This window comes from Dipteris shenzhenensis, chromosome 4, assembly GCF_047967505.1.
Source record: "Dipteris shenzhenensis isolate YYH24624 ecotype China chromosome 4, Dip_SZ_1.0, whole genome shotgun sequence".
Taxonomy (NCBI): Eukaryota; Viridiplantae; Streptophyta; class Polypodiopsida; order Gleicheniales; family Dipteridaceae; genus Dipteris; species Dipteris shenzhenensis.
This window is the reverse complement of record NC_141599.1, coordinates 56,128,005-56,200,093: the sequence shown is the minus strand read 5'-3', so window position 1 is coordinate 56,200,093 and position 72,089 is coordinate 56,128,005. Positions and strand designations below refer to the sequence as shown.

At 42.2% G+C, this 72,089-nt stretch overlaps 2 protein-coding genes across 2 annotated transcripts; one reads left to right on the top strand and one right to left on the bottom strand.

The window, feature by feature from the left end:
* Positions 1-4,475: 4,475 nt before the first annotated feature.
* LOC147903087 (uncharacterized) lies at positions 4,476-7,548 on the top strand. Its single transcript, XM_087373375.1, has 2 exons — positions 4,476-6,874; positions 7,042-7,548. Exon 1 carries the CDS (start codon positions 4,664-4,666, stop codon positions 6,689-6,691), a length of 2,028 nt encoding a protein of 675 aa, XP_087229501.1. The 5' UTR covers positions 4,476-4,663; the 3' UTR covers positions 6,692-6,874; positions 7,042-7,548.
* Positions 7,549-30,235: 22,687 nt separating this feature from the next.
* Positions 30,236-55,402, bottom strand: LOC147903086 (3-oxo-5-alpha-steroid 4-dehydrogenase (DUF1295)). The gene is made up of 3 exons (XM_087373315.1): positions 54,690-55,402; positions 54,312-54,575; positions 30,236-30,851 (listed from the first exon to the last, which is right to left on the bottom strand). The coding sequence occupies exons 1-3, from the start codon at positions 54,981-54,983 to the stop codon at positions 30,363-30,365; spliced, it is 1,047 nt and encodes a 348-aa protein (XP_087229441.1). The 5' UTR covers positions 54,984-55,402; the 3' UTR covers positions 30,236-30,362.
* Positions 55,403-72,089: the final 16,687 nt, after the last annotated feature.

The window sequence follows — 72,089 nt, the reverse complement described above, 5'->3', positions numbered from 1 at the left end:
GGGGGCGATGGTTTGTGTTAATGCAGTGTAACCAACCATGCCTTAGGCATTCCTACCACACCACTCATGGCACTATATATGGAGGAGGCTTACTAAAGCAAGCAGATGTAAATGATCAAGTGAGAAAAAGTCAGCAAGAACCATTAAATAAAGGTTTAATGCTACCAAGGTTATTTAGTTTGACCAAACCATGCCACCATAGGGTGAAGTAGTTAGTACATATCTAATCCATACTTGGCAAAACCAAATCCACCCTCCAATAGTCTACTCTCTAATTCAAAAGGAGCCAAAAAGGATGTAGAATAGATGCTCTTCATGCTGGAGAGTTAAACCACTCATAAATATGTAGAGTAAAAAAGGAATACCACAGGTGATTTGCTTTGGCAAACCAAAATTGTAATGTTTTATGAAATTTACCAAGAAATTTTCATTATATGCCATTTCCATGTAGCACAAAGACAAAATTGGAATGCGTGTCCCTTTCGGGTGGGGGGGTGGAGGGGGGGAGGGGGGTGTGTGTGGAGGTGATGGAGGGGATGGGGGGGGAAGGGTGGAGGGGGAGGGGATGGAGGAGGTGGGTTGGGGGGGGGGGGGGGAGGCGGGAATGGTGGTGAAGGAAACTTGACGGATGGAAAACTTTGATGAAAATCCAAAGGGAGGAAGAGATGGTCACCTTAACACTCTCCAAGTCTTTCTTGATGTAACAGGATTGTTGAGGGCAAATGGACGGTGGGTGGATGGCTACATTACGCTGTGAGAAGGGCTCGAAATAACTCACCATGTGAGGATGGGAGTAGGGTAGTGGTCGATGGAGAGAGAGGAGGGTCTTGCGTAGGGCTCGGAATGGGGGAGAGGATGGAGGCTAGATGTGAAAGAAGAAGAATGAGGGGGTGGAGTGGGTTTTATAGGAATGGGTGTAGGGTTAGGGTCAAACGCTAAACACTTCTCGAGCCATAACTTTTCATGGTTAGCTCGAATCGCTCTTTTGTAAAAAGGTGAAATGGTCAAAATTGTGAGCTCTAGGCATTCATGTCCATTGCCTAGCCTGATTCATTTTTTAAGTGGCTTATTTTTTAGAAATAAAGAAATTTTCTTAAGATAGTAACCCAAGGTTGATGCTTGGGGTTGATATGTTTAGCTAGAGTTGGAATTTTTTTTAAAAACTCTCCTTGCTCTTGAGTGTTATGTTCATGAAAATTCATAGTAGTTCATTTTTTACACATACTTACATACGTTTACTCATTACTTGAGATGCTAGTCTCCCCGACAGTAGTGCCAAATGTTGGCTCTTTCCCACGGCTTCTATAGGAAAAGCAAAGTAATCTCAGTATGCAGGGTCCCGAGGCTTTTTGCTACAAATATATCGGTGTTGTCATTTGTAGTATAAGTGTAGCTTAGGACCTCGAAGTCGTATTTTGGTGAGAGATGTAGGCTTAATGTGGTAAGCAAACATAGTGCATGCATGTGTGGCAAGGAAACATGGACACTTGAGACAATTGCTTGGAATACCAAAGTAGAACTCAACACAATGCCCCAAAGAGTGTGGGCTTCATTCCATTATGGGGTATTTATATAAGTTGGAGAGATTCTCTCTCGACATGTAGGATTTGTAAGACATTCTTTCTCTACATGTAGAACTTGCATATAGAAGTTGCATGTAGGAGTTGCAAGTTGCATGTTGCATGTAGAACTCACATGTAGAACTCGCATGTAGGACTTGCATGTAGAACATGCATATAGGAATCACATGTAGGACTTGCATGTAGAACATGCATGTATGAGTTGTTGCAAGTAGAGTTTGCATCTTGCATATAGGTGTTGCATGTAGAACTCGCATGTTGCATGTAGGAATCGTATGTAGAACTTGCATGTAGAACATGCAAGTTGGATTGCTAAGGGAGATTATCCCTAGCCTTATGCAAGTACAAGCAAAGATTTGCCGCTACTCTATACACACATTTCTATACACACATTCTGTGCTACCTAGGTCCATGTTGGCATAGAGGCAATAGTACCTTTGCATTGACTATCCTATAATATAACTACTCGCCCCCTCCAATAATGAAGCTCGCAAACAACATGCAGATAGTCTGTCCTCGCACCTTTGGAGAAGAGTGAGAGTTTTTCAATTTTTGAAAGGGAAGCAATTTGAAAAACCTACAAATATTGCATTTTTTTTACATCATCCTAGTGATCAACTTCTATGGTTCATGCCGTCGATGAGAGCAAGGAAGCATTGCCTCAGTCGTAGTACTGTGTTCATAAGGTCCCCAGCATCATCGTCAGGTGTAGGCCATCGGCGAATACACATACACAAATAGGAAATCAATAAATTACTCTTCTCAATGCTAGTGCACTTCGTCGATGCCGTGAAATTAGAGTTACACGAATATAAGATTTATGTCACTATCCTCTGCTGACAAAGTTTCAATGAAGCATGATCTTCACACCTTAGCTACCACCACTACGATTTTCTATTGTTCCTCCTGTGAAGGTTGATTCACTATAGAATCTCTACATTGTTTTTGAATTGCATCCGAAGCAAATGGGCATGTACATTGTGGAAACTTGGAAGTCCAAAAGAAAATCTAGGACCTAGAGAGCAAATAGCATGCATGTAGATGTTTGCACTTTGCATAAGGATGAATAGTTTGTATCAAGTTGAGCATCTATTTAGAGCTATCACAACCACTCAAATGGCTTATTCTTCATCTGGCTTGTCCATGGATTCTGATGAGTCTCCACAGACTATTGATGTAGCATTTCATTGCTCTTTTGACATATCGACTAGAATTTGAGGAAGTCAAGAAACGCAATCATCAGACATTTAGCTCTTAAACTCACCTTTTAATCGCTTGGAACTCGAGCCAATAGTATGATCTCCATATTCAAAATACTGCTCCATTCCCCATCCCCAAATTTCATCATGGGCTATTATTATCTATATTGGAAAACTATCCATGAGAACCGCTATTCAGTTAGTCATGCTGCCACAAGTAGAATGACACACCAATAAGTACACAATATGAATTGTCCTACTCTTGACTATACATGATCACCCCTCACACGAATGCTCTTCAAAAAATTAAGGTAAAGTTCACGCTACTAGGATCCCCCTATGCTCGTGAGGAGTAACCCGAGAGCTTCGAGAGAAGAGGGAGCACACAATCGTTGTGCGGTGGGTCATATCTACCCAGAGACTCTACTACGTGAGAAAAGTTCAGGCCTGCAAACTAACATGATGAAACCTGAGGAGTTCGCAAAGCGGGGATATGGAAACACAAGGGGGGAGCATAGCATCTTGGCATATCTAGAGAGCCAGATGCATAGAGGCTATGGAGGGTACTCAAGTTCATCCCTCGCACGCTTTGGCTAGTATCTGGATAGACATCGTACATACTTTGATGGCCATATGGATGAGTATGCAAGGAGACTCCCGTCCAGCCTTAGCTAGGAAGGCTTCTTTGTTCAAGGAATGGAAGGATTCTCCTTTCTTCTCTGAGACTCTTATAGGGTTGAGGTGGCACTTTCAGCCTCAGCCTTGGTTGTTTTCCACCTCACTTTGAGGGGGTTTTATTTATCCTCATGATTTCATGATGTATTCCGCTTTGAGCTTACTCTCGCGGGTTTTTTCTCCTACTTAATAGAAGTCTATTTCTTGGAAAAAAAAAAGAAACACAAGGGGGAAAGGAAACAAATGGCGAAGAGGGCTGCCGACCAAATTTGGTTTCATCGCACAAGCTTACCTTAATTTTCCTCGATTGGCAATCTTGTGTGCTATCTAGTGACTTCGGGAATGGCGAGAGAGGGGGAAGCAAAGGGTAGAGCAGATGGCTGCGAAGAAATCCGTAAAGATGGCAACGATATGTATTGAAAACCTAGGAAGTAGTTGCCAAATTCTATAACCCTTGGATTAGTGTAAATCCAAGGCTTCTTAAGTGAACACGTGGCGTAACCATAAGCTAGAATTTCTTTTCATTCCACAATGCTACCTGCCTAAAAATGTTGTAAAAGGGTTTTGAATTCTTACCCTCGGACTTCTTCATCATTCACTCTCCGCTTTACACCCCTGCCCTCTCCCCCCCCCTCAAGGTCGTCCCCATAGCCTTGGTCAAGAGGCACCCCATCTTTGCAGGGTGCCTGTTAGATGGGTGGTTCGATGGAGGGAAGGTGTCCCTATGCCGTTTGCCAAAACCGGTTCACAGCCGATTGAAATCCTTTGCCCCCCCTCACTACAGGCAAGAGACCCTCAGCCAATTTGCATTTTACATAGGAGGTCTAGGGAGTATCCTATGCACCCCCCAAATTGTCTTCCCAAGCTAGTTTGCATCTAATGTAGGAGAATGCTATGGGGACGGCCCTATTAAATATGGCTCCTTCTTCCTTTGGGCGTATTGCTGTATTGCACCCCTAGGTATGGAGGCAATCCATCATGCTTCATATCAGATGTAATGTGGGAGCTCGAGAGCCGTAAGGAGGCCAAGCAAACAAGGATCCCAAACTCTAGCTCGAAAAGTTAGGGACCGAGTTCAGATACGTCATGGTAGGTGAGATTGTCTTGGCCGGACCTCATGCACCAAAATGAACGTGTGCTTTGCTCGGCTCGCACCTGGCCATCGTAAAGTTGTTTTTCGTTTAGTCAACGTAGTACCCCGTATGAGAGATGGTGAGTGCTACCCTGGCTACATATATGAGGCTCCTAATAAGTTATGTTCAGGTATGTCAGACATCCAGGATCCCAAATGCCACTAGTAGGAGATGGTGTTTAGCGAGGATGTGTCCTTTTTCAGACTATTCCGAGAGTGTTGTTGATGACTTATCTGAAATGGCCCGGGATCTCAAAGTGGATAAGGCTACGCTGGCAGAACAAATACTCCGTCACAGTATCAATGAGTGTGAGCGGAGCTTAGGCTCTGGAACTCACGGTTCTATGCTCTGTAGCAATCCTTGTGCAAACTGGAGTGCCGCAGAAGCTTTTTTCTGCTGTAATCCTGGAGTTATTTCATGTAGATCTTGCAGCCTTGTGAAATATTGCAGTTTTCAGTGCAAAGAAGAGAACGTCAAGAATCATAAGCGCTATTGTGTACCTGCGGCAAAAACGTCAGCTTCTGTCCATTCACCACCAAATAGACCAGCTTTGGGAATAAATTCAGAGTTTTTATGGGGTAATGTGCCTGCATATGGTATACTTGGCAAACTTGCCAGGGGTGTTGGCATTCCGCAAAAAGTGCGTTTATGCTTTGCTGCGAGTGGAGATTTGCGAAATGTTATAGAGACAGTTTGTCAGCTACCTGACACGTTTTCAGGGGAGGCAATAATATATATAAATGATCATGATCCTACAGTTGTGGCAAGGAATTTCTTGATGCTGAAATTGCTTCAAGCATATGACTATAAAGCTATTGATGCAGTGATTGCTTTGTGGTACTCTGCTGCCATGACAGCGTCTCAGAGTATTGTTATAGACGGCGTTGTCGTAGATGTTCTAAATAACACAGTACGGCAGGATAGACTTGGGGAATTCTGTGCCCATTTCAAGCGTTCTCATGGTTCAACTTTAAGCTTGGAGGATGGAGCAGAAATATGGATGTTGTTGGCCCGCATGAGTGCCAACAGGTGGTCCATCCAGTCTGCCTTGAAGTCTCGCATGGACAAGCTTAACTCGGGACCATCTGCTGGCAAATTTGATCACAAATTGGCTTGCCTTCGCCCTTCACATCAAGTGGTTTTGAAAGTATTTCAGGAGCACGGCTTGCTTCTTCCGTTTGGTGCATACCATGGACACCACAACGTTCCAAATAAGTTTCTTCTTGATCCATCAGCTGGCTGGATGATGAGTGGATGTGCAAATCCACTTAACGGGTGGAGTATCTCAAGTATGTTAGCTACAGCTTCGACGCATGGAGCTCCTTGTTCTGATCTGATTGGGTGTCTCTTTTTCCATCTTCGGGAGAAACTTGCAACATTTATGCACAAGCTGCAGACATGCAAATTGCATTTAAAGCTCTCTTGCAAGGATGCATCTCAATTGGCAGATTATCTGAAGAATCGGAACATTAGGCTACACTGTGTGGATACCTCAAACATAGCAGACAGCAACTATGGTGGCATCAAACCTGTCCTCCACGATTGGGGACCTCTTTTGGATAGGACTACACGATATAAGTCGACTCTTATCACTTACTTCATGAACTGGGCTTACCTTGATGCCAAACAAACTTTGGAAGACGTCGCTTTATCAAACCTAACTTCTGATGATATAGAGACAGTGGTTGCAATGATGGCCAAAAAGAGCCAATCTAAATATGCTACTTTATCAGGATTAACATGGAGTGATGTAGAGGCAGCAGTTTCACTGATGGCCAAAAAGAGCCCTTCAGAGACTCAAAGGTTCATGGAACTTCTTGCTATTGGAAGCTTTTCCGGTAATCTCTCGATTCTGAACTACTTTCATGATTTTGAGACATCATTTACTGGTTTCCTGAAGGGAATACATGCAGAGATAGATGCAGCAAGGGTGGGGGTAGAACGCAAGAAAAGGCATTTGATTCTTCCACGTCGTTTTGCTGTTGGGATAGAAGATCCTAATGGTGTTCCTGGGAGGGATGCTAGCTATGATCAATGTTACTATGATTGTATGGCTAGTAACCTCAATTTTACAGAACAAATTGTAGAATGGGGCATACAGTGAGAGGTGAGCAGTTTGTTTCAAGAAGATTATGTTCTCGATGAGGGATAAATTTTGGTGGAAGGATCCAGGAACATTATTGCCGCCGTTTGGAAATATGCTTGTACATGCAGCTAACAGGTCAAGGCACATGAACTGAAGATTGCAGTGTTTGCTCGCTTGTTTTCTAAGGCTTCCCCTTTTAAGGTAAGTGAAGGTGCATCGTGAAGAAACTTGAGTTGCCTGTAAAAAAGGTAACTTTTATGCTCAAGTTTCAGACCTCAACAGGAACAAAAACAGGCTCTCAATCTTTGGTGCATCTTGTATTGAACATCCTCAAGCATTCTTATCCTTAAAGCAGATTTCTTTTTCAGTGATATATCTCAGCTTCTAGGAGTGCAGTACTGTCAAGGGCCACACCAAATTCACCGCAGGACTGGTAGTATGATCAGCATTGCAGAGCTTAGGCACAAAGTCTGTAGCTGAAGCTGCTCGCTGATAAGCATTTTTTGAAAGGAAATGTGTGAGGGGCCTCAGCTCCAATTGGTAGCTCTTATAAATGGATAATCAAGAAGGTAAGGACAGAAAATCTAGAAGTAGATATCAATCAAAGAACTGAGCATTTCCTTGTTTGTGTTCAAGAGGAGGGAAATAGGCTACAAAATGAGCCATATGCTGCAGGCATTGACAGCACACTCAGTCAATGTAAGAATTAAATTGGAGGTTCAAACTTCAGCACAACCACTGAGTTTTGTCAAGGGAAATTTCATGGAACATACGAACTTGGTGAGCCCAAATGGTACTAATGGCTAACAAGAAAGTCTTATTTCTGAGATTTGAAGTACTCTCTTGGATGCTTTCTTATGTTTCTGGTGACAATACGAGAGTTACATTTCTGCAAAGAAAAATTTCGTAGCTACGGGTTACTCTCTTTGCCATTTCTAGTATGTTTTTAAATTCTACCATACTGATTTGCATTAACTAGGGCCGGCGGGCAAGGTCAGGCTGGGTGTTGGAGAGAATAACCTTTTAAAGGTAAAAAGCTGTGATGATGAGAGATAATGACCGAGGATTTAATGTACTTCTCACAAAGAATGCTTAAATGAGCATTGAGAGTTGCGCAAGATTATGCTTTTGTTTTTACTTATCAGACACAAAGTCATGCACTTTCAACGGCCTCCTGGAACTATTTAAGCTTTCATTGCATTCTATTTTGGCATTCTTTGCAATGAGATCACGGCGAGGTACTAAGGCTGTTCAAGGTGTCCAAGGTTTCCTTATTACAAGTATGTCTGTCAGGATATCGCTTGGATGCTATGTGAATAAGCCAGCAAGCGTGCCCAAATGATGTTCGTAATGGAGAGATCTTTTGAAAAAACAGATGCAATTGGCCATCTGTTTTTTCAACAAGAAGCATTTTCAAATGAGGCTCATTGACGAAATTTGTAGTTGATTGGTAGAGAGAACAAGACAAGAAACTAATTATAGGTGATTGGGAGAGAGGGCACAATCTGGGGAAGGAAGGAGAGCACAAGACAACAAACTAATTGTACATTATGTTAATCGAAAAGAGTTAAATTGAGTATGCATGTGCTTTCTAAGTAAGGGATTTTATATTGCATCATTGTAAAAAGCGGTACATAAGTGTAATTGATTCCTTTAGTTTTTGGCTTGCCCCTTGGGGGTAGCTTTAGCAACGATGAAATTTGGAGAGGATTACTAAAAAGCGAGCAGAGAAAAGCGAGCAGCCCCAAATAAGCGAGCAAGATTAAATAGGTTTCAAGCGAGCGAGAACCTCATCCAGCATCTTATTCCTCTCAATATCATTGGAACAATTGATGTGATCATAAGCAAATTAAACATATTCCAACAATGAAGGCATGCCCAAAACTTTTCTTTCATCCCCATACTATCAATTTGAGTCGTTGTGGAGAGGTAGAGACACAACAATACATAAAATTTGCAATAAAAAAAGCAAACACTACTCAGATTGAACATCCACACAGCAAGATAATGATAGATCACAAGGTAGAATATATGACTGAAAATATGAAAACATGATCATGTGCTACATATACATATCATGTCTTTTATGCTTGTAGAAGATCATCCATACATTCGATCCAAAAACATGGAAATAGAACTAACTATGTCAAAAGAAAAAAAACACATTTTCATCATAAGGATTAATTTTGCTTAGTGAAAATACCTATGTAATCTGGACAATACCATGCTTTAAAAAACTTAGGGAGCCAAAAAAGGATTTTAGCCCTCCATACTTCTATTATGACCAATGTCTGAATGATAGTTCTATCGGAACTAGAAATGAATGCATCTAACCACTATGCTGAGTGCTCATCCAGTATCATGTAGACTATTATGTTAAACTTAATACATGACCACAAACTCAAGCATAAGAGGAGCATGATTCAAGTGAAATAATTGGCAAAGACACTCTGTAACTAGTATCCTACTGCATCTAACGGAAAATATGCACCAGGCATTAACAAGCTTCTATTTCCACCCATATAAGCAAACTCGTATCCTGTAGTATGAAAAACTTTAAGGAAAACATTACACTTAATGCATCAAATAAGTCAGTGACTACTCATCATGCACAATCGAACAATCATCAAGGAAAGTCTAGTCAAGCAAGTTGAAGCAAAAAACCAAATATCTATTCGGATCTATGCCGTGGTGTATCCGCCAACCATGAGTAGCAAAAGAACTATGAAAAAAGCAAAATAGGGATTATGCCACTCTACCATGATCACTTCCATGCTAGAAATAAGGGAATACATAGTCATTTTAGGGTACTTTTAGGGTTCATTCCCAACCACTAAAAAGAGAGCCAATGCTATCTATTTGTATTCATAAAATCTTTATGAACATTATCATGTTCAATATAAGGATAGGAGCTAGCTCAATGGGTAGTCTTAAACAAATATAAATACTATTCGAATTTCAACCTTATGCAAAAGCTTTTTTTTTAACACAAAGTAAAACTTGATTATACATATAGATGGGAATCAGGTCACCATTGTAAGTATGTATTTAGTAATTAAGTTAAAAATATTCCCTTAGAAAAATAGCTCAATCAACATAGTACCCATATTACATATCCAAAATTTACAAGATCTCATTCATACCATTAGATTGTTTTCATCACTTGTCATGAGTACTAACCTCAATTGGCATTATGTATTTGGGTCAAAATAGTTTTTAGTATAGGATATAATAGAGCAATACATTTATGTAATATCTAGTGATCATAGTTTCTAATATAGGATAAAATGGAGCATAGAGTAATGTTGTCATTCAAAAATGATAATATACCTTCCTTGACCATATACAAGTATCATGCATTCATAAAAAAAGTTAGTCATAAACTGCAATATAATGTGCCCATAATGCATGTACATTAAATCTTCACATGTTAGAATGTGAGAAAGGGAATAATTTAACTATGAAATCAGGGATCAATGTAGGAAATGGTCTTCTATGCACACATATATGCTAAGGGTCCATCTAATACAATATTGGAAATTGATGTGAGTATAAGTGTATGCATCCATCAGTGATGTATATGAGTGTATGCATCCATTTGTGATGTATATTGTTGTACTAATCCATGGTGCTTTACGGCTTGAGTTGTTTGTAGCACAATTAATCACAACAATGTTGTATTTTTTAAAAGAAAAATGCCATAAAAATTTCATGCTGCAAAACACACACCAAAAAATGGCATTTGTAGCATTTCCTACAAGCAATCTCCATCCCTCCCTTTCCTGCTTACTCTTTCGGCCACCTCCACCCTCTTGTTGCCCTCTTCAAGATTGCCTCTTGCCTCCTCACCTCCTTGCTTCCTCACCTCCTCACCTTCTTGCTTCTTTGCCTTCTCACCTCCTTGCATCATGCTTGTTGCTGGCAATTCCAAAGCTGTCCCTCCCCTCATTGGCCAGCTCCTCTACTCCTCACGTCATCCTTCTCCTCATTTTGGTGTCTCCAATGAATAGCTTGGGGGTCTTGTTTTTGGAGGGGGGAAGCATAAGAATGGCAACACCTTAATGCGCTGTCATTTTTCATGCTTTTGCCACCCAAAAACAAGATGTGCAAAGCCCTTGCTTAAGCTTGAATGAGCCTCTTAATTTTGGGCGTGTTAAGCCATTTTTGACCATTATACCCCCAAAATCAAGAGGCTCATTCAAGCTTAAGCAAGGGCTTTGCAAGCATTGCAAGTCCAGTAAATGAAATCAATCAGATTAGGAATTGGCAAACTCAATTTGGGAATGGTCAGAAATACTTTATCTTTGAATAATGCCTTGGATCATGGGATGGGGTCCCATGAACTTGCTGCCTATGATGACGAATGGTTCTGCCCTCGACTAAAGGTGACTAGTGTAGTAGTAAAAGGATAGCCCTCATGGAATCTCTAAGGGGTCTTGATTTTGGCCATGATTTGCACATTCTAGCACTTGAGCCATACATCAATTTCCAACACTTGAGGCATATAGTGGCTTTGCCCATGCAACGTTTCCAGCTGCAATCCAAGCATCAAGCAATCTCATATTATGTATCTAGAGACATCATGAGGGGTAGAGTCTCTTTTTGGTAGTCTCACTAGCAATATGTATTGAAAAAAAATGTAATCAATTATTATATTCTTCCTTGCTATATGAATGCTCTTAATGCATCCAAATTGTAGAACTACTTCAATACTACTTCTTAGTTATATTGTATAATAACCTCCATATGTATGCTCGTGAGACAACAAAAAAGAGACCTGGAAACCAAAAAATGATAGCGCATTGATGCGCTACCATTTTTGGGCTACCAGGCCTCTTTTTTAATGTCTCCTGAACATAAGAACAAGCACTTGTGTTCCTTAACTTTCTTTCCAATGGGGGTCTTGATTTTGGGGGTGTATGCCAAAAATTGATAAACAACATTATTTGATGCATATAGCTTTATTAAATTAATAAAATAGGCATGAAAACATCTAAATTGGCTCTTGCCATTTGATTTGATGACATGACCCCATTTGGATTTGTAATTCCAAAGATACGGGGTCTTACTTTTAGGGCTTGAATGCCTAAAATAGGCAGTGCGTCAATGCGCTGCCTATTTCATACATTTAGGCCTCAAAAGTAGGACCCCATGTAGGACCAAATGAGGTCCTACTTTTGAGGCCTAAATGCATGAAATAGGCAGCACATTGACAAGCTACCTATTTCAGGAATTCAGTAAAAGTAGGACCCCGTATCTTTGGACTTACAAATCCCAATGGGATCATGTCCTATATCAAATCGAATGGCAAGAGCCAATTTAGATGTTTTTCATGCCTATTTTCTCCATCAATCAATAAAGTATGCATAAATATATACATCAAGATACGCATCAATATATACATATGTATGTATGTATGTATGTATATATATATAGATACATACATACATACATACATACATGTGTGTGTACACACACACACACACACATATATATATATACACATATAGATATATATGTATGTATATACATACATATATACACACTTACATACATATAGCAAAATGGGGGTCTTGATTTTGGGGGGAGTATGCCAAAAATTGATAAACAACATTATTTGATGAATATAGTCTTAGTTGATGGAGAAAATGGACATGAAAACCATCTAAATTGGATCTTGCCATTCAATTTGATATATGACATGACCCCATTCGGATATGCAAGTCCAAAGATATGGGGTGCTACTTTTAGGGTCTGAATGCCTAAAATAGGCAGCGCGTTAACGCGCTGCCTATTTCATGCATTTAGGCCTCAAAAGTAGGACCCCATTGTGTTGCCAATGGGGTCCTACTTTTGAGGCCTAAATGCATGAATTAACGCACTGCCTATTTCAGGCATTCAGGCCCTAAAAGTAGGACCCCATATCTTTGGACTTACAAATCCAAATGGGGTCATGTGATATATCAAATCAAATGGCAAGAGCCAATTTAGATGATTTTCATGTCCATTTTTTCCATATATCCAAATTGTATGCATTAATATATACATCAATATATACAAATATGCATCAACGTATACATACATACATACATATATACATACATACAAATATGCATCAACGTATACATACAAATATGCATCAACATATACATACATACATACATACATACATATATATATATACATACATACATACATACATACATACATACACACACACACACACACACACACACATATATATATATATATATATATGTGTGTGTGTGTGTGTGTGTGTATGTATGTATGTATGTATGTATGTATGTACATGCATATATATACATACATACATACATACAAACAACAAATAGTAATAATGGTTTTGTATTAGGAGGTGATGATATCTTAAGTGCTCTATAAAACTATTAGATACCTCTTAGTGGTTGAAGGGAAGGGGTTGGAAGTATGGGCAAAATCTCTAGGAACTACAGGATGGTTGCAAGAACAATTTTGAATGTCATAAATGACACTTGGGTTTTTCAACATACGGGTGAACTATTTTAAACATTATCTTTCATGGTTGATAACACTTTTAATAAGAAGAACCATTTTGAATGTCATAAGTGCTGATGCAATCCCATGCTATGAAGTTTACAGACAATTTTTTTTCCCCGCATATGGGTGAAGTGATGTTTACGTTACTAAGTTCAACATATCAAGCAACACATTTGTTTTGATTATTGAAGGACTTTGATAATAAGACCCATTTCAAATGCAAAAGAATTGTTGTATCAGTAATGGAATCCGCTTTGGAGTGGAAATTCGATTTCTTTCAAACCCACATACTATTGTTGCATAATGTGAGTATGGCTCTAATTGGAAGTTAAGGTAGACTATAATTCGCAATATTGGTATAGTTACACATAGTAACATATGTTTTATTTTCGAGAATCTTCCCAAATAGTGATTTCCACAAAGCTATGTTGAGTACCTCGATAAGGAAATTGTGGAAAAGCTTGCTCGCTTTTTTGGGCCCGCTCGCTTTTCCTCGCTCGCTCTATCGACTGCCTCCAATTTGGACAAAGCAGAAATTAGGCGTTTTTAGAATTTTGGCAAGTGCATTTTTCCTATTGGACAATATGTTGATATGTGGCTTCTCTTCATGAATTCATACTTTAAAGTGGTTGACTTTCTCTCTCTCTCTCTCTCTCTCTCTCTCTCTCTCTCCCCCCTTCTTTCTCTCCTCAAGTCTTCCTATGCACCATCTCCACCTTTTTTCCAACACCTCTCTCTCTCTCTCTCTCTCTCTCTCTCTCTCTCTCTCTCTCTCTCCTCTCTTGATCTCGTGTAGTCTTCCTCCACACCATTTCCAGTGGATTTCTTTTTGTTTGCTTTTATAAATCTTAGGCAAGTCTTATGAATGATTAAATATCATTCATCTTGTTTATGTTTTAAATAATTCATTTTCTTTCTTTCAACCATAGTGTGTGTGTGTGTGTGTATGTGTGTGTGTGTGTGTGTGAGAGAGAGAGAGAGAGAGAAAGAGAGATTTTATTTGTCTCTCTTGTTTCTTGATTTGTTTGTTTATTTTTGCTTAGTGACTTTCTTCCTTCCTTCTTTATTTCTTGTTATATTTTCCTTTTGTTTATTTGACAATTTTTTAGTCAGCATTGGGTTTTCCCAAGACTTTGCAGGGCTTTGGAAACCTAGTATAGCTTCTTATGCTTGGGCACTAATGACGGCATAAGCATTGCTTTCCTTGCTGAATATGTCTACATTTTGTTGTTTGTTAGCTCATTTTCTTCTCTTCCTTTTCCTGTTTTATATTCATTGTAGAATTTTGGACTTAAGATCAAGAAAAAATTGAATTTGTACGATTGCATATATTCTAGTCTATATAGAAAATTGAATTTGTACAATTGGATACATTCTACTCTATATAGCTACCTAATGGTTGCCCGTTTTGAAAATTTTGTATTTAATAATCTATATGTAATTTTCACATACAACCAATTAGAGATTGAACATAATATCCATACTCAAAAAGATTGTCGTGCTCTCTTGCTAAGCCTCTCCCTCACTTCGCCTCTCCATCAGTTTCGTAGTATTCATGGTGCACCTTGCAACCAATCCTATCATAGACACCATATCAATCCAGTCAGGAGCTTTGGGGTCGTTGTCATCTTCAGTCACAAAAAAATGTGGGATGCAGGACCCTCTCAGCCTCTCCCTTAGTACCTCCCCCTCTCTCTTCCGTCTCGCTCTACTCCCTATCTCGTTCTCCTTTGATGGCTCTGTCCCTCTCTCCCTTGCCATCTCTTAGCCCACCCCCTCTCTTTTGTATCACTCTCCTCCCCTCTCTTCCGTCTCCGCCTCCCCCTCTATCCTCTGCTCAACCCACCCATCCTCCCCCTCCCTCCCCCTCTCGTCTCTTAGCGCACCCCCTGTCTCCCTTCCCAAGAGTCTCGAAACCAATACCCCCAGGGTTAGCACTCTCCTAAGTTGAGAGGTGGCTAAGGCATGAAAGGGGCTGGCTAAGCATGGAGGGGATGGCTAACAAGGGAGCAGGGGAGGACGAATGGCAGGTAGGCAATGCAGTATCAAAGATATGGAGAGCAGCTTTGTGGACAACTAGGTTGTGGCAAGTAGCCTTTCCGTTTCATCGAGCACGTAACTATTAACTTGAAATTGAACTTGACTCCCCCCTCCATCCCCCCCCCCTCCATCCCCTCCCTGGCAACCGTGGTCGCTAGGACCCCCCGCCCCCCTCCATCGCCTCCCTCCCTCGCTCCCTCCATCCCCTCCCCCCTCCATCCCCTCACTCCCTCCATCCCCCCCCTCCATCCCCTCCCTGGCGGCCGCGATCGCTAGGGCTTCCCCCCTCCATCCCCTCCCTCCCTCGACCCCCCCCCCCCCGCCCCTCCCTCCCTCCCCTCCCCTCCCTGGCGTCCTGGCGACCGTGGCCGTGAGGACCCCCCTGCCCCCCTCCATCCCCTCCCTCCCTGGACCCCCCCGGCCCCTCCATCCCCTCCCTCCCTTGACCCCCCCCGCCCCTCCCTCCCGTCCTGGCGACCGTAGCCGCCAAGACCCCCCCCTCTATCCCCTCCCTCCCTCGACCCTGTCCCCTGCCTCTCCCTCCCCTCCCTCCCCTCCCTGGTGTCTTGGACCCCCCTCCCCCCCCTCCATCCCCTCCTTCCCCGCCCCCCCCTCCATCCCCTCCCTCCCTCGACCCCCCCCTCCCTCCCCTCCCTCCCGTCCTAGCGACCGCGGCTGCCAGGAACCCCCCCTCCATCCCCTCCCTCCCTCGACCCCCCCCGCCCCTCCATCCCCTCCTTCCCTCGACCCCCCCCGCCCCTCCATCCCCTCCCTCCCTCGACCTCCCATTACTCACTTGCTATACACCTTTGCAAACTATTAATATATTATTATATGATTTTTTATACTATTTGCAAATTTACATGTGGGCAAAATCACACGTGTCAAAGCGATCCTATTGTGGTCATACAACAACTGTGCTTTTATTCAAGGGCGTATTTACAAGGGCGTATTTATCCTCATCAACAAGCTTATTTCAGCTTTTATTTTGACACAATACTCAAGGTATGAAGTGCATAATTTGTGCACTAGGTGTTTACTTTGTTGTATCAAAATTGTTTGCACACACACACACATATACACATACCCGAGAATTTTCTAATATTATCGCAAACTTTGTACACGCCTCAACCTAGGTCGTATTGACTTGCATACAAAGTGGTGCACCCATCCCATAAGTACTTGTTCGGATAACACACCTCCAAATGTATTTTATGACAATTGTACATAACACTAGGAACAAAATGGTGTATAATGTGCGATCAACTATGCAAAGCATATCCAATGGACACAAGACTTTGCACGTTCCTCAACCTAGGTAGTATTGACTTGTGTGCAAAGTGGCATCCCCATCCGATAAGTACTTGTTTGAAAAATACACCTAGGATCGTGTTTTTTGACAGTTGTACATGACACCAAGGCAAAAACGGTATTTAATACTCAATCTACCATGTAAAGCATATCCGATGGGCATAATACTTTGCACGTGCCTCAAAAGCAGTGGTATGGTGTTCCATGCAAAGTGGAATGCCCATTCAATAAGTACTTGGTATGATAATACACCTAAGAGCGTGTTCTTTGACAGATGTGCATAACACTAGGGGGAAAACGCTGTATAATGTGTGATCCCCCATGCAAAGCATAACCGATAGACACAATACTGTGCACACACATCAACCTAGTTGAAATTGACTTTCTTGCAAAGTGGCTCCCCCATCTCACAAGTACTTTTTAGAATATCACACCTAGGACCATGTTTTTTATTGGTTGTTGTCCATGACACTAAGGCAAAAATGATGTTTTATGCTTAATCGACAATGCAACGCATATCCGATCATCACAATACTTTGCACACATCTCAACCTAGGTATTATTGACTTACATGCAAAGTGGCATGCCCATCCCATAAGTACTTTGTCGAATAACACATCTAGGACCGCGTTTTTTGACGGTTGTGCATGACACTAAGGCTAAGATAGTGTTTAATGCTTGTTCGACAATGCAAAGCATATCCGATGGGCACAATACTTTGCATGAGTCTCAAAAATTATGGTATTGCATTGCATGCAAAGTGGTACACCCATCTGATAAGCAGTTGCTCGGATAACACACCTAAAAGCGTGTTTTTTTATGGTTGTGCATGACATTGATGCACAAACGGAGTTTAATACGTGATATACCATGCAAAGTACATCCGATGGGCACAATACTTTGCACCCACCTCAAACTAGGTGTTATTGAGTTGCATGAAAAGTGGCGTGTCAGTTAGATAAGTACTTGATCCGATAACACACCTAGGACCGTGTTTTTTTACAAATGTGCTTGACACTAAGGTAAAAACGGTGTTTTATGCTTGATCAACAATGCAAAGCATATCCGATGGGCACAATACTTTGCACACACCTTCAACTATGTGGAATTAACTTACATGCAAAGTGGCACGCCCATCCCATAAGTGCTTGATCGGATAACATACCTAGCAGCATGTTTTTTTACGGATGTGCATGACACTAGAGCAAAAATAGTATTTAATGCTCGATCGACCATGCAAAGGATATCCGATGGGCACAACACTTTTCCTACACCGCAACCTAGGTGGTATTGAAATGTTCTCAAAGAGGCACACCCATCCGATAAGTACTTGGTCAGCTAATACACCTAAGGGCGTGTTTTTTTACGGATGTGCATATCACTAGGGAAAAAACGGTGTATAATGCATGATCGGCCATGCAAAGCATATCCGATGGTGACAATACTTTGCATGCACCTCAACCTAGTTGAAACGGACTTGCGTGCAAAGTGGAGCCCCCATCCGATAAGTACTTGTTTGAATAACACACCTAGGACCGTGTTTTTATATGGTTGTGCATGACACTAAGGTAAAAACGGTGTTTTATGCTTGATCCACAATGCAAAGCATATTCGATGGGCACAATACTTTGCACACACCTTCAACTAGGGGGAATTGAATTACATGCAAAGTGGCATTTCCATCGCACAAGTACTTGATCAGATAACACACCTAGCAGCGTGTTTTTTTATGGATGTGCATGATACTAAGGTAAAAATGGTATTTAATGCTCGATCGACCATGCAAAGCATATCCAATGGGCACAATACTTTTTCTATGCCTTAACCTATGTGGTATTGAAATGTTCTCAAAGAGACACACCCATCCGATAAGTACTTGGTCAGATAACATACTAAGGGCGTGTTTTTTTACGGATGTGCATATCACTACCGGAAAAACGTTGTATAATGCGTAATCGACCATGCAGAGCATATCCGATGGTGACAATACTTTGCACGCATCTCAACCTAGTTGAAACGGACTTGCGTGCAAAGTGGAGCCCCCATTCGATAAGTACTTGTTTGATTAACACACCTAGGACCGTGTTTTTTTATGGTTGTGCATGACACTAAGGCAAAAACGGAGTTTTATGCTTGATCGACAATGCAAAGCATATCTGATGGGCACAATACTTTGCACACACCTTCAACTAGGTTGAATTGACTTACATGCAAAGTGGCACGCCCGTCCCATAAGTGCTTGATCAGATAAGATACCTAGCAATGTGTTTTTTCAGATGTGCATGACGCTAGAGCAAAAATAGTATTTAATGCTCGATTGACCATGCAAAGGATATCGGATGGGCACAACACTTTTCCTATGCCTCAACCTAGGTGGTATTGAAATGTTCTAAAAGAGACACACCCATCTGATAAGTACTTGGTCAGATAACACACCTAAGGGCGTGTTCTTTTACGGATGTGCATATGACTAGGGGAAAAAAGGTGTATAATGCGTGATCGGCCATGCAAATCATATCTGATGGTGACAATACTCTGCACGCACCTCAATCTAGTTGAAAAGGACTTGCATACAAAGTGGAGCCCCCATCCGATAAGTACTTGTTTGATTAACACACCTAGGACCGTGTTTTTTCATGGTTGTGCATGACACTAAGGCAAAAACAGTGTTTTATGCTTGATCGACAATGCAAAGCATATCCGATGGGCACAATACTTTGCACACACCTTGAACTAGGTGGAATTGACTTACATGCAAAGTGGCACGCCCATCCCATAAGTGCTTGATCGGATAACATACCTAGCAGCGTGTTTTTTTACGGATGTGCATGACACTAGAGCAAAAATAGTATTTAATGCTCGATCGACCATGCAAAGGATATCATATGGGCACAACACTTTTCCTATGCCTCAACCTATGTGGTATTGAAATGTTCTCAAGGAGGCACACCCATCCGATAAGTACTTGGTCAGATAATGCACTTAAGGGCGTGTTTTTTTGTGGATGTGCATATCACTAGGGAAAAACGGTGTATAATGCATGATCGACCATGCAAAGCATAGCCAATGGTAACAATACTTTGCACGCACCTCAACATAGTTGAAATTGACTTGCGTGCAAAGTGGAGCCCCCATCCGATAAGTACTTGTTTGAATAACACACCTAGGGCTGTGTTTTTATATGGTTGTGCATGACACTAAGGCAAAAACGGTGTTTTATGCATGATCGACAATGCAAAGCATATCCGATGGGCACAATACTTTGCACACACCTTCAACTAGGTGGAATTGACTTACATGCAAAGTGGCATTCCCATCGCATAAGTACTTGATCGGATAACACACCTCGCAGCGTGTTTTTTTACGGATGTGCAGGACACTAAGGCAAAAATGGTATTTAATGCTCGATCGACCATGCAAAGCATATCCGATGGGCACAATACTTTTCCTATGCCTTAACCTAGGTGGTATTAAAATGTTCTTCTCCGATAAGTACTTGGTCAGATAACATACCTAAGGGCATGTTTTTTTGCGGATGTGCATATCACTACGGGAAAAACATTGTATAATGTGTAATCGACCATGCAGAGCATATCCGATGGTGATAATACTTTGCACGCATCTCAACCTAGTTGAAACGGACTTTTGTGCAAAGTGGAGCCCCCATCCAATAAGTACTTGTTTGATTAATACACTTAGGACCATGTTTTTTCATGGTTGTGCATGACACAGCCAAAAACGGTGTTTTATGCTTGATTGACAATGCAAAGCATATCCAATGGGCACAATACTTTGCACACACCTTCAACTAGGTGGAATTGACTTAAATGCAAAGTGGCACGCCCATCCCATAAGTGCTTGATCGGATAACATACCTAGCAGCGTGTTTTTTTACGAATGTGCATGACACTAGAGCAAAAATAGTATTTAATGCTCGATCGACCATGCAAAGGATATCCGATGGGCACAACACTTTTCCTATGCCTCAACCTAGGTGGTATTGAAATGTTATCAGAGAGGCATACCCATCCGATAAGTACTTGGTCAGATAACACACCTAAGGGCGTTTTTTTTGTGGATGTGCATATCACTATGGAAAAAACGGTGTATAATGTGTGATCGACCATGCAAAGCATATCCGATGGTGACAATACAACGTAGTTGAAACGGACTTGTGTGCAAAGTGGAGCCCCCATCCCATGGTGATAATACTTTGCACGCACCTCAACATAGTTGAAATGGACTTGTGTGCAAAGTGGAGCTTCCATCCAATAAGTACTTGTTTGAATAACACACCTAGGACTGTGTTTTTATATGGTTGTGCATGACACTAAGGCAAAAGCGGTGTTTTATGCTTGATTAACAATGCAAAGCATATCCGATGGGCACAATACTTTGCACACACCTTCAACTAGGTAGAATTGACTTACATGCAAAGTGGCATTCCCATCGCATAAGTACTTGATTGGATAATACACCTAGCAGTGTGTTTTTTTACGGATGTGCATGACACTAAGGTAAAAATGGTATTTAATGCTCGGTCGACCATGCAAAGCATATCCAATGGTTACAATACTTTGCACGCATCTCAACCTAGTTAAAACAGACTTGCATGCAAAGTGGAGCCCCTATCCGATAAGTACTTGTTTGAATCACACTCCTAGGACACTGTTCTTTTATGATTGTGCATGACACTAAGGCAAAAATGGTGTTTTATGCTTGATCGACAATGCAAAGCATATCCGATGGGCACAATACTTTGCACACACCTTCAACTAGGTGGAATTGACTTACATGCAAAGTGGCATTCCCATCGCATAAGTACTTGATCGGATAACACACCTAACTGCGTGTTTTTTTACGTTGTGCATGACACTAAGGCAAAAATGGTATTTAATGCTCGATCGACCATGCAAAGCACCTTCAACTAGGTGGAATTGACTTACATGCAAAGTGGCACACCCATCCCATAAGTACTTGATCGGATAACATACCTAGCATCGTGTTTTTTTATGGATGTGCATGACACTAGAGCAAAAGTAGTATTTAATGCTCGATCGACCATGCAAAGGATAACTTGGCATGTCCATCTGATGAGTACTTGATCGGATAACTTCTCTCACCAATAAATTAAGTACTAATTAAAAATTATAATAAATGAGTAGATTATTACAAAGAGACTAATATTGATGTAATTGTTGCTACTGCAGCTTGCTTGCGAAGGACTCTCACAAAGGAGATGGCTATAGATTTTGTTCTAGGGATGGATGTGATTTTATGTAGCAAAAGAGAAGTAGTTGCATTTGCTACAATCAATGATAGTGATCCCAATTCAGTTTGCCACTTTTGAAGACTTGGCAAAGATAAGGTGGCAGTTACTGTATCAAAGATTCTTAGCGCACATGTTGAGCTAAAGTATAAATGTGGAGATATGGAAACACTTGGAGATGTTATGCTCTATAATACATCCAACAAATCATGTATAGCATGGGACAAAGATGAGACTTATGCAATAGACATAATCAAGAATACAAAGTGCACCACCTTGGATTTTACTATAGGGGACATTTTACAAATGAGATCATTTGCAAATAAGACTGTAGCAGAAGGTGAAGTATTGGGATTTGAACAAGTGGAGCAATGGTCATTTGCACAGATGAGGATTCTAAAAGTCACTGATGATGGTATGGTTGATAACATAACATCCTTATGTGATCCCTACTATGAGGTAGGCAAGAATATGAGATGGAGCATGCAATTTTTAAACATGAGAAAGAGGCACATGGTTTTCAATGATAAAGACAAGGTATACTACAATATCAAAGGACCTAAAAAGCGTGCCCATGTGCCAAGCTCTATCACCAATGTACTCAATTATAGAAGTGACATCTTACTTGGAGTGGATGAGTTCATTGGTTCCGAGAAACAAAATGATTTTAGAAGCGAAGCCTTATCTTGGGTGGATGAATTCTTGCACAGTGAGAAGGGCAAAGGTTTCAATAGCGATGTCTTGTCAAGTGTGGATGAGTTCATGCATATTAACAAACCTGGTGTCAATCAAGCTTATGGATTTGTGAAAGCCATGCAAGATGTCCCCATGAGTGATGTTCTCTCAAGAGTGGAAGAGTTTCAAGATGAAAGGGAAAGATTTGCCAAAGACATTCTGGGCTGAATCATGTAACACAGCAATTTACATTCTTAATCGTAGCTACACGAAGGCTGTGAATAGGAGGATGACTCCACTGCAGGCCTTTTCCGGTAAGAAACCTTCAGCTGCACATTTCAGAGTTTTTGGATGTGAATGTTTTGTGCATGTCTCTGATGCTAATAGGACCAAATGGGAACTGAAGAGCCAAAAGTGTATTTTCTTGGGCTACAGTGAAGAGGCGAAGGGTTATCGTCTCTATAATCCTGTTACCAAGAAGGTAATAGTAAGGCGTGATGTGGTCTTCTCAGAACAGCTGCATCAATTGGAGGAGGATGCTTCCTTCCCAGACAACCAGGACCAGGATATCCATCCAGTACAACCACCAAGAGCAGACCAAACTCCCCAAATGGTGCTTGGAAGGATTCAAGATAAATCTCAATACTCTCGTAGAATATTGAATTCATTGAATGGTCCTAAGAGTATGTTAAAGACGAGGATGAGATCAACAGAGGATTATTTAATATTTAACTTTGATTGTGATATGGCCAAGGATGCAACGACCAATCATGGATGCTTGGTTACAAACAAATGTGAGGAGAAGAAGTGCATAAATACAGATAACAACGTGCAGAGGAACGAAAACGGTCATACATATGCATGAAGAGAAAGCGAATCCAGGCAGATCCACAAAAGCAACCAAAGAGGAAGAGAGTAATGAAGGAGGAGAACATGTTAAATGCATTGGGATGTCTATGTTGCAAGCGAAGATGTATGGGCTTCATTGATCTTGCAGACATCAAGGAATGTAGAGGACACGTGTGGCAAAGAAGAGGAAGCGAAAGAAATGAATACCTTCTCACAAGTCTCTCTTACTTTCTTCAGAATGGCAATAAAAGGCTAAGTTCAAGACAAAAGGTAAAACCTCTCGTAAATGGAAAAAAGATTTGCAATAAGGCATATCGCAATATTACTGGATTATCCCATGGTACATATTGGGATTTAGTCACCAAGGCAAAGGGCGGCAACAAATTTAGCATTCACGGTAATAGAGGAAGGTCCAAATCAAGAATCTCAACTATCAGGGCAGCACCAATTTTGCAAGACTTCATACATGAAAAAGCTTTACCAACCCCATATATCTACTAAACTCCCTAACGGTGACGCGATCACTGAAATGCACCTTCCAATGGGCTTGACAAAGCTCGAAGTATTTGACTCTATTGTAGAAAAGCAAAGGCAAAGAGGGGATGCCGTAGCTTCTTCTCATACTTTGTATTCTCTTTGGAAGAACAACTTTGGATATGTTAAAATCCCAAGGAGGCAAAAAATGTCAAAGTGCAATGTTTGTGATGATTTAAAGCGAGCGATTGAGAGTGCAACATGTCCAAATCAAAGGGAATTATATAAAAAAATCTGAAAATCTCATCATGACCTTATTCGACATTCCAGACAAAAATATGCATTTTGGAAGGAGCAAGCTATTTCGCATCCCGATGACTACATGTGCCTTATTGTAGATGGCATGGATCAAAATACAACAACATTGCCTCGTTTTGTTGCCACTCCACCTAAATTACAAGGAAAGCACTTTCTAAAGACACATCTATGTGGAGTGTTAATGCATGGAATTAAGTTCTTTGCAGATATATGGATTGATTCCTTGCATCTACATGATAGCAATCAAGTTATAACATCTATTATGAAGGCAATTCGCAATGTACATGCACAAAAAGATCGCCTACCACCGGCTTTGAGAATACAAGCTGATAATTGCTGGCGAGAAAATAAGAATGTACTCATGTTTGCATTCTGCTCCATGCTAGTTGCTCATCGAATCTTCAATGAGGTCGAATGTGGATTTTTGTATGTTGGGCATACACATGAGGATATCAATCAAGTTTTTAGCACAGTCTCAAGGGAGCTTAAATGCAAGGATGTGGAGACAATAGATGACTTGGTAAGAAGATGTGTCAGGCAAGTTGGTGGTCGTAAGGAAAGTACAGTATGTGAGAGGCTCGAAAGAATGTATGATTGGAAGAGCTTCATTCTACCTTTCATACAAATGGGTGGTGATGCATTGACAGGTCATACCAATCCACACTACTTTCGTTTTTTTTTAAAGATGAAAAACCTGTAATGCAATGGCAACAGTATTCTCATGATACAAAATGGGAACCTGAAGAACCTTACAGTCTCTTAACTTCAATTCCTAGCAAGGAAAGGTATCCAACATGGGCTCCTATACAAGAATTCAATGAGAGGTCTAACTGTGAAATAGAAGGACTAAAAGCATTTATTAGATACAAAGAGGAAATGCTCCGGAGATATCCTGATTCGAAGCCTACTTGGAGAGAACACACTACCACTGTAATTAACAAGACACGAAATTTAATAAAGGACCTTGAGAGAATGCGAGGCTCAAAGGATGTCAAGGAAGAATGCAATATGTTTTGGCCAAATGTTCATAACAATTTGCGCCTAGCTCCAGTCTTTGAAAATGAATTTGTATCATTACTCCCACGTCCATATTGTGGACCGAAGAAGAGAGAGTTTATGCCACAAGTAGATATAGAGGTCGATTGTTTTGTTGTGGTTCGGCCATCGGATGATGAATATGAGAATGTGAAGTTTTGGGTTGCAAAAGTAGTTGATGTGCAAAGAGATGACCAAGGGAGAGCTACAACATTTACAGCAGTATGGTATGAGCCAAAGGGCAGGAAGGAGAATATGGATAACAACACATTGTATACTAATTGTATAATGAAGGAGTGGGTCCCAAATGATGAAGCGGTCTCTCAAGTTTCAACGGAGACAATCATAGTGTTTTGGCATTCAAGGGCAAAGAAATCAAAGAAGCGCATGGGATATGAGGTAGAAGGAAAAATAAAAATACCACATCAAAGTATTTTGCATATACACGAATTTTTAAGGATGCTCGCCATGGAGGAAGTAGAAGGAGACAGCGCAAATGAAGAATGTCCATGATTAAAGCTTTGTATTGAAGTCCATTGAAGGATTTTATTTGGGTACTAGGCAAGAAGCCAATTCATCACCTCCTATGTCAAATGAGAGTCAAAATATGCACTGGATGTCACCCAAGGGTCAAGGCTTGGCAAGACAATAGGGAGTTAATGCAGATGGCACCTGGCAAAGGACTATCACATTGAGCAATAAGACAATGGGGAGTCAATGCACCCAAGGGGCAAGGCTTGGCAAGATAAGCGGGAGTTAATGCAGATGGCACCTGTATTTTGCACTGGATGTCACCCAAGGGTCAAGGCTTGGCAAGGCAATAGGGAGTTAATGCAGATGGCACCTGACAAGGGACTATCACATTGAGCAATAAGACAATGGGGAGTCAATGCACCCAAGGGGCAAGGCTTGGCAAGACCAGTGGGAGTTATTGCACATGGCACCTGGCAAGGGACTGTCGTGACATTGAGCAATAAGACAATGGGGAGTCAAATTATGCAGATGGCATGAATTGAGGCTCTTTAAGAGCAACAATTTAAATTGTAAACGTATGTTCAATCTATATCATTTTGGATATAAAGACTCTAGCTGAGAGCAACGTCTCTCAATGTAATCATATAATAATAGCTATAATTGCTATTATACCTCTTTGGTTCAATACAAAACTTGGGTCTTATGGCATCATGTCTTTTTTCTATTTATTAAAAGTTTTAAAAATTTTGTGCATATTGCGAGTGACAATGTTATTTTCATGAAATATTTAAGTCTCCTTTCATGGATTTATAAATTTATCACGTCAAGGAAAAATATTAAAAATAATTAAATTAACAAATAACTTAGGTATAGCTAGAATTTCTAATATAGGATTATTTCAAATTCTTGCATGTTGGTGCAAAAGTATAGATTGAAAAAACAATATTTTTATGTGAATATGATAGTGCCACAAAGTGAACTTTTGATTTGGGAAGAATATTTTTAGAAAGTAAAATTTTGATTTGGGAAGGATAACAAATATGAGATGTCCTTTGCACTCTTCAAAATGTGATATCATAAAATTTAACCATTCTAATTTATAGTTGTTAAAGATCAACAAAAATGTTGTTCCAAGAATTATACATAGTGCTTCACTTATTACCTTCATACACCCCTACAACATAAAAACAATTTCCAATATAATCATTTACTTGCTCTTTGAGTAGAGATCTTAACTTCAACACTTTTGCAAGCTTTAGTAGAAGCACTCGTTTGATTCTCTAGTCCTTTAAGGTTGATGATACTGCTTTGAAAATAGAGGAATAACCTTTACTGCTAAATCATCAAGAGACTCTTGGATTAAGTTCACTTCAACTTTGTTGAAATCTACGAACTGTTGTACAACGTTGCATTTGATGGTTTTAATTTTTTTCTTGCAGCGTACTTTTCACAATAGTAGTTAATAGTAAATCTTTCATTTGCTTCAGTGGAATGAGATTAGGATCAATGTTCTCCTTTTGAAACTCCAAGATTTTGTACAACAAACACATACATACTAGATTGTTTCTCGATTGCCATTATCCAGCAATATTAAACATTTTCTTCGTGCTGTGTGCAAAGCAAAAGCAAAAGAAAACTTACCTTGCTACCTGGACTCTTCGCTTTGCACCCTTCACTACCGGCTTTTAATTTTGCAACGTTGCGGATTTTTCTTCCTCTGAGCCTATCCCCCAATGGGGTTGCGTTAGTTCTAGCTTTTCGGAACTTCTCCTTTGTCATTGTGTTATTCAATTTCTTTATGTAGTTGCTCTTTTAATCTGACATCTATTGCATGTTCGTGTTCATATAAGCACTAATACATTTGACCAACGATAGATTGAGTTGTGATATATCCATGCATACCTTTGTTCTCGTCATCCACAAACCTCAGCAATGTTGTCATATTAGACAAGGGAAAAGTAGAGTTTTTGACTACAAATTTCGGATAAATGCTTCCATCACGCCAAAAGTCAATATGCTATAAGCCTTCTTGCATGGCACCTATGTACTATCGTTTTGCTAGAGGTACATATTGTTCCACTAAGTCAATATGAAGATGATAGTATCATCTCTTGTTGGACTATTCTGTAGTGTTGTCGTTGCACGCTGCCATTTCCCAAGCAATGTTGTTCTATTGCTTTGCAATCTCATCACCTTTCATAAAGCAAAGTGTTGATGATGGCGATAAGCTTTGAAAAGTTTGAAAAACAAGGATATGGGGAGATTAGTTATGTGGTTCTGACAAACGACTTGTCCCACAAGCTATGTACCAAAACATGACCTCCTATCTCTATACACAACCCTCTTGCCTCCATAATCCTCTGCCCTCTTTCCTTGTCAAATCTGCATCTGAGTAAGATCATCATAGAGTTACTATCAAGTTTGTCCTCGCATAAGGACATCCTATCCTACTTTGGCATTTATAAACTTAAGAATGAGTGGCTTCTTTTGATCTCATCCTTCCACAATCGTCACAAGTTTTCAATTTGATTTGTCCACCCCAAACTCTCATGCATGAAGTCTTGCAGCATGCAACAGGTAGGTTGCATCCTCCTTTTGCACAACCATTTTGAGGTTGAAGGCTGTTTCGTTCCTCCTCTCGTCCTCTTGTATGACATTCTGGTATGTTTTCCCACCTTAGTCTCCATACGTTTGGAGTCTTCGATGACCATTTTGTATACTCAATCTCTTACAAGCTCTTTTTTAGAGCAGCACTCTCCGGCATCCTTTTGTTCTTCCAAGCTCTTTTTTTGATTTGCATCCTCCAGCATCAAGCCTCCAGAGCGTTGGCATCTACCCCTCTGACACGCCTTTGTCCAACCTCATGGACCCCAATTTCAAGTGCCTTGGAAGTTGGAAGCTTACTCTTCCAAAATCTTTCTCAATGTTATCTTTCCTGATGGACGAATGCATCTTTGCAAAGCTCATCATTTCTTTCATGAGTGGGACTAGGCATCCTTTCATGTTCTTGAACTATTGTAGACAAGGCGTCCAGTTTTGGGTGAAAGCAGCTTCAAGTGCCTTCACATCCCCATTCCACATGGCATTTCACATCATCCTGTACATCAAAAAAGGCGGTCACCAAATGCGGAATAGTAGGCTTAAAATATAGGATTTTTTTTCAGTATAGATATCAACAGAAAAAGATGCTAAGGAAAGATGGAAATCCAATTCACACTTTCCAACCCTGCCTCTCGTATGAGCTAGTTAGATAACCCCTTCAAATTTGTTGCAATATCCCCTCGTAAGATCGCTTTTTTTCTGTCATGACGAGAGAGGGCACCGAAAAATATTTTATTTTATTTTATTTTATTCGGGGGGGGGGGGGGGGGGGGGGGAGAGTTAGGAGGCTCTTGACAATGAGGTTGGTGAGGATTACGAGCCCATATGGGATTTCCATCTGTTAAGAGCTGCACCATTCGACGTGTGCACGGGCCCTGTGCTGGCTACTGAGAGCAGCCTAAAAGGCAACCCAGATGATGGGAAAGGGGGACTACGATGGACAAAACCACCAATGGATAGCACCAGCTTTGTCAAAATACAACACAACTGAAACATGCCTACGACATACCTACAGGACGTATGATGCACATTGACAGACCTATGGTACACCTCTGATAGATCTATGACCTACGACACATCTACAACAGACCTACGACAGAGATAGCAACTTGCATGGTCCAGAGAATGGGGCTGAGCGGGGGGGGAGAGAGAGAGACAGAGAGCATTGCAACAAACTTGACAATAGAGACAACAAGATGCACGAAGTAAAGAGATTGACATTAAAACAGTACACAATTTGAAAAACCAGATTGCCATCAAATTAATACCTACTAGAGTGAAGGTCGATTTTAAATTCTGAAAACAAAAAGGCTTATTAAGACAAAGGAGAAGTGTGAATGTGACAAAAAGAATCCTAAAGCTTATATTCTTGTCCGTAAGCGACTATCTGGCTATGCATGCTTTTTATACAAAAATTTTGTAAACTGAGGAAGCATTCTTCTAGGCGAAACTCCATAATACAGAACATTGCACAATCACCGTGATCGGGTATTCTCGCAAACTGATATGAGGGTTTAGAGCCCAATCTCATAGTTAAGGACGTTCTTTTAAATAACTTAGAGTGAACATGTTGGATTACACCTTTAATATGCATCTATCCTAGGAATCCTTGAGAAAATTTCCGTGATCTTGGCATTCTGAATTGCTGCTCGGCATGAATAGTACATGACTTTAGGGAGTTTTTTTACAGGCTGCAGTTGGCATCCACAACCTTCAAATGTTACATGCAGACCTTAAATATCGTTTTGCTAGTTGGATGAAAATAAATTACATATTTCAACTAAAGCACAAACCACTTTCTTAAAGTGTTGGAAGATGCACGCATTAAATGCACCTAATGCTTTCCCAGGTAATATTCTGATCGATTAATCACATGGGTCCATTCATGGAGAGGACAATTGAGGAGGATGAACAATCCAAAAATATTCAAAATCGAGTGATTCAAAGCAGAGAACTCAATTTCACAGAACAATTGCTACAGCTATCCTCGAATTCACTCAATACTCAACCATGCATAACAGGACCTTAAAAAATCTGTTACAAAGTTCAGCCCTTGAATTGATTCCTCCAAATTCTGTCTCATAAGAGTGGAGCTTTCAAGCATTTTCAGCCTACCTTATTTTTCTTATTATTACATCCCTTCGGCTTTTGTTTGAACCAAGGGATCCAACAAGATGTTGTCTGTTGATATTTTCTATATGCCTCAGCTCTTGACCCATCTGAAATCATTTTCTCCTCAACGTATAATGTGACTTTAGCCAGCACAGCTGAGTTTACAACAGTTCCTATGGTTGCCCAGAAATGCCCAACAACCCATGAGTACCCTGCCAGACCCCACCACCACAACTGCTCACCAAAATAATTTGGATGCCTGGAGTAATACCAAAGGCCCTTATCAAGGACTGGGACTGGAGAGAATCCAGTCTCCTTATATAGATTGTTCTTGGACACGAATTGATAGAGCTGTGTGTCTGAAAAGTATCCTATTATAATGCCCAGGGTACAAACCATGGTCACCACAGCATCATATATACTCCATTTCTTTTTGCTATCATGGGCGGCGAAGATAGGAAGGCAAATGCCAACTAAAAAGCACTGTCACATAAGAACATCAGAGCTCTCTCTCTCTCTCTCTCTCTCTCTCTCTCTCTCTCTCTCTCTCTGTTTATTTATTTATTTATTTATTTATGAGATGTTAAAAAAGTTCATCGTCCAGAATATAAGAAACATCCAGCAACTGACATACTGCTGTTGCTTATAAGGACAAAAAACCATAAAAAACAAAAACAAAAACTTCTGCCATCGCTTATAAGGACAAAAGAGTTAGCCTGTTTTATTTGAAATACTTGGTGCTTCGTTCAATATACCATCAGATGGAATATTGTAGATTCCTAGCTCATGCTACAACATTAAATGGCTCATCAAAAAAGGAACACCGAGAATCAGGAGGGCCTCCAAGTGGAACTCCTAACCCATAGTTGGGAAGTGCTCGCTCCAATCCTAGCCAAGCTGATCAATGACGCCTTCTATAGAGGCTTCCCCACTTCTGGACCGCGAACACCATCATACCCATTCACAAAGTTAGAGATCCCATGGACGCAAGCAACTACTGCACTATCATGGTGGGCCACTTGATGGCCAAGGTGTATGGGTCGGCTCTTGAGATACACATCAGAGAGTGCGCTAGGCTGCAGGCAGGCTTTAGACGACACTGGACCACATCTTCACCCTTAGGGCCATCAAAGAGGAGGCCACCCTATTGCTAGTTAGTTCCTATCGGCATGTTCTATTATCTGAGCAAGTAGACAAATATGATGTGGATTGCCGAAGGAAATTCAAAACTTTTGCACGAAGTCCACGGTCTCTAACATGTCTCAATTGATCGAGAATGCCAATACAGCTTATGCTTTGCTACAGGGCAGGACCAATGGTTTTAAGGGCAGCAAGAGAGAAGAATTCAAAAGGAGAGAAGAGTTCAAAATGGAGGACCTCAAACGGAAATTGGTACACCCTCGAGAGCTACTTTGGTTGCGGGACAACGGCGCGTTCTCAGGTCACGGCCTACCAAGTTGATGAAAGAGAAGAAACAGGTTCTTAGAGAGTAGAAACATCTAGAGGAGGGCCATCAGGTGCATGAATCCCCACACAAGAAGAAAAGATAGATCTCTACATGACATGATCACTGATAAGAAACAAGAAGATGATACAGAGCTTTGTAGAGCTTGGTTTAAATTTCATGATCAGACCGCTCTATTTTTCTTCAACCCAGATGCTAAGGCAAATATTATTTCTCCTAAGTTAGCATGTAAGCTAGGTATACGCCCCAAGGAGATGGGTTCACTTGCGCAAGCAGATATGGCTGCTACAGGGCTGAGTACATCCATCACTCGGACACTCCGTCTTCATATCCAAAGCTATGTTGATACCAAAGAATTTGCCTCTGCAGTAACGTGCTTTTGGGCATTCCATAGTGTTATCGTCATCGGGCTATTGTTGATACTTTCAATAAAACCATTACCCTAACTCACAGGTGAGACTCATGTGCTTTAAAACTCAAAGGAGAGTCCATTCCAGTTGTATCTGCTTCTGCAATTACTTCAATAATGAAAAAACATATTTCTGCGTATTTGATTTTTACCAAAGAAAAAGAGAGAGAAGATGCCGCCTCTTTCTAGTATGGATAAAGAGCGGACAGATTTCTTGTTTCAGTTTCAAGATTGTTTTTCTGGGTCTACCAAGGAACTCCCGCCCGAGAGGCCTGAAGACCATGCTATAGATATTATGCCAAGTAGTAGCCCTCCGAATATAGCACCATATAGGGTCAGTGCAGCCCAACGGGAAGAAATATTGAGCCAGGTAAATGAATTGCTGCAAAAAGGGCTGATTAGTTCTAGTTTCTACCCGTACTATTCACTCGTCCTTTTGGTGCAAAAGAAGGATGGATCTTGGCGGATGTGCATCGACTACTAGGCACTAAACAAGATCACAGGGAAGAACAGGTTTCCCATTCCCTGGATTGATGAACACTTAGAGGGGTCTTCCATTTTCAGCCACATTGATTTGAAGAGCGGACATCATCAGATCCACATTCAACCAGAAGATGTGCACAAGACGGCTTTTAGGACCACTATTGGGCTTTATGAGTATCTTGTCATGCCATTCGGGTTAACTAATGCTCCAGCCACCTTTAACAGAATAATGGACATGATTTTTAGAGAACACACGTCCTTTGTGGACGATTGTGTTTGAAGAGTTGAGAAAACATAAGCTGGTCATTAATGCAAAGAAAAGTGAAATCTTCATATAAGAAATTCACTTTCTCAAGCATATCATATCCAAGGATGGAGTTTGAATGGATCCGGCAAAGGTTGAAGCGATCAAGAATTGGCCACCAATCAGGAACATCCACGAAGTATTGGGCTTTCTTGGGTTGTGCTCGTACTATAGGAGGTTTATTAAGCTGAGATTGCTTCACCTCTGCATCCTTTGCAAAAGAAGGGAGTATCTTTTCGCTGGACTTCCAAAGAAATTGCAGCTTTTGAAGAGCTGAAAGCAAAGTTGTATTCTGACCCCGTCCTCCTCACTCCTCTCTCTCTTCCTCTCCCTCTACCCCTTTCCCTCCTCTCTCTCTCTCTCCTCTCCCCTCTGCTCTTCCCCCTTTCCTGCCATCTCTGGCGCTTCACCAATTCAGCCCCGGCCTCCTTCTGGCCTTTGCTTTCCCTTTCACTTTCATTCGCAATTCCAAGGACGCACCAATGGCCAAAGCCTACATGGAAAGATTGGCGACCATTGTAGGACTCAACGATACTTGACGCAAATAACCTTGCAGCCCTCTCTTTCCTGCAGCCAATGACACAGGTCTGCATCAGACGATTTTACCAGCTACATGACAACCAACTCAGCAGTTGGTGAAAGTTGGCCTCTCAGCCCGAATCTGAGCAATAGTGAGTGGCATCCAAAGTCTCAGAAGCATCCATTAAATCCTCATCATCCGATATCTCAATAATCATGCTGAGTTTTGTAGTACCACTGTTACACATTTGGCAAACTTCCTGATGCTCAGGAGTCCACTTCTCACCACACTGCATAAGTTTGTCCGCTTTCTGTTATCCATCATAGCCTTGGTGTGTTGTTTAAATTCTGATTTTTCATTTCCAACACTTGGCTTAGCATCAAATGACCTGTATGGCTTAGCATATGGCATCTTGCTGCTTGCAACAGTGGGAAACCTCGGAAATGGTGCTGCTTCTGATTTCCTTTCATGCCAATCAGTCACCTTAGGCTTCTTCTCAGCCTCATTTGCATTCCCATATGCGCTGCCCGCTGCCATCTTATACTTGCTATGCATGATATACAATCCGATGACACTCAACCCACATGTAACATGCGAGGTCGTTGGCCTAAAGTCTTTCATGTGGAGCATCAAGTTGCTATGCCTTTTCATGCGCGGAAGGACGCAAGTGGAAATGCTCCTGAAGAAGAGGAGGAGATCTATTGGGATGCACAACAAACAATTTATGCTATCTCTTTTCATGCCTTGATGGCAGCCAAAAGTGCTGAAACTATTAGATTGAAGGGAAAATTAATGGCAAGACTGTTCACATACTTGTGGACAACGGTAGCACTCATAGTTTCATCAATTCTAAGACATTAGAGAAGGTGGGACTGATTGCTACTGAGATTGATCATGGGCTAAGAGTAGAGGTCGCAAATGGACAACATTTGATCAATAAATTTTGTTGCCAAGATGCAATGATCAAGCTCTCTAAAGATTATGAATTTACTGGGGATCTCTTGGCACTGGACATGGGCCCAATAGATGTTGTCCTAGACTCTGATTGGTTGAAGTCATTGAGTGAAATCAGCATGGACTTAATGCCCTATCACTCAGCTTTGTCCACGAGGGTAGAACTATAGCATTGCATAGCATTGCCAATCCTAAATTGTAGGTCATTTCAGCAAGGCAGTTGGCCAGAGAGCTCAAGAAGGAGCATGCCCTCTATGCATAATGCATTGAATGTGTCGGTATCTCAGGAAGGTAGCATTCCCCATGTTGAGGATTGTGATATGCAGCAGTTGGTCTCGGAGTTTGCTAATGTATTTCCTGATATGCCATTCCAATTGCCTCCAAGAGGGATGTGGATCGTGCCATTGTTCTAGAGCCTGGCAGTAAGCCCATAAACAAAGCCCCATACTATCTCTCTAAGGTTGAGCACAAAGAAGTGGCAGTATGAGTGCAAGAACTACTTGAGAAGAACTTCATCTCTCATAGCAATTCTCCTTTTGCCTCCCCGGTGCTTCTAGTGAAAAAGAAAGATGGATCGTACCACATGTGCATTGATTACAAAGATGTAAAAATGGCCACTATCAAGAACAGGTTTCCAATCCCCATGATGACCTGTTGTATGAACTCAAGGGTGCTCAGTTTTTCACGAAGATAGATTTGAGGTCTGGTTACCATCAAATCAAGGTGAAACAAGGAGATGTGCACAAGACAGCTTTCTGCACAAAACGGGGCATGTATGAATTCAAGGTGATGCCTTTTGGATTGCCTAATGCACCGGCCACCTTCCAGGCACTGATGAACAAGTATTGTAGCCACTTCTTTTCAGATGCATGCTAGTTTTCTTGATATTCTCATTTACAACATGGATAGACAGGAGCATATCGAGCATGTGAAGCACGTGCTGCAAATTTTGAGGATGCATCAGCTTTATGCAAAAGCCAGCAAATGCACTTTTATGTCAAAGGAGGTTGAGTACCTCGGGCATATTGTGAGCAGACGTGGCATTCGGGTGGATTCCGCAAAGGTGAAAGATTGACCATAGCACAAAATCCCACCCAGTTGAGAGGAATTTTAGGTCTTGCTTCCTTCTACACGCACTTTATTCACAAATTTGCCAAGAGGGCAGCTCCTCTTACTGACCTCTTGAAGAAGGATGCTTTTCGGTGGTCAAAGGAAGCACAACGCAACTTTGAAGACCTGAAATTTGCTCTCACTCATGCACCTGTCTTGGTATGCCCTGATTCATGGCATTCAAGAATAGTATATGCAGAATTCTAAGGCAGCTCCCATATTTTCAGATTTGCAAAAGCCTTCTAGTCAAGGTCATACGGAATTCAAATTGCATAATGGGCTGTTGTGGTGCCAGAACAAAATTTATTTAGTGCCACACTCAAAATATAGACAGCTTGTTTTGCAAGAAATGCACTCCTCTCCCATGGCTGGACATACGGGTGTCACTAAAACATACAAAAGAATCAAGTAGAGCTTTACCTGGGAAGGCATGTGGAGGGATGTGGTTAAATACGTGGCTGAATGCTTGCCTTGCCAACAGAATAAAGTGAACAGCAAGTTACCCGCAGGTTTTTTGCAGCCATTACCCATTCTATTTTGCAAATGGACGCACATAGCGATGGATTTCATCCCAGGATTGCCTTCTACAAAGAGGGGATGGGACAGCATCTTTGTTGTGGTGGATAGGATGACAAAACAAGCCCATTTCATACCCACTAAGACCAGTATTCAGCAGCAATTCATTGAGCATGTCTTTAAGCATCATGGTTGCAAAATTTATGGGTCACTTTTAGCAGGAGTTATTTACAGCAGAGGGTACGTTACTCACACCTAGCACTGCTTACCATCCTAAGACTGATGGACAGTCGGAAAGGGTGGACAAATGGGTGGATGAATATTTGAGGCACTTTTGTCATGATACTTAGAAGTCTTGGGATAAATGGTTGGCACTCGCTGAATTTTGCTACAACAGTACCAAGCATCTCTCCATTGGCATGAGCCCATTTGAGACAACCTACAGATGCAAGGTCAGGCTGTCTTCTTCAATTGCTGACATGGCTGTGAAAAATCAGCAAGCACGGAATGACTTGGAGAGGATGAATGCCCTTCTGCAGTTGGCAAAAAAGAATATGCAAGATGCCCCAGCCAAGCAAAGAAATATGTGGATGAACGCAGGAGATACTTGTCTTTCAAGGAGGGAGATTATGTGCATTTGTGTCTCCATAAGAACCGTTATGCCTCGCTGAAAGGTAATACCAACACAGCTTGCTCATAGGTATTACGGTCCTTACAGGATCATCCGCAAGGTTGGGGAGGTAGCATATCAGTTGGAGCTACCCAGTACCTCCAAGATCCATGATGTTTTCCATGTGTCTTTGCTGAAACCACATGTGGACAGCATGTCCATGTTCTTCTTGAGTTGCCACCTATGGATGAGGAGGGCCACATCCTCTATGTTCCAGAGCACATCGTGGGTTTTAGAGACCATGTACTCCGCTCTTATCAAGTGGTGGGACTCCCTGAGGATAAAAATCATGGTAGCCAGAAAGCATTGTCCAAGACCCACCCGTATCTCCTTATATAGTCCCTCCACATTTCCCACCTAAGAGGCCTCTAAAGGTCCTCTAAATTCCCTTCATTACAGCCATCCCTTCCCATAAAATTTAGCCCTCAAAATTTTACAGCATAGCTGTCCAAAAAGAGTGCAACAAATAGCAACTACTATCAGTACCGTAGTCCCATCCACCCCTATTTGTATACCTTTTGATGTGACATCTAATCTTATCCACTCTCACCTCCTTCCTCCTACGTGCTGCCTATACTCTCTCCCAATCTCTCTCTATCTCTCTTCCCCTCACTCCTTCTCTCTCTTCCTCTCCCTCTACCCCTTTCCCTCCTATCTCTCTCTCCTCTTTCCTCTCCCCTCTCCTCTTCCCCTTTTCTTGCCATCTCTGGCGCTTCACCAATGCAGCCCCAGCCTCCTTCATTGCATGCTATGTTTCGGATCACGAGGCAAAATGGGAGCAATATTTGCCACTCATTGAGTTTACCTTTATCACATGGTTCTACATGAAAGGCTCCTTTCAAGATTGTAGAAGGATCCGCCCATTCTACACACCAAAGATAAAATCTTTGAAGCTGATAAGTTTGTGGAAAACTTGGATGAGGCTTATAGGAAAATCAAGATCACTCTCCAGAGATCTCAAGATAAGCAAAAGAGAGCTGTTGATCGTCATCGTTGTGAGCTACAATTCAAAGAAGACAATTGGGTTTTCTTACGCTTCCACAATGCACGGCTAGAAAAGAAGGGGAAAGACAGGCTGTATGTTAAGCTTGGTATTGTTAGAATTATAGATATAATTCAGCAGTGACCAAAGTAATATAATAAGCTAGTTAGGGGCACTTTTCCCTCTTTAAGAGGTTTTTCCCCCTAACCGCAATTAGTTCACTAACTATGGTTAGTGACTACTAAGGTTTTGTCACTAGGACAAAACCTTATCTTTCTCTCATTGTGTTGTACTCTTACACTCTTCTATTGCAACTCAGCTTTCAGCTTCCAAGCTTCCAGCTCTCACTCTCTCTTGCTCCCTCTCACTCACCATCTCCTCACATTTGGTATCAGAGCGGGTTCAAGAGCTCTGTGCTCCCTGCTCCCTTCAGCTCCTACTCTTTGCCTCCAGCTCCAACCTCCCCGTTCAGCTCCAGCTACAGCCTGCATCATCTCGTCCGTACAGTCCGTACGACTGTACGGAATCCTGCCGTACAGTTGCGCCGTACAGATCAGCTCGCCGTACAGCTCTGCTCCCGTATAGTTCCGTACTCCATCATCGTCCGTACAACGCCTTGCAGACTTGCTCACCGTACATCGTCGGCGGTACATCGTCGCCAGACTATACGGTTAGCCGTACAGCGCTGTATAGCTCCCGTACAGTTTCGCCGTACAACTCGCCATAGTTGACCGTACCTGCGCCGTTGCAGTTCGTCATCGTATAAATCGTTGTCACCGTACTGCACGCGTGGAGCCCCGTTCGTACCAGACCTGCTGCTTCTGTACTTGTCGTACCAGATCGTAAGTACCGTACCGTACCAGACCATACGTGCAGTCATTGCTTCCGTACTTACCGTACCTTCCGTAGATCTGCGTGTAGATCTACGGTACCACACGTGTGGCAACAACCTGTTCATCCATACAATCTGTACTTGCAGATCTGCACAAGGTTTCCTTCATCTGCAGGTGATCTTTGGCAGGCACATCTTGCAAAAAACCATAGTTTGGCTCAGTTTTTGGGAGTACATTTGGGGCATTTTGTATGTTGCAGACATTGCAATCAATGTGTAGTTTCGGAGCTACATCTGGAGCAAAAATTGCAGATTTTGTCTAAAATTTGAGGCTTTTGCAGACAGATCTGCAGATCTAGTTTGAAATTTGGGGCTTTTGTTCAAAAATTGCAAATTTGGGGCTTTTAGTAATTTTGCCCCTTTCTGGTTGCAATTTCAAGCCACAAATTGGGGCTTTTGTGTTGGGAGAGCATTTTTTGGAGTATTCAGTTCATACTGCCTTTCTTGGAGTGTTTGAAGCACTTTTGGCAGATTTTGGAGAGTTTTTGATGCTTGGTCAGATTTCTGACAGTGCAAGTACAGAAATCTAAATTGCATTTACAGCCCGTGCTTGGCTGTGTTTTTTGGGAGTTGTGCATTTCATTCCCAGTAAGGGAATTCAGCTTTGTATTTGCTTCAATCTTTTTCTCAGATATGACCCATCAAAATCAGAATGAGTTCCAGTTCGGTGGTCTTTCACAAGAAGACAAGTTGGATGATACCAACTACTCCCTCTGGAGTTTCATGGTACGTAATATTCTGATTTCTCGCAATTTATGGGATTATGTCAATGGGGATGAGATCCGACCAGCAGACATTGCACCTGCTACCCCACCTCAGCAAGAAGGTGGAAGAGGTCGTGCACAGGGTGCAGCTGCAAGACAAGTTGTTGGTGCAGCTACAGTCACTACTCCAGAGCAGAAGAGATGGGATTCACGGGATGCCTTAGCTTTGTCATGCATCTCTCTTTCAGTGAAAAGATTTATCATTCCGCATATCCGATCGTGTAAGACCTCCAGGGCAGCATGGGATATTTTGGAAAGCATGTATGCAGCTCGGAATGATGCAAGGGTATCTTTCTTGAAAAGAGAGTTGAGTAATACACATATGGAAGAGGGTGACTCCATGTCAGTCCACCTCACAAAGCTACAGGATCTCAGAGAGCAATTGTTAAACATAGATGAAATTATTCCTGATTCAGAGATGATTACAACCACTCTGAATTCTCTTCCTGAGTCTTATCTCAGCTTTCATACTTCGCTGAACTTATCATTGAGGGGGGGTGCAAATCCTCTCACTTTTCATGAGTTGATAGGACTTCTGCTTCAGGAAGAGCAGACCAGGAAAAATTTGGCTTCACGTGCAGGTGAACAAGCCATGCTCTCAAAATTTAAATAAAAAACAAAGGGACAGGCAAAGACATCAGTAAATCAGCCTTCCAGTGGGTCAGGACAGCCTTCACAAAAGGCTAAAAATGACGCAAGTAAGCCCAAGAAGAAGGGTTTTTGTCATTACTGCAAAAAGCCAGGTCATCACATAGCAGAATGCAGGAAAAGGCTTGCAAAAGAAAAGAAAAACAGCTCAGGTATGGCTGTTTCAGATTCAGCTCCTCATGCATCTGACAGTGGGGATGCTGCAGCCAACTTTGTTGGACAGGATTATGCCTTTTTATCTTGCATTTCAGATTCTAGGTTGGCTGTTCCAGATGCTCGGGATAGTACAGCCACTTGCAGTGATGATACATATGCATTTTTGACTTGCAGTTATGACTCGTCTACAGATGCATCTGCTTTCAGTGTTAATGAAACACTGAACACATGGTATTTTGACAGCGGTGCATCCAAGCACATCACTTCTAGGAAGTGTCTTTTTACTTCCTTGCATCCACCTCCCGTTGGTAAGAAAGTCACTTGTGCCAACAACTCATCATATTCAGTACGTGGCACAGTAGAGGTTGAGCTCACTGCCATTGATGGCTCAATTTTCAGACTTTCAGATGTCTTATATGTGCCTGGCATAACCAAAAATCTCCTTTCAGTGTCCACTCTTAACAGAGGGGGATTTCAGGTCATCTTTGAGGATGACAAATGTGCTGTCCGAGACAGGGAAGCTGACTATGCCTTAAGTTTATCTGGTACTCTGCTGCGTGGGCTTTTTCAGCTTGATATTTTGGAGAAAAGAGCAGCCCATGCTCTTGCAGTTTCTACCCCTACAGCTGCCATGCAGAATGCAGAATTATGGCATGCCAGATATGGCCACATGCATTACAACAGCTTGATGACACTTCAGAAGTTTTCCATGGTTGATGCATTGCCACCTCTTGAGATACCTCCTCCACATGCCTGTGAAGGGTGCATTTTAGGTAAGATGCATAGATTCCCCTTCAAGAAGGATGGTTCAGTTAAAGCTGTCCGCAAATTACAGCTTATACACAGTGATGTCTGTGGTCCCATGAGGACTCCATCGTTGGGTGGTCATCTCTACTTCGTTACATTTATTGATGACTACTCCAATTTTACTTGGGTTTATGAGCTGAAAAAGAAATCTGAAGTGTTCACGGTGTTTAAACACTTTTCAGCCATGGTAGAAAATGAAACCGGACTCAAGATACAGACATTACGCACGGATAGAGGTGGGGAATACTTGTCTGCAGAATTTGATGCTTTTCTCAAAGGCAAGGGTATTGTGCATCAGCTCACAGTCAAGCTGACCCCTCAGCAAAATGGCAAAGCTGAGAGGAAAAATAGAACCCTCATGGAGATGGACAGATGTATGCTGAAAAGCAAACACATGCCTCACAAATTCTGGCTAGAGGGTTTGATGTGTGCCAATTACATTTTGAATCGGGCTCCCACTAAGGCTTTAAAAACAAAAACTCCTTATGAGGTCTGGAATGACAGGAAGCCTTCAATGGATCACTTCCGAGTCTTTGGGTGGATGCCTTGCTTATGCACATGTGCCAGTTGAATTTAGGCACAAGTTGTCGCAAGATCATAGTAAGTAGAGATGTGATATTTTCTGAAAATTCAGCTCTCACTCAGGCTGAATTTCAAATGCCTTCGTCTTCAGAGGATGTCTTTGAGGGGTTGCTACCCATTGCCTTGGGTTCCCCTGCTGATTTTTCTGATGCAAGTCAGAATTAATAGTAACCTCCAGATGCTTCAGTTCCGCCACAAGATGTCTTGCCCCCTCCGCAGGCAGTGGAACAGGTGGTGCAGCAAGAAATTGCAGACATACATGCAGCAAAAACAGTCCCAAACTGGCTGTTACAGACTCTCAGAGAGAGTAAAATTGATGCTCTGTTATCCAGCAGGACTCGCAGTGCAGCAAGGCACATGGAAGGTGCTAATTCAGTGGAATCAGCATATGCAGGTACTCTCCTTGATGAGGAGGAGCCTGCCACATTCGAAGAGGCAAAGGATAATGTGCATTGGATGAATGCCATTCACGATGAGTTGCAGTCCATTGCAAAAAATCAGACTTGGGATGTTGTAGACTTGCCACAGGGTAAACATGCCATTGGCACACGATGGGTTTTCAAGGTCAAACGGAAGCCAGATGGCTCCATTGACAGATATAAGGCAAGGCTGGTTGCTAAAGGCTATGCTCAGAAAAAGGGCATAGATTATGAGGAGACATTCGCTCCTACATCCCGGATGACCACCATCCGATCAGTTATTGCAATGGCTGCACATTTTGAGTGGAATGTTCATCAGTTGGACATAAAAACAGCCTTCTTAAATGGGGACTTACAGGAAGAGGTGTATGTCAAACAACCTCCGGGCTTTGAAATTACAGCAAATGCACTTCAAGTATGCAGGCTCAACAAAGCTTTATACGGGCTGAAACAGGCCCCTCATGCATGGTATGCCAAGATATATGCCTTTTTGACCAGCAAGGGGCTGCACAATAGTCCTACTAAGAGCACCCTCTACATCAAGATGGATGGGGGGGAAATTTTAGTCATCCTTCTTTATGTCGATGACTTACTGCTCACAGGGTCCAATGAAGAAAAAATTGCAGATTTCAAAGCTGATTTGCAGACCAACTTTGACATGTCAGATTTGGGGCTGCTTCACTTTTATTTGGGGATCCAGTTCTCTCATGAGAGACGTGGCACTGTTATGTCTCAGTCCAAGTATGTTCAGAAACTCTTGGATAGATTTAACATGCATGAGTGTAAGCCCATAGCCACTCCCATGGAGCCGGGGCTGAAACTCACAATGCATGATGCAGGAGAATCAGTTGATGCCACACTTTACAGTCAGGCTGTTGGATGCCTCATATATCTCTGCAACACTAGACCTGATATTCAGTTTGCAGTATCTCAGGTGAGCAGGTACATGCACAGCCCAAAAACTATGCATTGGCAGGCAGTTAAGTGCATCTTCCGTTATTTGCAGGGCACAAAGTCTTTTGGCTTGCTATTTCCCAGGGGGGGTGACTTGCAGATGCATGCCTACAGTGATTCAGATTGGGCTGGTGATTATGACACTAGGCAGTCCACTAGTGGCAATTGTTTCTTTTTGGGTAAATTTTGCATTTCCTGGCTGAGCAAGAAACATCTACAGTGGCTACCTCATCATGTGAAGCTGAGTACAGGGCAGCTTTCACAGCAACAGTTGAATGTGTCTGGCTGCGACGTCTATTTGCTGATCTTCATCTGTCTTTGGAGGGTGAGATAGTCAAAGTGCCATTGCAGTGGCAAAGAATCCAATGTTTCATGCTCGCACGAAGCACATTGAGGTTCACTATCACTACGTCAAAGAGAAGTTGCATGCAGGAGAGATCAGTATGATCTTTGTGTCCACACATGACAACGTTGCAGATATTTTCACCAAAGCACTACCACATGAAAAGTTTGAGGCATTTCGCAGTGCCCTGAACTTATATCCGTTTGGTGATTGATCAGCCTTGTACATGACATTGGCACACTGCAGGGGGGTGTTAGAATTATAGATATAATTCAGCAGTGACCAATGCAATATAATAAGCTAGTTAGGGGCACTTTTCCCTCTTTAAGAGGTTTTTCCCCCTAACCGCAGTTAGTTCACTAACTATGGTTAGTGACTACTAAGGTTTTGTCACTAGGACAAAACCTTATCTTTCTCTCATTGTGTTGTACTCTTACACTCTTCTATTGCAACTCAGCTTTCAGCTTCCAAGCTTCCAGCTCTCACTCTCTCTTGCTCTCTCTCACTCACCATCTCCTCACAGGTATGAGGTATTATAGTCCCTTACAAAAGATCAATGGAAGATTCACAATGCATTTCATGTGAGTCTTTTGAAACCGTTTCAGAGAGATGTGCCAGAGGATATGCCTTCTGATAAACAGCCTGAAGTTGAAGAATTGGACGAAATCTTGGTTCCGGAACAGATTCTGGCACACAAGGAACGCAAAGTAGAAGGTAGAGTTATCCATCGCTATCTGGTTCAGTTCAGAAGCTATCTAGCTATTGATGCAAAGTGGATGGAGGAGGGTGAGCTGGCAAATTCACCTCAGTTGTTGCAGCTCTACCTAGAGGCATTGCAGCTTGAGCCAACTTCGGTTGGGGAGCATTCCCTGATGCTCAAGAGGGGGGTAGCACTTCCACTCCCTTTGTTCAGACCGCTCCAGATATCTAGAGGTCGCTTGGTGATACTGTCGGTCTCACCCCAAGGTACCGCTTGCTGACGGTATATCTGCCGCGCGAGACTTTTGGATCAGTGTACTAGTCACTGTCAGTTTATATTTGTATATTTGGAATGGCTGGTTATCTCAAGCTCTACCGAGCCATCCATTGTTTTTTATTTTTATTTTTTCTATGCTGTTTATGATGTTTCAAGCACATATCTCAATAGGTACCTGTAATATTGGCACAGCCTGCCACTCAATTTTAATTTTTCTGATTTTTGTGCTTCTATTTTGAACCAGCTGTGTTTCAAGAGGGGGATCTATAGGAATTCGCGGTGACTGACCTAGCCTCAAACTGATTGAATTTGTAAAGGACACTTCAGTGCAATTAATTTCATGGGCCAAGGCAAAGGACCTGAGGGTTGGAGAGGGGTAAAAATCCAGTGACTTGCAGGGCAAGCAAAGGCAGCAATTATTGGCTCAAGTGGATTGGGGGTTAAGCCAGGGCTGGTTCAGCTTTCTCTCATATCAGAATCTCGTTTTTCTTGCTTCCTAGCTATCCACACACCTTCCGGGAGCCAGTTTGTCAAATATGCCATCACCCAGGTGCCCTACTAGGTTCCGACAGCAAAATCACACCTCCCAGAGGCTGCTACAGGAATTCGCACTTCACCAGGACCTTCTCGAGGGCTTATTTCTGAAATCGCAATTCATCAGAGTGCTGCCAGGGCATGTGTTTCCAGTTTGTGCACTGATTCGGGCTTCCTTCCGCTTCCAGACAAGGCGATTTCACTGTTCTGTGTGTTCCAGGGCTGATGTTGAAGAAATCACAATTTCCAAGAGCCTACCAGGCTATTCTGAAAATCGCAATTTAGCAGAGGCCTCTTCTGGCCAATCGCTTTCAGTTCTACAACCGGTTTGTGCAGTCTCAGTGATCTCCAACAGGTCGCCTTCAGCTTTTCTCATCTACCACGCCATCTAGGTGCTTCCAGGCTTGGCGATTTTCCTCCGCCAGATTTTTAGGGTGGATTTTGCTGATTTCCACCTGCACGGATGCCAGAGATCTTGTCTAGGGAAATTTGTTTTCATGCTTGCTGCTTTCCTAGGGTTTCCCGAGCTTTCCTGTCAGTTGATTGCTTTCCAGAAGAATTCCTACTGTCTCAAAGCTTCAGATCCTATTGCTTTAAGCAACTGGCCTTTCTGGAACAGCCAGTGTGTGGTTGTTTTGCTTGCCTCCGTCTTGCTAGGACTCCCTTGACGGGGATCAGAGCTAGCAAGACAAATTGGGCTGATTTCTCTCCTGCCAGGGCTCCCTCAGCCAAAATCGGAAGAAGGGCTGACATGGAATGTTGCACTGGATTGGGATGACTTTTATGTGTTTGCATAGCAGGATGGAAGTGCCTGTGAAAGTTCGTTGTCCGTTGGCTGATGCACTGCAATGCTTTCTTGTATTTGAATGCCTTCTGAATAAAAGAAAAAGAAATACCAAAAGGGGCGCGAAACCTCCTTATTGGGTTTCTTACACTCAAAATGAAGAAATCCAAAGACAGGTGACCAAACTACTCAACAAAGGTCACATTCGGCCCAGTCGCAGCCCTTTCGGATCTCCTGTACTACTTGTGGAAAAAAAAATAAGTCAATGCGCCTCTGCATTGACTACCGAGCCCTCAACAAGCTCACTATCAAAAACAAGTATCCATTGCCTCGCATCGATGACCTCTTCGATCAACTTCTACACGCAACACAATGCTCAAAGATTGATCTTTGTTCACGTTATCATCAAATTCGCATACGAGAAGGCGATGAGTACAAGACAGCTTTTCGAACAAAGTATGGACACTATGAATGTTTGGTCATGCCTTTTGGGTTAAACAATGCCCCGGCCACAACGACATCTTCAGGCCTTTCCTCAATAAGTTCGTCATCGTTTACCTCGATGACATCCTCGTTTTCAGCAGATCCCTACATGAGCACAAACAACGTCTTCACCAAATTTGAAGTTCTCAGCGCAAATTCTCTCTACATCAACGTTGAGAAGAGTGAGTTCTTCAAGACCCAACTCGAACATTTGGGACATGTTATTTCAGCTCAAGGCAACTCTGTGGATCCCAAGAAGGTAGAGGTAATCCAAAACTGGCCTACTCCTAAGAATGTTCATGATGTCCGCTCTTTTCTCGGATTGGCAAACTTCTACCATACAAAGGTCTATCAGTTTTCCAAAATCGCAGCTCCTATGTCCGAATTATTGAAAAGCACAGCAATTTTTCAGTGGTTTCCCGAAACAGAGTATAGTTTCCAACAACTCAAGCAAGCACTCACTACCACACCAGTCAAACAAAAGATTTCCTCATCCTATTCTTATATGGACGACCTTCTGTATTATCAAGATCGCGTCTGTGTACCACATGACAAGGATATTCGACGTCTTTTGTTAAAAGAGCATCATGTAGTTCCTTATGCTGCCCATCCAGGCATCAACAAGACTTATAGGTTACTCAGTGCAACATACTACTGGCCTTAGATGAAAAGCGACATCATCAAAATAATTACATCTTGCTTATCTTGTCAACAAATGAAAGCAAGCCGACGACTTCCAGCAGGACTTCTTCAGCCTCTTCCAGTTTCAACTGAAAGGTGGGAAAGTATTTCCATGGATTTCATTACAACACTACCACGATCCTCCAGAGGTAACACTCAGATTATGGTAATTGTTGATCGATTGTCCAAAATGGCACACTTTGTTGCTTGCAAAAGAAGTGCACAGGCTTTGGACGTCGCCAAACTCTTCAGACAACACATCTTCCGACACCATGGATTGCCCAAGAATATCGTATCCAACAGAGATCCTAAGTTTACCAGTCACTTTTGGATTTCACTATTCGAATCTTTGGGTACAACTCTACTGTTCAATTCCGCGTACCACCCAGAATCAAATGGCCAGACTGAAAGAGTCAACCAAGTTCTGGAAGAAATGCTTCGACATTATGTTCAGTCACGCCTAGCAGCTTGGAAAGAGTATCTACCACTCCCTGAGTTTGCTTATAATAACTCTTTCCATAGTGCCATTAGCATGACTCCATTCCAAGCAGCTTATGGACACGTGAAAAGCGCAAGAGCGGTATCAACGGTCTGTCAACAAACATAGACGTCACCTGGAATCATAGTTAGGGGAAACGGAAACGGGAAAACGGGGAACGAAAACGGAAACGTTTCAATATTTCTGGGAGGGCTGAAACGGGAAAACGCCACGTCAGCAAGGGAGGGGAGCAGATGATGATGGAGGGCTCAAGCAAGCTGCAGGAGAGAAAGGAGAGGAAAGGAGTGAATGGGGCTGAAGGAGGGCTGGAAAACCTTGAGGATGGAGAGAGTATGAGGCTGAAGGAGTGGAAGGAGGCCAAAATCGAAAGCAAAAAGACAAAAAACAGGACTGGCGGCAAATTTCGCCTAATTTTGGAGACCTAGCAGCCTGTGTTGTCTAAAACAACACGTTTCAAGGCTCTGAAACGTGTTTCAGACTGGCTAAAACGTTTCAGCCAGCCGCTTCAGAGTCCTGAAACGTTTCAGACCTTGAAACACGTTTCAGGAAACGGGGCTTCTCTGAAACGGCGTTTCAGCCCTGGCTGGGCTCTGAAACGCGTTTCAGCGTAACTGTGCCTGGAATTTGACACTGGTGACATGGTGCTATTATTTGTAGCCCCACATCGCTATAAGACAGTTAAGTCTATGTTTCCTAAGTTGCGACGAAGATACTATGGACCTTTCCGGATCATCAAGAAAAATTCACCTTTAAGTTACAGATTGGAATTACCACCATCATGGGGTAAAATCGATGCATCCGACATTTCATATTTCTTGGCTAAAGACGTACATTCCAGGCAATGAAGCAGTTCCTCCTGTAGGTGATTATGTCCCAGAAATCAGAGACGATTATGTTCTCCTTATTCCCGAGCGTATTCTAGACCATCGAGAGAGAGAGACTCGACATCGACTTATCACGGAATTCCTTGTTCTTTGGCAAGATCTGAGCAACTCCGACGCTACTTGGCAATCTAATGAAGACTTACAGCAGTACCCTGACATTTTACATCAGTTCATTATCTCCACCAGGGTCTTATTTTGAGTGGGAGGGGATGTCACAATCTGTGCTGTATTCCTTTCTCTATATCTTAGACTTATGGATGGTTTGATGAATGGACACTTGTGGAAGGGTATGCCCTTTCGACAGGACACTTTCTATGAGGCACAACCCTTCACAAGAGACATTCTATGGAAGAGACACTCCCATTGTAATGTACCCTCTCATCAAGGGTCACACCCTTCATAAGGGGTACACACCTCTTCATGCACATACACTTTGGAGTACACACCTTTTCGTGTGTGACTCTTCACTCTCTATATAAGAGAGGCCCAACTGTATGGATGACACACTATAGACACTCAAGCAATACAAATATTCCTTGCTCTCTGCTATTTCAGTCTCCTTTTTGTTCCTTAGCACATTTCTAAATTTATTAAATATAGGATTTCTTACACACTTATTACATTACATTGGCCACTGCCTAGAATATATTAATAATTCTAACACCCCCCTGCAGTGCCAATGTGGTGTACAAGGTAGTGATCAATCACCAAAAGGAGATAAGTTTAGGGCACTGCGAAATGCCTCAAACTTCTCACGTGGAAGTGCTTTGGTGAAGATGTCTGCAACATTATCATGTGTTGACACATAGATCATAGTGATCTCCCCTGCATGCAACTTCTCTCTGACATAATGATAATGAACCTCAATGTGCTTCGTGCAAGCATGAAACACAGGCCTCTTTGCCGCTACAATAGCACTCTGACTATCAGTGAGAATAGGAGAAGAACCCTCCAATATGAGACGAAGATCAGCGAACAAATGTCGCAGCCAAACACACTCAACTGTCGCTGTGAAAGCTGCCCTGTACTCAGCTTCACATGAGGAAGTAGCCACTGTAGATTGCTTCTTGCTCAGCCAAGAAATGCAAGCGTTGCCCAAAAAGAAACAATTACCACTAGTGGACTGCCTGGTATCATAGTCTCCAGCCCAATCTGAATCACTGTAAGCATGCATCTGCAAGTCACCCCCCCTAGGAAACATCAAGCCAAAAGACTTTGTGCCTTGCAAATATATGAAGATGTGTTTTATAGCCTGCCAATGTGTTGTCTTTGGGCTGTGCATATATCTGCTCACCTAAGATACTGCATACTGAATATCAGGCCGTGTATTGCACAAGTAGATGAGGCATCCAACAGCCTGGCTGTAAAGTGTGACATCAACTGATTCACCTGCATCATACATAGTAAGCTTCAGCCCCGGCTCCATGGGAGTGGCAATAGGCTTACAATCATGCATGTTGAACCTATCCAAGAGCTTCTGCACATACTTGGATTGAGACATAACAATGCCACCCTTGTCTTGTATAAACAAGATCCCCAAATAAAGATTTAACATGCCCAAATCTGTCATGTCAAATTCAGCTTTCAACTCAGCTTTGAAATCTGCAATTATATATCAGGAGATGTGTCTAGGACCATGAGCAAAAAGCTGTATCAACAGAAGCACATGGAGGTACAGTAAGAAGTCACTCTCAGGAGATATTACACGCAAGAAAATCTTGTAGGCTGGATTATGGTGGCCCACAGTATTAAACAATGCCCACAATTATGCAAAATCATGCCTACCTTTCCAAAGAGATGATAGACCAATGGATAGTGACAGCATGCCACACCAACCCATCCTTCCATTGGGTCCATTTCAAAAGTGGGGATTGGACTTTATTGAACCAATCAAGCCTCTAGCAAAATATTCAGGTAATCAATATATACTTGGTGCTACTGATTATTGCACAAAATGGGTAGAGGCTGTTGCACTCAAAACATGTAAAGCTAGAACAGTTGCACATTTTCTCTACCATAATATTGCTACCAGATTTGATGTTCCAATTGAGATTGTATTTGATAGAGGGACCCATTTCATAAACAAAACAATTAGAAAGATGACCAAAATAAACATGATATTGCACAAAAAGTCTACAGCATATTACCGACAAGCCAATGGTTTGGCTAAGAGTACAAACAAGTTAATGAAAAAGGCTCAATTTTCCATGGGCTACTTTTTTTTGAGTGATACTCTCACACACCACATGCGAACACATAAGGAGTGGACGTAGCCTTGGAAATAGCTTTGGCTGTGAACATCCTCGAGGATTTGAGCATATACATCCACTTAGGAGGGCTAGTGCCCTATCGCTTGAGTTGTCGTTGCTCCGCAACATCGTCTACTTGAAGCACAACCATCATGAGTTTTGTGCTTGGACATAAATGTACCTCTTGCAACATGTATGTTGTTGGGCTCCCTCATTTGACCCCGTCAGCAGCATGTCATCAACATAAATAATGATGACTAAAATATCCCCCCCATCCTTCTTGATGTAGAGGGTGCTTTCCGTGGGACTATTGTGTAATCCCTTACTTGCCAGGAATGCATCTATCTTGGCATACCATGCACGTGGGGCTTGTTTCAGCCCATATAAAGCTTTGTTAAGCTTGCAAACCTGAAGTGCATTGCCAAAAAGTTCAAATCCAAAAGGTTGTTTGACATAAACCTCTTCCTGCAAGTCCCCATTAAGGGAAGCTGTTTTTATGTCCGACTGATGGACATTCCACACAAAATTTGCAGCCATTGCAATAACTGACCATATGGTGGTCATCCGGGATGTAGGAGCAAAGGTCTCCTCATAATCTATGCCCTTCTTCTGTGCATAGCCTTTGGCAACCAGCCGTGCCTTGTACCTGTCAATAGACTCATCTGGTTTCCTTTTTACCTTGAAAACCCACTTGGTACCTATGGCATGCTTACCTGGTGGCAAATCCACAACATCCCAAGTCTGATTTTTCTCTATGGACTGCAACTCATTGTGCATGGCTTGCATCCAATGCACATTATCCTTTGCTTCTTCAAAAGAGTCAAGCTCCTCTTCATCAAGAAGAGTCCCTGCATAAGCTGTCTCAACTGAAAGAGCTCCCCCTGGTGCCTTACTGCACTACAAGTCCTGCCAAGCAATGGAGCCTCAAGCCTACTCTCCCTGAGAGTCTGAAGCAACCAATTCGGGACTGTTTTGGCTGCGTGTATCTCTTGAATCTCTTACCTGACAACTTCATCCACACCCTGAGGTGGTACAAAATCAGCCGGTGGCTGAATCGGGGCATGTGGATCTGGAGGAGGTTGCTGTAAATTCTGAGTTTCAGCAGGGGAACCAAATGCTATAGGAAGCATCCCCTCAAACACATCATTTGAAGAAGCTAGAATCTGAAATTTAGCATGTGTATATCCTGAATTTTCAGAGAATATAACATCTCTACTAACAAAAATCTTGCGTGTACCAAGATTGTAGAGACGATAGCCTTTGCTTTGTGAACTATATCCCACAAAAATGCATTTGAGTGCCTTATCTGACTTGTGTCGAACCTCCACAAGCACGTGGCATATGCAACACAACAAAAAACTCTGAAATGGTCCACTGAAGGCTTTCTCCCATGCCATGCCTCATAGGGAGTTATTGTCTTCAAAGCCTTTGTAGGAGCCGGATTCAAAATATAGTTGGCACACATGAGGCCTTCAAGCCAAAACCTGTGAGGCAACTTCTTACTTGTGAGCATGCATCTATCCATCTCCATGGCAGTGCGATTCTTCCACTCAGCTTTGCCATTCTGTTGAGGTGTAAGCCTCACTGTAAGCTGATGCATGATGCCTTTCTCTTTCAAAAATGCCTCCAATTCATGAGACATATACTCTCCCCCTTGATCTGTGCGAAGTGTCTGCACCTTGAGTCCTGTCTCATTCTCAACCATAGCCACAAAGTGTTTGAAATGCATAACACTTCTGATTTTGCCTTGAGACCATAGACCCAAGTGTAGTTGGTGAAGTCATCTATGAATGTAACAAAATAGAGATAACCCCCAAAAGCAGGTGTCCTCATGGGACCGCAGACATCACTGTGAATAAGCTGTAATTTACGTGTAGCTTTCACTGCACCATCCTTCCTAAAGGGAAGTCCATGCATCTTGCCAAGGATGCAACCTTCACATGCATGAGGAGGAGGCGACTCCAAAGGAGGCAATGCATCAACCATATCATGCCTCTGAAGTGTCATTAAGCTACCATAGCTCATGTGCCCATACTTGGCATGCCATAACTCTGCATTCTGCATCGCAGCAGTGAGAGTGCTAACTGATAATGCAAGATCGGATCTTTTTTCATATAGATCAAGCTGCTGAAAAAGACCCCGATACAAAGTGCCAGACAACATCAAAGCATAGTCATTCTCTTTGTCTCTAACTACACACTTGTCATCATCAAAAACAACCTAAAATCCTCCTCTATTGAGTGAGGACACTAAAAGTAAATTCTTCTTTATGCCTAGCACATAGAGAACATCTGAAATTCTGAAATCTGTGCCATCAGTGGATGTGAGAATAATGTCTCCCACTCCACACACTGAATAAGAAGAATTACTCGCACAAGTCACCTTCTTTTTTGTGTGTGGAGGATGCAAAGATACAAACAGACTCTTCTTGAAAGTGATGTGCTTTGAAGCATCACTGTCAAAATACCAAGTATGAAGTGTCTCATTGACACTAAGAGAGCATGCATCCTTTGAAGGATCATAACTGCAAGTCAAGAAAGCATATGGGTCATCATTAGTGGCTGTAGCATCTGAACTACCCACTGAAAAAGTGCAAGACAGAAAGGCATAGTGCTCTTCCACAAAGTTGGCTGCAACATCCCCCCATCATGAGAATGGCTGATGCATCTGACACAACCATACCGGAATCCCTTTTCTTCTCTTTGGCTATGCGCTTCTTGCATTCTCCAATATAAGGACCTGGCTTCTTGCAATAATGACAGATGCCCTTCTTTTTTTGCTTATCTGTATCACCCTTTGCCTTATAAGAGGACTGTCCTGAATCAGCTTTATGCTGATTTGTGGGCTGATTGGCATGTGGCTTTTGATGTCCTTTACCCTTGGGCTTGAACTTGGAGAGCATGGCATGCTCGCCAACCCGGGTTGCCATATTTCTGCCTCTGTTCCTCCAGTAACAGAAGTCCTACCAACTCATGAAAAGAGAGAGGATTGCTGCCCCCCCTCAATGACAAATTCAGTGAGGTGTGGAAACCGAGATAAGACTCAGGAAGAGAGTTCAGAGTGGTGGTGATCATCTCTGAATCCGGATTGACTTCATTAATATTCAGCAACTGTTCCCTCAAGTCCTGAAGCTTTGTGAGGTGAGAATTCATGGAATCTCCCTCATCCATATGCGTATGGGAAAGCTCTCGCTTCAAAAAGGAAACTCTGGCATCATTTCTTACTGCAAACATACTCTCTAGTATCTCCCAAGCTGCCATAGATGTCTTGCATGACCGAATGTGAGGTATAATGAACCTCTTGACGGAAAGAGAAATTACTGAAAGAGCTTGTGCATCTCTAGAGTCCCAAGCTGAAGGTCCCATTCTCTCTTGAGAAGGGAGAGCGGCGCTACTTTGAATCAGTCTACAGCAAGATACTGGGAAAGGTCTGGTGCTGTTTTGGGCTGGATCATGGACAACACTGATCTCTCTCTCTCTCTCTCTCTCTCTCTCTCTCTCACACACACATACAATCACATGGTTCCCTCAAACAATGCCCACCAGTATTCATCTTCATTAGCTTGCTTCCTTCCTTAACACAATAAGTCCAAAGGTCATAGATGCTTGCTCTTTTAGAGGGTAGTGTTCTCATCAGAGCAATCTGTGTTCCATCATACTCCCAACTCAAAGCATATCGCACAACCGACAACTTTGAATGGTCGTTAAACACAATCTCTCTCTCTATTTCAGTGAGATCTATATGCAATAACTCCTCTAATCTTTTGTTTGGGTTTCACTACGAATGATAATAGGAAGTCCGCCCTAATTCCTCCATTTTGTGCGTCCCCTTAAGAGCTTCCGAAGAAAAAAACAGATGAGATAAGCAGAACTCACGTGCTGAGAGACGTAAACGATAAAGAACGAAAGCCACCACCAATGCTTAGGGTTCTCCTTTCGCATCTTAGCAAAGCGCCAATCCTCTCTTTCTCCCCACTGCCAATTTTCTCTTCGAAAATAGGAGTGAGTGAGACGGATACTCCATAACCACGTAAGAATCAAGACTACTCGAGATCTCAGGCGATCGCTTCGTGACTGTGGATGAACCGCATAAAAGTGTGCCATGAGAACCGGCAAGATCGTCCAGTATGGATCGATTAACTACATCAAGAAGCGCACAAATCAGCGTTCCGCTGAAATAACTGAAATTGGGAATACAATGTTTAAACAAGGCTTCAGTAAAAGGCGACCTATGGACCAGGAGTAGTAACGCACCCAGGTGCTACGCTGGATAAGGCTGATTATCCAAAAGAGAACATCGACATTCAAGAAAAAAAGTAAATTGATGAGACCCATCGGATGTCGGGAACACCAGCTACAAATGCGTCCCCAAAGGCCATTGGCGCAGATCGAAGGTGGAGGGCATCGATGGAGGAAAACGCAATAGAAGATTATAGAGGGGAGGGGGACGCATGCTGCGAGCAGACCATTTCGTAAGTTGCGGGTGGTCGTGCTGCTGTTGCTCCTTTTCTTGGCCGAGCGATCATGCCACTGAAGCGCAGCCCTCATGGTCGCACTAGTGATCGTGATGTATTCGATAATGATTGTGATTGTCTTTCAAGCAATGCTACGTACCTCAATGGATGGTCCCTATTTTTACTCTCAGCTGTCTCCATGTCTCCATGTCTATCTCTATCTGTGAGAGCCTGTTCACGTGAGAGAGAGGAGAGAGAAGTTTTTGTTATTTGGGCCAAAGAATGATCGGCTAATTTTTGTGAGCATCTTCGTTGTCTTCAGTTGCTCGGAATCTTCCTGACTTGGGGAAATGTCACATGCTGTATGTACTTTGAACAGTCCCGCGAGCTTCTGGAGGGAATCCGCGACAGGCTTCTTGGTCCCTATAGTTGATGAGATTTAGTAGGTTTTGGCGCCAATCTCAACACAGTGCTGGATGTTGTTTTTGTCGGTTTTTGCTGATTCTTGCTGCCTTGCCGATCCAACTTTATCTATCTTTTCTTCTCACTTCTTACTTCTGATGTTATCTTACTTCTTCTTATCCTATCTTATCTTACTATCTTCTTATCTTCTTAATCTTATCTTATCTTATCTCATCTTATCTTACTATATATTAAGGAGGGAGGGAGGCAAAACTCTCCGAGGTGTCATCTCAAGAGAGAGTCTCAAGTGCCATGTGTCACATGGTTGGAGAGTGGAGGGTGCCACGTGTCATGCAGCTAAGACTAAAGAGGAGGAGAGGTGCATGCTCCAGAGGGAAGCTGGCGGGGAGTGGAGGGAGCATCGGCCTTCATGCCAATTTGAATTAGCTTCCTCTCGTGCTCTGACAGAGCTCACACAACTACAAGCCTAGTCGCTGACTTCTTTTAGGTTGCTTGCACAACAGGCCAACCCCTGAAATGTTTCCCTCCCAATGCTAAGAGTCTCACTCTCTAGCGACTTAGCATCTGCCACTCTATCTCTCGCAGCATGGTGTCTTCCATGCCCACCCGCTCTCACAGCCTCTTCAACAGAATTTAGCCTCTTCAGGTTTCGACCCATTGTAGCAACAGCAAAGAAGAAGAAAAGTTCTCCAAAACGGAGCGGTCTCAAGATCTCTAACAAAGCTTCAAACATAACACCAAGAGTGATTGCCTAATCTTGGCCGTTGTCCATCTCGGCCAACGTGAAAGCATAGAGAGTCTTCCGATGTCTTGACTCTTAGACATCTCGATTGGAAGAGGGAATCTGAAAGGCTTCATCATGGGCAGGGTCTATGGGTGGATTACCAAATGCAGGAAAAGATAGGGCACAAGGTGTGGAAGAACGGGAGGATTGATTTTGGAGTGTGGTGGTAGAGTGAAAGAGGAGGGGAGCTACGGCTGCTATTGGAGAAGAGGGGCTGCTTAGTGCTATAGCAGGAGTCAAGGTGTGTCACGGTGAGAGGGCAGTTGCCAAGAGGCCAAGTTCCTACCATCAAGCTACAGAGACACGGGATGACTAGAGAAGGTGCTCTCCTCTCTTCCCTCCACTCAACCCCTCGATCCCCCTCCGCTCAGCCCCTCCTCCCCCCTCTTGATGTTTCTCTCTCCCCCCCTCTACGTCATTTAGCCCCCACTCTCTCCCATTCAAGCCGAGCTGCTAGGGGACACCGCCAATCATGTTGTTCTCCCACAATGAGAGCACTTGGAGGGACAGAAGGAAGGAAGGAATCTTCCCATGAAGCTAATTGCAAAACAAGCTAATCACAATAAGACTTCAAAGTATCAGTTCTCTTGCACATGTTGATCAAGAACAATTGATATTAACAATGAGAAAGAATGCCTTAAGCTAACTAGATCTTGAAACATGAGGCTGATCGTGACGATGGAAGAAGAGAGGGCTTCAGTCACATGAAGGCTGATTGTGACGATGGAAGAAGAGAGGGCTTCAATCAGAGAAACTAGGGAAGCCAAGGAAATAGCCAAATTAAACAACCATGGTTCTTGTTGGATGGTGCCTGCAGTGGCAAATGGATATAGGTGTTCGTAGTTTTTTTGGGATTCTTAATGCTCTAGCATCATTGCATTCTCTTTTGGGGAATGGAGCCAAAGGTGTAATGTTTTCAGTTTCCAAGAGGAGGATGCATGGGAGTCCCCTTCCAAGGAAAGGAAGGCTCCACGTGGCACCTCTCTTTGGATGCCTTGCCCAATGCATTGGGGTGTGGGGAACGGTATTCTTGCTCAATGTTTTAGCTTACTTGGGGTGAATTTGACCTTGCATTTTGCAAATCACCTCCTCCTTTCCCTTTCTTTTTTTGCCTCCTCCTTGGGGTGAATTTGACCTTGCATTTTGAAAATCACCTCCTCCTTTCCCTTTCTATTTTTGCCTCCTTACCAATCCATGCCCTTCCCTCCCACCCTTACTCTCCTCATCCTTCCCTTTCCCCTTCCTCCTCCCTTTGCACAGTCCCTCGAGCCCCCCTGTCTCTACCTCCATTGATCAGGCTAGGGGTTTCGAGTGGATAGAAAGAAACAAACTCTATGTGTGTGTAATTAGATGAAAGAACAGAATGAGGGAGAAAGAAAGAGACAAATAAATTGGCAATCCCGTGAACAAGGATATAGAACAATAGGCTTGAAGAGAGGCATTTTCATAGCCATAATGACTTTGAGAGTAAATGAGGGAGAGCAAGGGAGGGGGTTTAGGGAACGGGAGAGAGTGAGCGAGAAGTGAAAGCAAGGCCTTAAAAAGTTCATGGCTACTCTACGTAATTTCGAGCTGTAATGAGGCATTGTCCAAGTGGGAAATTCACTCTATTCCACCAATGCAAACCACATCTTGGGCAAGTTTAGATGCTTTTTGTAGGCAAGAGGATGATGAGACTCCTCGACTTGAAGACTCGGGTGAGTAGCTCCCATTACATCAAGAGAGATCAGAATTCCTAATTTCAAGGTAGTGATATTAGAGGAGTGTTTGTCTGTAAGGAGCCCCGTGAAAGGAGGTGATTGAATAAGGTATTTAGCATCCACGGAGGAGGATCTACATCCAAAACACACTATCGACAAGGATCCATCACAAATATGTTCGTTCAGGTGTGGGACGCCAATGTATAAGCATCCGTTTGCTAACCTTGAATGGGAGAGCAAGGCGAGGAGTGGAATGAATGGTGAACCGAAAGTGCAAGATATGGCCATCTAAGGGCTATGATCAGCAAATGAGGGCTTCGATGAACTCATTCTTTCTCATGCTTACTCGATGGGCCACTTACTCTACATGCTCAATGCCTCTACTATCCACATCTAGATGAGCAGAATATATGGAGGTGGATATTTGAGTTGCGGATTTGCAAGCACACCTTTGATCCTTAGAGGAGATTTTCTACTTTGTCCACACTACTATCCTCTACAAATGCAACTGCCTTAGAGAGGACCATTGGAGCTATTGGGTTCAATTGCAATTCACACCAGTAGAAGTCCAAAGAAGCCATTTACACTAGAGCGACACCAGGTTGGTGATTGCTACTTAAGTTGCTTGAGATTGGTGAGATTTGCAAGCTCCATATAGGAATTGTTCCCTCCAAAGAGTTGTTATTGAGCAGTAGGGAACTGAGGCCAATAAGCTTGCAGGAAGCAAGACTCAGTGTTCAAAGTTGTCTCCAAGTCCCAAACTTAGGGGGGATGGCTTTAGAGAGATGATTCCCACTAGGTCAAAAGACATGGAGGTTAGAGATTTGAAAGAGTTGTGGGGAGAGGGAGATAGAGTGGAGATTAGTGAAGAGGAGGGAGGAGAGGGAAGAGATATTGGATAAGGAGGTGAGGGAAGAGATATTGAATAAGGAGGTGAGGGAGGTGCAGTTGAAGGGAGGGGGATGGTGCTAGAGAGGTTGAAGTTGGGGGGAAGATGTAGTGGTGGTGTGGGGTGGCAAGTGATTCCAGTCCAGCTACAAAGAGAGTAGAAGTTAGAGGAAGTCCAGCCGATAGCAAAAAAGAGACGTTGCATGAGGGTTGCTGCTAGGGCTGCTACCAATATGTAAGTCAATTGGTTGAAGGCCCTAGATGAAAATATCTTTAGATTGATCTTCCACATATGTGAGAATAATGATTGGGGAGAGCGGATGTCTATTTCTTTACATTTCTTCCTTCTGCCTAGTGCTCAAAATGAGATTTGCAGGTTTGAGGAAATATGACATCAAAGTATCTATCAGGGTTTGGTTTTTCATGTATCAATAGGAAGAGGCAGTGTCAAATAAGAAGGTTGGCACAATGTATGAAAAGTTCAAGTTGTCTTTGCAATATATCAATGCCCTATGGTTTGCCTACTATAGGTACACGGTATTTGTTTCTATTTCGTGCAATGGAAATCTATGCAGGAGTGTGAAGAGACAAAAGTTGTCAGGAAATGGTAACCAATGGATATCTATGCAAGAGTGTGAAGAGACAAAAGCTATCAGGAAATGGTAATCGATGGAAAGGGCAATATTTGCGAGGACATGTGGTTGACACCTTAATTGAGATGAACACCACCTTTTGAGAATAGAAAAGCAAAACCTAATGAAAGCAAGTTCTCAATATGATGCTACTGATATGTCCCCCCTTTTATCATTGTTGAATTTAGAGAAGCATTGAATTCACTCTATTCAATCCTCACCTTTGGTGTGTGGCACATCATTCTGTGAATGTTTTACACAATGAAGGGAAGAAGAAACATCATGTGTGTAAAAATCCTAAGGTGTAACTTAGAAGCATGGTATTTGAGAAGGCTACCAAAAAGGATTCGAAAGAGAGAAGAGTATTCATCAGGTTAAATACAGTCACTCTAGCTATCGCTTTCTTTACCATTTGAAAATTGAATTAATACCCTTAAGCTCCTTTGCGTAGTTGCAATTATAGACTGCAAAGCATTGGCATATAGATAGCATATTTGATTTGTAGATCCACTGGCCTATCCTTGTAATGAGTCTAACGGATTTCCTAGGTAGTAAGTCAGATTGGAGGTCCAAAATTTTTGTTTGCAATTATAGATCCACTATGGCAAAGAATTTGAGACACAAAACCATAGTTCATAAAAAGTGAAAAGGGAGGTGATGACCAAAAGGATCGGACAATTTAGAGGCCCCTCAACTTTCAATCTTAAGTCACACAAAAAAAAACAAGACACACGGTTTTTGGGATGTGCCAAATATTTCCACACAGCTCGACCACTTTTTGGTGTGAAATCAAGATCAAGACTTGCAATGTGATAGCATGACCTTTGTCTCTAACACTCCCCAATTTTGGTGCAAGCCAAAGAAAATGGTGTGCTTTAAAGCCCTAGATTCTATGGGTGCAAAAAGCAAAAGCTGATAACAAATCTTCACCCATCTATATCTATCCAAATTCCCAACCTCAACAACAACACGGAAGCTCTAACGAACCTACCCATGTACGGAGGAGTACAGATGAGGAGTATAGATATGCATAATACAACAACATTGAAGCTCTAATGAACCTACTCATGGAGAGAGGAGAATTTGTACTGTTCCTCAATGGAACCCTTTATTACATTTATTTTTTTAGAAATGCTCTCAAAGATATATATACTAACCATGCAAATCATGTGTCGAGTGGTTTAACAAGAGGAAAGAGATGAATACTTAAGAGAAGCTCGCCAGGAGGATGCTGTAGCACATGGAGAGGGCACCCGTGGGGGTGACGATAGGAGAGGATGCCAATGAGAGAGAGAGAGAGAGAGAATGTTTTGTGGGAATGCTTTAACCCTTGATGAACATCACATGGCCACTCATCTAGCTGAATTATTGAGTAATCCGAGAGCTGACCGATGCCTACGGTGGAACTTGAAGTTCTATTTCTTGAAATTAAAGACATTTCAAGATCCCACCTTGGGACCCAGCGGAGCAGATCTCTAACCCATCGTAGACAGGTCATGCTACTCATACTATCTATTAAGGAGAGTGGGAGGCAAAAGGTTGCCACGTGTTGGATGGAGAGGGAAGCCTTGGAGTTGGAGGGAGGGGGCTGGAGACTGCTGCCATGTGTCAAGAAGAAGAGGGAGCTAGGCACTGTGCCACTTTTTGCATGGAGGATCTCAAGGAAGGCGGCAAATTGAAATTTGAATTATGCCCTTGCAACTGTCTCATTGAAGGTACCATGCAGCACCCTTCCACCTTTGCTACCCCTCTCCTTTCAAAATCTCCTTAGTGAGACACTAGGACTGCCTCCTCACCAAAAACCCCCTCGCTCCCTTTCTTCCCTTGGCTTGATATATGGGTTTGCCATCTTCCATCTTTACCATAAAGTACCTGTGTGTCTTCATACAAGTCTCCTTCCTCTTCCTTCTCACCTCCTCCTTGATCAGCACCACCTTTTTCCCGCCCAAATAGCAATGGCATTCTACAAGCTCTTTCTTCAATGCTCTTTCTTGCTTGCTCTTTTGGTGAAAAATCATGGGCTCAAAGTTGGTTGGAGACTGCTCAACACTGAGGACTCTGCATTGGAAGAGGTAGGGTTGATCGCGGCAGAGTCAGGCCCATCAACGCACTAAACACGAGCTCCATCACCAATGAAAGTGTGTGATTTAGTGAGTAGTAGCGGAGGGGAATCATACAATGTTGAAGTTAGACTTCTTGAAGTTGTTGATAGCCAAAGGCACATTTAGCAATATTCTGTTTCTGAAGAAATTTGGGAGTTTTGATGAACTGGATGATCTCACTTGGAATATGTACATTCTTGAAGATATTCAAGAATGCGGAAGCTGCATTTGTGGTGATCATCACAGACGCAGACCAACAATGGTTGGTACTCCCAACGGCTGAATTTAGCATTGTGCCTTGCCACCCACATCTCTTCTCACGCATCTTTGTTGCAACTGCTCAAATTCTTGCCAAGATGTCATAGTGGATGCAATGTTAGTTATCAATGCAACTCTTTAACGTATGGCATTTTATATTTTAGGAAGCATGTTGTAGATGATAACATCATTGTTTGAGTGTTTAGAGCTTGAGCAAGCATGCAACGTCAGGTTGGGATGAGGGCATTGAGGCATGAGCCTTCCTTTCTGGGCCTTCCATCAACACAGAGTTCAATTTGGAGAAGTCCCGGCAGGGATATTCTTCATCAAAACAGTACATCTTTGAACTTTAGATCAAGAAATGTACGTCGTACAATCTTGGCCAATATGCCTTAGCTCCATATCGAAATGCAAGGAAATGGAACACCAATTTTTTGGGACAAGAAGCATGTTGTACAATGGACAATAGTATAGCTCCAAAAGCTCGCATTACATATGTGTCATTGAGATATGCACAGATAGAGCATTGCACAGCTCCAGTTGCTCATTTGCACAAGATGCAATAAAGCTGACTAGAGATAGTAGATATCTACACACAGAGTAGCATGGCAAGATCCGCATAATGATCACTTCAACATGAGGTATGAGACTCTAAAAGAGATCATGCTGCTCCGATTTGTGGGTGGGTTTTCTAGACAATACATGCTAAGCCAGTAGGAAAGGATTGTAGGAAAGAGATCATTTTGTTTATGAAGGCTAGTAGTTTAGCGTGCAACTATGTGGTAGGTTGGGCTTATTAATAATTTTGTGGAGATGCCCGTGTTGGAAACATTTTTCCTTCCTCTAGACGATGGATTTCATCCAGTTTTGTGGATTGGTAGAGATTTTAGCCTCACGCCATTTGAATATGTTGCAAATGTTTGTAGGCATGATTGGACTATCTTGCTTGCAAAGCACAAGAAGTGTTCAACAAACTTCTAGCTCGAAATGCAGCTTTTGGAATGCTCAGAATGCAACAATTTTGCATGTCAGAAGGAACTGGGAAGCATGTTTGAGATGTTTTCTAGAAGCATCTTGAAAAATGCTTGAGTGCGAATTTGGAGATCGTTAAGGGAGATCTTATGCTTGAGTATTATTTGGGTCCAATATCTTAGAGTGCACAAATGGCTCCTACCCGATTAGAGACATCCTGATTTGCAAAAAAATAGATTTTTTTCCAAGAATCATTTGCAAGAAGCAAGCCAATGCAATTGAACCACACTACATGAGGGCCAAGCCCATTGAAAACTAGGCTAGTTCTCATATTGCTACTACCTATGTGCATTGCCTTCTCTGAGGGGAACATGATCGCTCTTCAATAATAATTTGATCTTCACCTAGATTGGTCGAACCTTGGGACATCTCTAGAGAACATGGAAGGGAGATTCAATACCAAAATGTCAACGTGGCGATATTTCCATCCATTGCAATAATCAGCCATGCTTGGCTAGGTTGCACATTAGCAGCCTTTAGAGAATAAAGTTGAGTTTTTATAGCCCAGATTGCATAGCTGTTGAAGATGTGTGAGAGGCCCACTTCCTCCTATCTTTGAAAAAACATTCATGGTAGAGGTTTTGAGCAAGTGCAAACCCTTTCCATCCTCATCAATAGCTTCATGGATAAATGTGCAAGGCTTGGCATGAATCCTTTAACTTAGAAAATGTTTCTTAGAGAATTCTATGAATAAATCATAGCATTGAACTAACATATACATAAGGAATTGATTAGCATTCCCATGCTCTGAAGTTAAGTCCATTGTTTTCTTTTTTTTTGTGGTAACCATCTTTGAGTTCATATATTAGAGGTACGAGTAACCCGACCTATCTACGACGGGCTGGAGACCTGCTCCGCTGGGTCTCGAAGTTGCGATCATCCATTGTGTTCAAAAATTTTAAGGTTTCATTTATAAATCTCAAGCTTTGACAAATTTTAAGAAAATTTGCGAAAAACATAAACATACATACCAACATGCCCACGCACACACACACAACCACACACAAAACACTAAATCTTAAAATATAAATAAACATCTTATAAACACTCTCTCTCTCTCGCTCTCTCTCTCTCCCCCCTCTCATTCTCTCTCCTCTATCTTTTGTACACACACACACACAATATATATATATGTATGTATGTATGTATGTATGTATATATACATATATACATACACACATATTTTATATATATATATGTATGTATATATGTATATATATATATATATGTATATATGTATATATATATGTATATATGTATATATGTATATATATATATATATATATATATATATATATATATATATGTATGTATGTATATGTATATGTATATGTATGTACATATGTACACACACACACACATATATATACATAAATCTCTCTCTCTCTCTCTCTCTCTCTCTCTCTCTCTCTCTCTCTCTCGGCTACTCCCTCACCCCATCTCTTTATGCTAGCTCCCGTAGCCTCCCCTCTTCTTTTGGCTACTCCCTCACCCCCTCTCTTTGTGCTAGCTCCCTCAACCCCTCACCTCCTCATTTGGCTACTCCCTCACCCCCCCTCTTCATGCCACCTCCCTTGGCCCCTCACCTCCTCGTGCAACTGCTCTTTGTCCAAGCCACAGTTGCTCCACCTTACCATCTCCTCTCCTTCTAGGTTGGCCCCCTTCACCTTCATCACTCCTTGCCCCCTTTCACCTTTGCTCCAGCTCTCCTCCCTACCTACCCCCTTCATGCAACACGACGAGTGATCCCCTCAATTCCTCACCTTTCCTCACCTATTTATTATTACCTCTAGCCAATTATTACCTTTTGAGTTTTCACATCGTTTTCACGATTAGGCGATCACGCCTTTACAATGTTGATTTGACTGTGCATTGGTAGAGCATTTAGATCCATACCAACGCAATGCATTTCTTTGCTTTAAGGACATCAATTCTACATTAGGCGATCAAGCCTTTACAATGTTGATTTGATTGTGCATTGGTAGGGCATTTAGATCATACCAATGCATTGCATTTCTTTTCCAAAGAAGTAGGCACGGAGATACTCAGACTATTCGAACAGGAGGAAGACCCTTTTATAAGGTGAGAGAGGTTTTGATCTCTCCATGGAGGCATTTCTTGAGCCAAAATCAATTCCCATGTTAGGATGCGACTGGTCTCTCTCTCTCTCTCTCTCTCTCTCTCTCTCTCCAAATAAATATAAATATATGCATATAAATGTGAATATAATTATAAATGTAAAATATATAAATATATATGTATATATACTTGTTTATGTCTATATATGTAATATATATATATATATATATATATATATATATATATATCTAAATTTATTTAAAAAATATATATTTATTTATATATAAATCTAAATATTTTTTTTTGTATAAATAAATATAAATAAAGAAATACATAGTTTATAATCTCTCTCTCTATGTCTCTCTGTCTGACTCTCTCTCTCTCTCTCTCTCTCTCTCTCTCTCTCTCTCTCTCCCCCTCTCCCTCTACTTCACTCTTTCTATTTCTCTTTCGTCACTTCTCTCTTTCTCTCCCCCCCTCTCTCTTCTTGCCCCCCCTTCTCTTTCTCTCCCCTCCCCCTCTCTCTCTCTCTCTCTCTCTCTCTCTCTCTCTCTCTTAGCTCTCTCTCTCTCTCTCTCTCTCTCTCTCTCTCTCTCTCTCTGTTGATGTAGCCTCGACTGTCTGGTCTCTGCTCCTCTGTCCGACCATGCCACGTGGCACCCTTCCCACCTTCTATGTCTCTGCTTGACCGTGCCCTTCGCTGATTGCACCACGTGGCAGTTGGTCTACCGCGCCGCCATCCGCACCTTGTCTCCACCATTGCCATGTGGCATTTCACACCCCTGGTGATGTTTTGCGGCTTGCTACTTTGTGTTGAGCAGTGCCATGTCAAATATCCTCGGGTCTTGTGCCACCCACCACCTCTCAGCTCTAACTGTGTTTAGTCTGTTGCTACACTACGTATTCTTCAACCCACAGTCTCGCGCCCAATTTTGCCATGTGCCTTCATGTAACGAACCTCCTCCAAGCTCCGTCTTGCTCTCGAACCTCCCCCGAAGCTCTGCCTTGCTCATCCTAACCTCCAAATCCCCTCCATGTGCCAGGTCTGGGATTAGTCCCTATAAGGAATATAAGATAAGAGTTAGTTCTACAATTATCCTTGATTAGCCGCGTAAGTCTCTAAGTGTGCCAACTTCCTTAAAATAGTAGTGTGTGCTTGTTCTTCTTCTCCTTCTCTCCTTCTCTCCTCGTTCTTCTTCTCCTTCTACCCTTGAACCTTGTTCTCTTCCCGAATGTCCCATGAACCTCCCTGCTTGCAGATCTAGTATCTCTCTCTCTCTCTCTCTCTCTCTCTCTCTCTCTCTCTCTCTCTCTCTCTCTCTCTCTCTCTCTCTCTCCCTCCTTCTCTCTCTCTCTCTCTCTCTCTCTCTCTCTCTCTCTCTCTCTCCCCCCTGTCTCTCTCTCCCCCCCTCTCTCCCTCTCTCCCTCTCTCTCTCTCTAAATATAAATATAAATATATATTTATTCAAATATAAATATATACATATATATTTATTTTTTATTTATGTATATATTTATTATTTGTATAATTATTTTTATTTATATTATAAATATATAAATAAATATAAATATAAATAAATATAAATAATATATATATATATATATATATGTAAATAAGATAATATCAACTCTCTCTCTCTCTCCTACTTAGAGAGAGAGAGAGAGAGAGAGATTTAGTCATTTACTTATTTGCTTAGATATAGATAAATATATGAATATTTACTTATTTATAAGTAAGAAAATAAGTAAATATTCATATATTTATAGAAATACTTATATAAATATATCAATATATATATATATATGTTTATTTATATGACTATATTTATATATATATATATATTTATTTATAAATAAATGAATATATATATATTTGTTTATTTATATGTATGTAGTTCTCTCTCTCTCTCTCTCTCTCTCTCTCTCTCTCTCGCCCTGTGTCCTGCAATCCCCACGTGCCTGCTGCTAACCCACCACATGTCTAACCTGCCCTACCTTATCCATCCTGCGTTGCCTTTCTTTCCCACACCGCCCCAAAATATTATTGGGTGCCAAACACAAAATCTATTAGCAGCTAGCCATAATCACTAAACATGAAAAACTGTCTACATTGCACTAAGGCTCTTATAAGCCACTTCAAAATTTGGCTCCTTCCAAAATCAGGGTGCTATCCTCCTTAACTTGAGAAAGGAAAACCCCATCCCTAGGGCCCTTCTTATAAAAAATAGATTATTCCACAATGCTTTGATGACCACAACTCGGCATACCTACCACAAGTTATAAATTAGATCACTTAGACCTCTTCTATTGCCCACAAGGAAATCTAGAGTAAAGTTGAAACCATTGTTTTGGACCCTTGGCATTTATGCAACTCACATGATTTATTTTTATGGGGGGACATCATCCACAAAAGGAGCACAAAATAACTAAGGGTCCCCATAGAGGAGACCCAACAAAATTTAATTAGAACTAATTTCTAGATAGCAACTAATCGATTAGTAGATTGGGCATGGCCCTTTGAAGAAAAGGACATCTTGCCACTGGACATTTGGGCCCTTGGGACTAGCAACAACAAATTTAGTCAAACATAAGGGGAGTAGTATAGCCTAAGATTGGTTTGGGCTGAACCTGTTGACACTCTACGATAAGGTATATCCATGGAGATTCCTAACACACCAAATGATCAAGTCGTAGTAGCCACATTTTTACCTAAGTCTCTAACCGTTGAGTTGCCTTTTGATTTGGAGAACCCGTTGGAGCTCTTGAAGGCCTATACTCCCACTCTCAACAAGAAAACTCAAGTGTGAAGACCTTCCGCTTGATCATCGTGCCTTCATAATGTCCTCCAACAAAGCGCACTGTGTACTTTACAATAAGATTTCAAAACCTCACTTTGTTTTCAAAAATTTTGTTGTCCTGTGGATTTTCTAAACCTACCTGCCATGTTATGCCCAAGTTCATCTCGCAAGCAAAGGCAATGCAAGAAATTGTCAAGGAAAATATCCCAAGGTCATAGAGATATCAATCCCCTATTAGTCTATTACTTTAGAAATAAATCCTTTGGAGTCAACCAAGCTTGGGTGGGACATTGTTGAAAAGAGTTTTGCATCATACATCATAGTTGAAATTTTCCCTCTTGTCTACTAAAAGATAGCAAGAATCCACCCACTTAGAGAGAGAGAGAGAGAGAGAGAGAGAGAGAGAGAGAGAGAGAGAGAGAGAGAGAGAGAGAGAATGTCTCCACACACTTACATGTAGTAGGACTCAAAATTGTTATCATCATCGAGTCATTTGTTGCTATGTGTGTGTGTACATACATACATACTTTATATAAAAATACCACATAATACAGACATGCCTATAACACACACACACACAAACTTTATCTTCTTCTATGCGATGGCCTAAGAGCAGAGGATAGAACTATCTGAGGTTTGGAAATTCATAGAGAACTTGAAGACTATTGATGACTCTATTAGAGCTAAAATTAAGGTATTGCAAAGCCGTCCTATTTGTCAAAGTTGTTGCGCATTACCCATAAATTGGTTGGTTGGACAAGGAAACTCATGCCTGACAATTTAGCATGTTGAGCCAAGATGGGATGTTGCTGAAGAGATGATGCATGCATAGATTAATATGAAGCTACGTAACTAGCCAAGGCAATTTTAGTGCAGTTGGTACATCATCCATTAACTTATTTCTAACGAGAGCAAGCCACCACACTTTGTTCATATACCAAGCTCCTATTGAATGGCTTTGAAGAGCTACTTCAAGTAGGGATGAAGCTGCGTTATGGCCAAGAAGTTTCCCAAGGTCATAGAGATATCCCTCGTTAGTATGTTAGTCTATTGTTGACAAGAGTTTTGCATCATACATCATACCTCGATTTTGCCTTCATTGGTTCAGTGTCTAAACCATCTATTCTTCTCTTATATTTCTTATGGTGGCTAATACCAAACTTGCTAGGTGGCAAGGATTGGGAGGCTTTTCTAGAGGTTCAGGGAGGAGGAGGGACGTTCAGGGAGGGAGAGGATCCGAGCAAAATCTTTCAGCACCACGTGGCAACACGGAAGGGCAAAGGGTAGACGAGTCACCACATGGCCACAAACAAAGCAGAGGACAGACTTAAAGGGCAGACTCGGAGGGTTATAGTAGACGAGCCACCACGTGGCCACATACAAAGCTGAGGCATTGAAAGCTTGAGATGGCAAAGCCATAAAGAGAGTCTGGAGCTCCAGATTCCACATGGCGGTTTCAACAGCATGCGATGGTGCGGTTAGAATGGTGCAAGCACGATACTACCACATGGCATCGCTAGTTTGCGCATCGGTAGGGGTAGAGCATAGATGCAGGGTCAGACAGTGGACATGTGGCACCACAACAAATGAAGTGAGGGAAGAGTGCAAATACAAGGACACATCAGTGACATGACAAACTAATTGAACACGTTGCATGAGGACACCGTAATTAGCGATGTTTGAGAGAGAGAGAGAGAGAGAGAGAGAGAGAGAGAGAGAGAGAGAGAGAGAGATTCTCATTAGATCTCCCCTTGACAACCCCCCTTAATTTCCCTAATTTCTTTTCCCTCAAACTCCCTTATTCTCCCCTCAATTTATCTCTAATTTTCCCCGTATTTTTTTCTTAATCTCCCTTGTTTTTTCCTAATCTCTCTCTACATCTTTCTCTCTCTACCCTCTCCCTATCTCTCTCTACCATCTCTCTCTCTCTCTCTCTCTCTCTCTCTCTCTCTCTCTCTCTCTCTATTGTCTCTTCATTTCTCTCCCAAACCTCATATCTCGTCATTTCTCATTATTTTTTAATCTCTCTTAATTTTTTATTAATCTCTTCTTTTTCCTCTCCCAAACCCCACCCCCCCCCCTCTCTCTCTCTCTCTCTCTCTCTCTCTCTACCCTCGCTATTCCTCTCTCCAACACCTCTCTATCTCTTTCTATGCTATCTCCCTCTTTATATATTCCTAAACCCGTTTAATTAAAACCCCTAATCCTATTTACTACCAAAACTGCCCGCAAACTAACCCAAATTAACCTAACACTCTATTCCCCAACCCTCTCCGACCCATGGCCTATAAAAAGTATCCTAATCTATGCTATGTCCTCCTTATTTGCTCTAACGACTGTCTGCCTAGCTATTATCTGGCCCTTGCCACCTCACCGCCCGTACTAGCTAGCTACTAGTATCTACCTTGCAATCTCCTTTTCGCTATGCACCTATCCTGTCCTTTAATCCCAGTTTTATGCTGCCCATTACCCAAGCCATCACTTCATGCAAATATCGTGCGGTTCTTTGTGCACCATCATTGGATGGTCTGATTTTGGTAATGCAATCAGGCTGATGTCCGGGCACCCTCTAACCTTGACCAAGCTTGACTAAGCTGTCCAGCCCCGCCCTCTACCTCATCATTGCAACTTTGCTCTCTGTCTCATCACAGCCCCCCAAAACTCCCCATAACTCCTTCTCTATCCTCGTGCACCTCCATCGTCACATTTCATGATCCAGATTCTGTGCGACACAACTCGCTACCTTTTAAGGACCTTGGACACGTAGCTTCCTTCTTCGTCATTGCCTTTGTACTACAAGACTCTCAGGTCTTGTATTATTATTATTTTAGTTTTTTTCACACACCCCCCCTTCCTCCCTCTTTAATTCTTGCTTTTTTTGTTATTTTATTTCCATATTCCTACCCCCCTTTTCCTTTACTCTAAATTCTACTAACCCACTACTCCATTACACTACTATATACTCTATTATTACCCTTTATTACTTATTATTGTTTCTTTATAGACACTCCTAACCTCCTAACCCTTTATTTAGAAACTCTAAATTAGTCCTTCTTATTTGTCTATTTATTAATGAACCCATTTTTTAACTTTCTGAGAGTGCTCTCAACGGAAGCAAGAACGAAAGAAGGAGAGAGAGAGATAGGAAGCCACACAAGTTTGGTGGGTGCAGAACCACCCTAATCTTCTTTTTCATTCATTTATATATGTGTTTGAGTATTGCACATAACCGGGGTAAAGGCACAGTGACCTTTAACCCCCACAACCTCCCACTTAAAGGACAATGTGCCTTTAAGAGAAAACAACTAGTGAGCATACTATCCAATGCCCATCAATACACGACAATACTCAAACCGCTGACTAGGTAGACTCTTCGTTAGCATATCTGCAGGGTTATCATCTGTATGAACCTTGACAAGCTCTATGCGCTTGTCCTCAAGTACCTCCCTGATGAAATGGTACCTAACCTCAATGTGTTTGGTCGTTGCATGAAAGACCGGATTCCGTGCTAGCTGAATAGCATTCATGGAATCACTATGTAATGTCGGTACACCTGTATGAATCCCCAAATCTCCCACTAGCCGATCAAGCCATATAGCCTCCTTGCAACCCTCTGTGGTTGCAACATGCTCAGCCTCTGTGGTAGACAAAGCCACGCACTTCTGTGCACGAGACATCCACGACACTGCACCACCTGCAAAGGTGAACACATAACCAGAAGTGGATCTCCTACTATCCACATGCCCTGCATAGTCTGAATCTGTGTACCCAAGTACACACATGTCTCCTTTACCAAAGCAGATGCACATCTCCTTGGTACCCTTCATGTACCTCATGATGCACTTAACTGCCTCCCAATGCCTCTTTCCTGGATTAGCCATATACCGGCTAACAACTCCCACTGCAAATGCAATGTCTGGTCTAGTAGCTATCATAGCATACATAAGACTCCCAACTGCTGATGCATAAGGAACCTTGGCCATCATGGCCCTCTCCTCATCTGATTTGGGACTATCTGTATGACTCAGTTTCACATATGGAGGCAATGGAGTACTCACTGCCTTCCCCCCCTCCATATTGAAACACTGTAATACTTTTGTAACATACTCTTTTTGTGAAAGCCAAAGGAGTTTCCTACTCCGATCACGCGTGATGCGCATACCAAGAATATGACCTGCAAGTCCCAAATCCTTCATATCAAAGGCCTCATGCAACCTGGCCTTCAATGCATCTAGCTCATAAGTATTCTTGCTAGCCAATAGCATATCATCCACATATAGTGCCAAGATTATCAGGCTATTATCCTTAGCCCTTTTAGTGTAGAGGCAGTGATCAATTTCACTCCTTCTAAAACCCTGGGACCGAATGAAAGCATCAAACTTTTGATACCATTCTCTAGGTGCTTGCTTAAGACCATAGAGACTCTTCTTTAGCTTGCAAACTAAATGCTCTTTGCCCTTTTCTTCAAAGCCATCCGGCTGCACCATGTAAATTTCCTCATGCA

Excerpts from the sequence above, each read along its gene's own strand:
- LOC147903087 (XM_087373375.1), top strand. The coding sequence starts at position 4,664 with ATGGTGAGTGCTACCCTGGCTACATATATGAGGCTCCTAATAAGTTAT.
- LOC147903086 (XM_087373315.1), bottom strand. The coding sequence starts at position 54,983 with ATGAGGGCTGCGCTTCAGTGGCATGATCGCTCGGCCAAGAAAAGGAGC. Across the intron at positions 54,576-54,689 it reads TTATCCAGCGTAGCACCTGG|TTAATCGATCCATACTGGAC; the intron begins GTGCGTTACTAC and ends TTCTTGATGTAG. Across the intron at positions 30,852-54,311 it reads TCGTTTACGTCTCTCAGCAC|TGCTTTTTAGTTGGCATTTG; the intron begins GTGAGTTCTGCT and ends CTTATGTGACAG.